General features: G+C 39.9%; 1 long non-coding RNA gene across 1 annotated transcript; it reads left to right on the plus strand.

Moving 5' to 3' along the window:
* Positions 1-12909: 12909 nt before the first annotated feature.
* LOC123479663 (uncharacterized) lies at positions 12910-56562 on the plus strand. Its single transcript, XR_006655347.2, has 3 exons — positions 12910-12965; positions 26061-26175; positions 56427-56562. It is a non-coding gene; the product is annotated as an uncharacterized lncRNA (long non-coding RNA).
* The last annotated feature ends 15527 nt before the right edge of the window (positions 56563-72089 follow it).

A 72089-nucleotide genomic window follows, 5' to 3' on the forward strand; every position in this document is an offset into this window, starting at 1 on the left:
CCCCGGGGTGGCTGGCAGCGATCTCCTCTGTGGCGAGGCCTTTTGTGAACAGAAGCAACATCAAGGAAGCAGTGTTTTCATATTTAGGCTCTGTCGTCTCTCCACTCTTCTGAGGGAAGCTGGAAAAAAGTTTCTTCTTCCTTCCTTTCAGCTGTGTTCATTTCAGCAAACACAGGCCCATTTTAGACAATTGCACTAAGGACCTCTGAGTGGCCACAGGAGCTGACTATGACTTCATTTAGGATAACTTCAAAGCCAGTTTTCAAAGGAAGCCTCAAAGTGGAATCACGGGTTGGGGTTTGTGTTTATTGCCTCAGTGCAGATTGGACTCTGGACAGCACAGGGCTTGGTGTTACAATCTTATTCTCTTTGAGGCAGAAAACTCATTCAATAGAAGTCGTTTGCATTTCTATTTGAGCAGCCTGGAGACAAATATAGAGAAATGAATAGCCTTTTAATTTAATTGGCTTCCCAGTGTGAATCCAAAAATAGTAGGCATGATCTTTCTTGGAGTTAATGTAGAAATCACTGAGATCCAAAGCCCATCACAGACCCACTCCCATCCCCCAAAGTAAGTGTCTTTCTCACTGATGCCAGACCTTTCACAAAGACTCAGGCAGGATGGGGAGAGTCTGGTGCCAGAGAGCACTTGTGTCTGTTTATTGGTGATTAGTTGCAATTGCCTTTTCTTCTTAAAATATAAACTATGCATGAAAGGAATAAGAAACAAGTGCTATTAAATATTTGTGTACTTTTCAAGATCAAAATAGAGCCCATGAAGAGAAAAACATCTAATACATTTTGACTTTAAAAATGAAAGTAGAGGAGGGTATCATAACATGGCTAGAAGTGAAAGCCTGATTACACGTGGCCAGAAAGTCCTCCGGACATCTCCACGCTCTGCCTCTGAGAGCTATACCCTGTTGGAAAGTCCTGGGGTTAATCTTTCCTTTAGGTTGAAAGTGGAGAAAAGGAGAGTGGTAAATTGTGTCCGGATTACAGACCAACCTTCTAAACTTTTTATACAGTTGAAACACAGCTAAGCAGGATACCAGAGCCTTGGGGTTACCTGTGGAGCAGGATTTGCATGAGAAGACATGTGAGGTGGTGCCTGATGCTCTTGGAAAGGGAAAGAGAAGCTGATGCAGAAGAACCTTAGCCTCTGAGGAGAACAGATATTTTATCCAAAGGATCTTTCCTTGCTCTCTGACTCAAAGGGCCATTCATGTCTAACTTCTCTGAAATTTCGATTTCCCTCCACTCTCAAATGAAAACATGCCTTAGGTTGAAAAATTTGTTCTTCTCTAGATTTATGGTAGAAATCAAATACTGAGGGGGGGAAATGATAGAAACACCATTACAATAAGCCCTTTTGTTTAAAGGGAGAGGCTAAAGTGCATGATTTGGCTGAACCAAGGGTCCCGGCAAGGAGACGAATCAGTGTCCCCTGCAAAGCTTAGAGCTCCGGTAGGAAATGTGAGCTCAGCCCCACCATGCAGCCCTTCCTGGTCCTGTTGTCAGAAGAAGCATGGACAATTCCCTCCATGGAAGGACTGTCTTTTAACCCAGGTTTTATTCTCTCCCCCAAGACCATAGTCCTCGGCAAAACTGTGTAGGAGGCAATAGTGGGTTTTGGTTTAGTCTCATACCTCACCAAGCTTTTTGGATGTTTCTCTTCCCTTGCAGCCTCTCATCTAGTTCCCTGCCATCCTCAACTAACTTTCTGCTTGAATTCAGCATTTCAGTGCATCATCTCATGTAATTCTCAGAATAACCTGACGAAGTGTGTAATATCATTTGCCCCATTTTACAGATAAAGACAGTGAGCATCAGAGAAATCACTGTTCCAAGTTCCCTCAGCACTCACGTTCTAGTTGGAATTTTCTGAATGTGGAGCAACCTCTGACCCTAAGGAATATATCTCCATTAGAGGAGTTCCAGGTGCTAAGATGGACAGAGGGCACTGATGTTCTCTAGGTAAATCACTGTTACATGGGGCCCCACCTGCACAGGCTCCTTCTAGTGGAGGAGGAAGTGAGTCTATTTTTCTTGGAGACATGACGATGAGCTTAGGAATAGTAAAACTGAGGCTCAATTCTTAGGCTTTGCAAAGAAGTCCCTTTATTTTGGAAAACACTTGTCATCCTCCCTTGATGTCAAGTGTGGCAATGAAAGAGGCACAGTTAGAGAACAGGACTGGCAGTAAAAAGAAACACATTTTGCTACTCTATCATCTCTCTCTTGTAACAAAGGCAAGCCCTGATTTGGGTCTCAGGTTTTTTCCATCTGTGGCATAAAGGCATTTTATTCAATATTTCCTAAGGCCCGTATTTTAGCTAAGCTTCTGCTTGCTCCTTGAGAAAAGGAATTAAATTCCACTTAGTATGCATGGTATAAATTGGAAATCTGAGACACAAAGTTTTCCGATCAACTTTTTTTCCCCCTATTATTGCCTTTATCTCTCTCACCTTTGGGATCATTACTGACTTCCTTCTTGGTCTGTTAATAATTAATAGCACTGGCGTTTATAATATAGTGGTAATATGTTTTGATTTTATTGTTTCTTTTCATGAATTATGGATATCATTAAAAAGCGATTTTTTTAAAGTCCAAGAAGGAACAGAAGTTGATGGGAGGTCAGAGGCGATGAGAGGGCACATGATCTTGCTCTGCCATCATCTGTCAGGTTTAATAAATAGCTTTCAGCTTGAAGGATTTTGAAACTGCTGGTAGCTCCTGCTCTTTCTCCAAGTCTCCCTTCATGGGTGGGAATATATAGCTGCAGCTGGAATACAAATGTAAACTAAAGCCTTGAAATCCTCCATCTGCCAGAGAGTAGACTCCACATAAAACAGACCTCTTTTAGATGTCATTCAAGAGGGTAAACCTCCACATTGCTCCTAAATTGACAAACTGAAATTCTGTACAGATCTAGAATCAGAAAGCTGAAGGTCTCCTATGACATTGTCTCTGACCGGCTATGTGAATTAGAGCAAGGCAATGAGCTTATAAGGTTTCTTATGTCTAAAATGTTAAAACACTACCAGACTCATCTAGGTATAACTATTTTAAGAGTAAAATGAAATTGTAAATGTTAAAGCAAAACAAAATTTTGTTATTTGAAGGACACCATTGAAAAATAAAAAACCAAATCACAAACTAAAAGAAAATTTAATATTTGTTAAACATCTCTAACAAATGACTTGCATCTAGAATAAATAAATAACTCTTCCAGCTCAAAAAGAAGAAAAAAATATGTAAATTAAAAATGGGTAGGTCTTCTGGCCGAGATGAAGGTGTAGGTAAACACACTGTTCCTCCTCGCACAACCAAAAAGAGGACAACAACAAATTTAAAAACAAAAACAACTCAGAACTGACAGAAAATTGAACTGTATGGAAGTCTGGCAACCAAGGAGTTAAAGAAGAAACATTCATCCAAACCAGTAGGAGAGGTGGAGACGGGCAGCAGGGCAGAGGGAACTGGTGGCAAGGCAGCAGTTGGCGGACCCAGTGAGGCAGCAGGTTATGGACTGGTTGGTCCCACATTCGAGTGCAGATAAACCAGGAGGAACAATTGGGGAGCGAGATAGACCACGAAACCCAGAGTTCCAGTGCGGGGAAATAAAGCCTCAAAACCTCTGATTGAAAAAATCTGTGGGGGTTGTGGCAGCAGTGGGAGAAATTTCCAACCTCACAGGAAAGTTCATTGGAGACACCCACAGGGTCATAGAACATACACAAACCCACCTACCCAGAAATCAGGACCAGAAGGGCCCAAGTTGATTGTCAATATTGGGGAAGTAACTGAAAACTGTCAGAGAGTGGAGCAAGTGGCATTGTTCCCTCTCAGACTCCTTGCCCACATACAACATTCACAACGCAGTGACATAGGTTGCCCTGCCCTGGTGAACACCTAAGGCTCTGCCCCTTACTACATAACAAGTGCTCTAAGACCAAAAAAAAAAAAAAAAAAAAAAAGGCCCAAATAAAAGAACAGATCAAAGCTCCAGAAAAAAAATACAATTAAGTGATGAAGAGACAGCCAACCTATCAGATGCACAGTTCAAAACACTGGTAATCAGGATGCTCACAGAATTGGTTGAATATGGTCACAAATTAGATGAAAAAATGAAGGCTATTCTAAGTGAAATAAAGGAAAATGTACAGGGAACCAACAGTGACAGGAGGGAAACAGGGACTCAAATCAATGTGGACCAGAAGGAAGAAAGAAACATTCAACCAGAACAGAATGAAGAAACAAGAATTCAAAAAAATGAGGAGAGGCTTAGGAATCTCCAGGACATCTTTAGATGTTCCAACATCCAAATCATAGGGGTGCCAGAAGGAGAAGATGAAGACCAAGAAATTAAAAACTTATTTGAACAAATAATGAGGGAGAATTTTCCCAGTCTGGCAAAGGAAATAGACTTCCAGGAAGTCCAGGAAGCTCAGAGAGTCCCAAAGAAGTTAGACCCAAGGAGGAACACACCAAGGCACATCATAATTACATTAGCCAAGATTTCAGATAAGGAGAGAATCTTAGAAGCAGCAAGAGAAAAGGAGACAGTTACCTACAAAGGAGTTCCCATAAGACTGTCAGCTGATTTCTCAAAAGAAACCTTGCAGTCAAGAAGGGTCTGGAAAGAAGTATTCGAAGTCATGAAAGGCAAAGACCTATATCCAACATTACTGTATCCAGCAAAGCTATTATTTAGAATGGAAGGGTAGATAAAGTGCTTCCCAGATAAGGTCAATTTAAAGGAGTTCATCATCATCAAGCCCTTATTATATGAATGTTAAAGGGACTTATCTAAGAAAAAGAAGATAAAAATATGAACAGTAAAATGATAAACTCACAGTTATTAACAACTGAACCTAAAACAAAAACAAAAACAAAACCTAAGCAAACAACTACAACAGGAAGAGAATCACAAAAATGGAGATCATATGGAGGGTTATCAGTGGGGAGGTGGGTGGGGAGAGAGGGGGAAAAGATACAGAGAATAAATAGCATAAATAGTAGGTAGAAGATAGACAGGGGGAAGTTAAGAATAGTATAGGAAATATAGAAGCCAAAAACATATGTATGACCCATGGACATGAGCTAAAGGAGTTGAGGAATGCAGGTGGGAGAAGGTGTGCAGGGCGGAGGGGGAAAATGAGACAACTGTAATAGCATAATCAATAAAACATATTAAAAAATAAAAATGGGTAAAAGATTTGAATAGACACTATATATGTGTGTATATATATATATATATATGGCCAATAAGCATATGAAAATGCTCAACATTATTAATCATCATAAAAGTACAAATTAAATCTGTGAGATATTATTACATAATTATTAAAATGTCTAAAATTTTGAAAAACAGAAAAGAAAGAAAGACTGACAAGTCCAAGAGCTGACAATGATGTGAAACTACTGAGACTCTCACACCTGCTGGTGGGACGTAAAATTAAAGAGCCACTTTGGAAAACAGCTTGATAGTTTCTTATAATGTTAAATATTCTATACCATATGACCCAACCATTTCATTCCTAGGTATTTATCTAAGTGAAGCAAAGGCCTGTATGTGAATATTCAGAGAAATTTCATTCATAACTATTCAAAACTGGAAACAATGTGCCCTTACTGGTGTGGCTCAGTGGGTTGGCCATCATCCTGAAAACTGAAGTCATGGGTTTGATTCCTAGGAAGGGCACATGCCTGGGTTGTGAGCCATGTCCCTGGTTGGGGGTATGTGAGAGGCAACCAATAGATGTTTCTCTCCTTCTCTTTCTCCCTCCCTTCCCTTCTCTCTAAAAATAAATAAAATCTTTTTAAAAAAAACCACAAACAAACCTGGAAACAACCTGAATGTTCGTCAATTGGTGAATGAAAAAACTCATAACATATCCATACAACTGAATACTACTCACTTAAATAAAAGGAGCCAGGCTCAGAGTACTTGCTGTACCATTTCATTTATATAAAACATAAGGAAAGACAAGTCTAATACATACTGGTGGAAAGCAGATCAGGAGGTGCCTAGAACCAAAGGTTTAGGGGGAATGATTGCAAAGGGACTCAAGAGAATTTTCTGGGGTGAGAACTCAGTACTCAAACAAATGTGTATTGTGAGGTTTCTCCATTTTGCTGTTAGAAATGGTGACTATTTTCAATTCTGAATAAGCTCTGAGTAATATTCCACCTACTCCTCTGCAGGGGTGCTTTCCCTGGGCACTTTCCTGCCATGAGTAGGCTGATCAGTATTAAAATAAAGACTCAATGAGAACCCCCTACATAACTCTGGAGATTCTCTCTCTCTCTCTCTCCCTCTCTCCCTCTCTCTCTCTCTCTCTCCTCTGATATTCTTCCCTGAAAACTCTAGCTTCCTTGTCTTCCCCACCCCTCTGTCCCTGTGTGTTTTCCCCTTCCCATGCCGAAGTCTGAAAACTCTCTCCAGATAGTAAAATGGGGAAATCATAGGTTCACCATTTTTTGGTTGTTTGTTGTTGTTGTTGAATAAGAGAGGTAAAAATGACACCCCTGTCTTGTTCCTGATCTTAAGGGAAACAGTTTTAGTTTTTGCCCACTGAGTATGATGTTGGCAGTGAGTTTTTCATATTGGTCTTTATTATATTGAGGTATGCTCCCTCTTACTCCCACTTTGCTGAGTGTTTTTATCACAAACGGTTGAAGGATTGTATCAAATGCTTTTTTCAGCATCTGTTGATATGATCACATGATTTTTGTCCTTCATTTTGTTTATGTGATGTATCACATTTATTGATTTGCAGGTATTGTACCATCCTTGCATGCCTGGGATGAACCCCACTCAATCATGGTGTATGATCTTTTTGATGGATTGCTGTATCCACTTTGCTAATATTTTGTTGAGGATTTTAGCATCTATGTTCATCAGAGTTATTGGCCTATAGTTTTCTTTCTTTGTTATGCTTTTACCTGATTTTGGAATTACAATAACACTGGCATCATAAAAGGAGTTTGGAAGTCTTCCCTCTTCTTGAATTTTTTGGACTAGTTTCAGAAGGATAGGTGTTAGTTTTTCTTTGAATGATTGGTGAAATTCACCTGTGAAACCTTCTGGTCCAGGGCTTTTGTGTGCCGGGAGTTCTGATGACTGCTTCAATTTCAGTAGCTGTTATTGGTCTGTTTATGTTTTCTGCTTCTTCCTGATTCAGTTTTGGCAGACTGTATATTTCTAGAAATTTATATATTAAGGTTCACCTTGTTTTGTTTCCTTCTGTTAGGGACCACTGTCCTGCTCTGTTTCTTGTCCAATCTTTGAAAACGATTGTTTCATTTATTTTGTCCAGCTTTTTAGTTAAGGTTTGGGGGTGCAGGGCACAGCTGATCCTTGTTGTTCTGTCATAGCTGGCAGGAGAAATTCCAAATTTGTGCATATTACTTCATGTAACTTATACTCCAAAAGATGGCATGATTCATTCTCATCCCTGACATTGCACCATAGCCTGGGTACTCATGATAGCTTTCTAAGAGAGATTTGCCATGTTGTGTATGGGCTGAAAAGTGAGAAAGAGACTGTATATCACTGCCCTATTTTGCCCTTTCACATGCATCCCCCATAATGTTACTGCAGCCCCGAGGCTCTTACCATTGCAGAGTTAGCTGGCTCTGCATCCCTTTGCCTGACTATGCTCACAGCAGGCTGGAGGTGCTGTACAATCATCTCCCTCTCAGAGCAGCCTTCAACCAATGACTGGTAGGAGCTGATGTAGAGATACTCCAGCTACCTCATCTTTCAAGGAGATAACTCTGAGAAATGTCTTCTACACTGTTTCCAGATTAACCCAGCAAGATCAATCTCCAGCTGCTCACACTGGTAACTTGCTTGATAATATGTCCTTAATTCACTACCATTCATACCCTGTCTTACATCTTCCCACCTCTTCCCTCAACCCCACCCTGCAATTATTAGTTCCTAGGACCACCTCCCAAATAAGACTCTTGTAAGTGAATCCTTGTCTCAGGGCCTGCTTCCACAGGAGCCTTAACTGAGATAGCAACGAACTTTACCTAAAACATAGCAGGCTTCCCCATGGTCAACTCTTCCCCACTAGAGAAGAATCAGACACCCACTAGTTTAGTGAGTCCTTAATTCTCTGCTTACCCTTGCCTGTGATCTTCTACATCAATGCTGTAGCATGTGCCTTTTGTCAGTGGAAGTATGAAATGATAATCTGTTTCTGGACAGCAATTTTGGCAGAAAGTATAGTTTTGAGGATGTCTATCATTTTTGGTTTAGTGGTTGCGTTTATAGAAATGTACTTAAAGAAAACAAATGAGAGTCTGTGCATTATTTGGCTCTGAGACTCTGCATTGAAGCTCTCTTTTTAATGTCAGAGAAATGGAAACATCCTGGATATCAACAACAGAATATGTGAAGATGATAGCACATTCATATAATGGGATACTTTGTAGTCATTAAAAATAATGTTAAAGAGTAATATATTTTTATAGAACAGAAATTTCTGCTAGAACCTTGCCCATGCACAGAAAGGCTTGATCCCTGCATAACCCAATGCCTGGCTGCACCTTCAGCAACTCACACTGGACTGGGTTGAGAACTACACTCCAGTATGAAACTGGAGAGGCAGACGGTGTCGTGTATCTGACATCATACAGGAATAATCACCAATCCCAGTGGGCGACTTTTTAATCCCCATCTGTAACCAATTACAAAGTGACTTTTGGATCCTTTCTTATTTGGAAATGACTTCCTCTCTCTTGCCCTGTCTCTGGCTCTCACACTACCCACTAGGAGATGCCTGATGAACTCCCTCAGAAGGATACAGCTTTCTTTGTCCAATGTACTAAGTTCAGCCCCCCACGGAGACTATTTTCAGGCTTTGGTTAGTCTTTCACATATTTGAATGCAGTTGCTCACTAGTTATAGTCAAATGAATATTATCTACAAGTCTCTGAATACATTTTGTGTGCCTTGTCCTTGTGCAGTGTAAAATGTATAACCTTGAGTTACTGACTCATTGGGACAGAGGACCTAGAGGAAATAATTTGAATCAAAACTGAAAATTTTTCCACCTCCTACCTGCTCTCCTTTCTCTTCTCCCTTTTACTTCTTCTTTTTTTTTTTTCTGCCTGTGTTAGGTACCAGGTGAGCTATAGAGTTGAGGTGACTTGTACATCTTCAAAGAGAATATTTTAAAAGTGGCAGGGCTTTGGGTAAGAGTTGGGAGATAAATGAAAATAAATAGTCCAGAGTTTATTCCATGAATGGGTACACAAGAGATAGTGAATACAACTGAAAGGGTTTTCGAGCCACCTGAGCTAAACTTGTCAGTTAACAGCTGAGGGATAAAGCCCAGAGAGATTAATTGATTTTCTAAAGTATAAGAGCTAACAAGTAATGAATAAGGATAATTGAGTATTTGCATTAAGCAGAACCTCGAAATTTGTCTATTTATTAATTCAAGGGATAAACATACTCTCATTGTACTTCACCCCATTTTTTTTCTTCATTTAAAGTAAGCAAAAGTAGGTGAGTTTGCATTAAAGTCATTCATGAGCTTGGAGGAATCATTTTCAGAGTGACTGTAAAACCAGGCTATGGTCTAAGATTACCTGAAGGATGTTCGCAAAATACCAAATGTCACATTTCACCTTTTGCAAGTTCTGATTCAGCAAGTTTGGGGTGGGGTCTAGGGAACAGTAATTTTAAATTGCTACCTGGGTAAACCTCAAGACAGCCAAAAGTTGGGCTCTGGGTTTGACAAAGCCTCAGAAAATCTGGGACCTAACGGGAATGCAAGGTAGAAGAGAAAATAGGAAATTTAGTCCCAGGATTCAGATCACTTCTTCCTTCCAGAGCAAATGCATTTTCTGCCCTGGTTGGAATATGCTCTCAAATGAACGAATGGAGTGCTCACTTTCACAGCAGTTTGCCAGTTTGGGTGGAGACAGATTTGGGACCTGGTAAGCAGTCTTCCAGCTCCTCTCGTGCAATAATGAAAATAGGACAATAGGCCGGAACATGTTTCTGTCAGGGATGAGCAGTACTGTGACTTCACTCGTTGTATTATGGTAGAATATGGCTTTCACACTTCACCATTTCATTTAAAAGTCTTTTTCCTCTGTTCTGTAATATAAGCTCACATCACAGTATTTTGTTTCCTGTTCCAATAAAAAATGGGGCTTCACTGTTCAGTAAAACTGACAGATTTTCCTCATCATTTGTTTGATTAAAGGCTTTGGAAACTTTTAGGAGTCCTGCTAATGGATTCTTCCCACGTTTGAATGAAATGCAAAACAAAGGCTCCAAGTGCCAAGGAGTAGGCAGGTGTGTTTATATTGATGCTATCTATAGCTGCTGTTTATTTTGCTGTTAGGGAATGGGTTTCTTCACTGCAAACTTTAAGATTGTGAAACTTTAGGCTAATGGTAGGTCAAAATGATCTTCCACTGTCTTGTCATCTTTCCAACTTTGCCCACTTTTGACCTTGAGCAAGCCATGTTCCCAGAGTTATGATGAGCCTGAATTAGAGGTCCCATCAATGAGTAAGCTGGAGACCCTGTCTGTCTTGAAGACCTTGTAGCAGAAGGAAGCCACTAGGCCAGGAGTTGGCAAACTTTTTCCATAAATGGCCAGATAATAAATATCTTTAGCTTTGTTGTTGGCCTCTGTGACAATTACTCAACTCTGCCATTGTAGTGTGAAAGCAGCCATAAAAAAAGGAGTTTGGCTCTGTTTCAATAAAACTTTATCTACAAAAAAAGGTGTCTGTCTGGGCTGAATTGAGCCTGTGGGCCATAGTTTGCTGACCTCTGGTCTAGGACATTTGGAATGTTCATAGTTAACCTACAGAGATGCACAGTATGTGTGATTGCTAGACAGATCTGAGTGTGAATCCTACATGGTCCACTAACTAGCTATGTGGCCTTGGAGTCTTTAACTGAAACTCTGTGAATCTTGTGAATGATTTTAGCAGTAAAATGTTAATAAAATCACCACTTTGTAGGTGTGATGGAAAGAGGCCTGGTTGAAGTCCTGGATTAATCTTTAACCACTTGTGGGAACCTGGCCAAGACATTTACATCACTGAATCTAGAGACTAAACTAGAAATCAGACTCCAGGTGCTGGAACCCATGAGCCATATTCAATTAATTGATGGGTTATATTTGGCTCACACGGTATTTTAAAGTCTTTTGTTAACACAGAGTATGAAATGGTTTTAGATATATTTATATGTTTTTTATTCACCTATCACTACTATTCTGTTGTCTAATGGCTAGACAGCTTTACTTTTTAAAATTTACTCCTGGTATCTATAGGCATTTAGGTTTGCGACTCCTCAAGTAGAAGGACTGTGAAGACTTTTTATAGGGTAAATAAAGTCAGTCAGGCTTCCTGACCCAGATGTCTGGGCAACTAAGAGAAGCAGTATTCCCATAACCTTGAGAATGGGCCCAATAAGCAGCATTCCCATTATCTTAAGTGGGCCCGCATGCATAGGGTGAATATCTTGGCACCCTGCCTGCTTTGTGTGCATTTAGTATATAAGGGAGTTGGGACTTCCTTCAACATGACATGAGGCTTGCAGTGTGCATGGATCGCCCCACCTTTGAATAAAGGTGTGTCAGGCCTTCTCACAGCTCTGCAAATTTTATTCTGTCTGCCCGAATCCCATGTGAATCTGCCTGGCCTTGAAAGGCTGCAACACACTCTTCCAACTCAGAAAGAATATGACTCTGCCTCTCTCAGAGGATGATGCCAAATGTAGTTTCTGTCTATATTTCTGAGGAACAAGCTATCCCAAACTTAGTGGTTTAAAGAAAATCCATGTATTGCTTCTACTGAGTCCAGGAGGTGGCCAGGCTATTCTGCTGATGCAGACTGGGTCCTGCTGATCTCGCTGGGCTTTCTAATGTATTTGTTGTATGAAAATTAATATAGGAGACCTCAACCAAGACTGGAATAGTGGGGGACTGTAGTTCTCAAGCCCTACTGCTCATCATTGGTTGTCCCAAATAGCAACAGATATGGTGTTGGGGTAGTAGAGAATTAAACATCTACTCTACTACCCCAGCAGGAGGAAGGAAGGTTTTCTCCTCCCCCAATGACAGCCCAGCCAATGAGAGACTGTTACAACCCAGACAATGAAAAGCCATTACTTTTCAAACTGCCAGTTTCCTCTAATGGGCTCTGTGTTTACAAGAGCTCCTTTCAACTTCCACTTTCCTCTATAAAAGAACATTTCCTTTCTTTGTTCTCCAGACTTGCCTATGGCCTTGCCATACCCTGCATATCCTAAATTGCAATTTCCCGCTATTCCTTGCATTTCTCTGCTATTCCTGAATGAACCAATATTGCTAGTAAAAATGCTTTTATTTTTAAGGTCAAGAGTTATCAGCTGGAGAATGAGTGGCGTAGGTATGCCTCAGCTGAGATAACTCCAATGTACTCTTTGAGTCTCTCATAAGCCTCTAATAGGACAACTAAGGCATGAACTCAGAGACACCAAGTGCAAAAGAAGATATCATGCTTTTACAAGCTTCTGCATGCATCAAGTTTGCTACTCTCCTGTTGGCCAAAATAAGTCACACAGCTTAGTCCAGAGTCCATGTGAGAGATCACTTCCAAAGGCACAGGGATGAATGGAAAATCAGTGCTCTTAATGCAATACATCTATCACAAACATTAAAGTGATGGTTTGTATGAGGGTAATGGAGGCACCATTACTCTCTTTGTCATTGCTGAAAAATATAGTAACTGTCAAAAACACAGAATGGGAACATGCTCAGATAGCAGTGCGTGTAGGTGTGTTTGAGTATACGTAGGTGTGAAAGGGGTGATGTTTCTCATTCTTTTCTCTTTTTTTTTCTTTAATCCAAGAGCAAAGAGTTTTGGAGACCTCTGAAAACTTACCAGTCCTCTTGGGAACTGTAAGTGGATGATATTAAAGACACTATCAACTAGGTAATCTTTTAAAATGTTTTTAAAATTTTTTATTTATTGATTTTAGAAAGAGAGATGAAGGGAGAGATAGATAGATAGATAGATAGATAGATAGACAGATTTATTGTTCCACCAATCCATGAACTCATTGGTTGCTTTTTGCATGTGCCCTGACCAGGGATCAAACCCACAACCTTGGCATATTGCGACAATAGTCCAACCAACTGAGCTACCTGGCCAGGGTCAACTAGGCAGTCTTTTTCCAAACAAACATTAGCTCTCCTTTTAGACATCTCAATTTTGATGTCATTGAGATGCCATCATTGTTAGCTTGGAATCTTTGGAAAGTTGACCATATTTTTTTTGTGACACAAGCCAAAAGAAAAAAAAAGGATTTATTTTAAAGGTAAGTGTGAATAACAACAACAGAAAAAAAAAAACACACACACACCCACCACCACCAAAACATGGATTGGCTATTTTTGCAAAGTAAAAATCATGAGTTTTCCACAGATTCATGTTAAAGTAAAGATAGTAACAGATATGAACCAATAATGATTTGTTAAATCTTTTCCTTTGCATACAAGTGTTGCCACTAATGTTGCTTACCTATAATGTCTTATAGGTAAGCATCTGAAATGAAATGGAAGGCTGAAATGTGGAGACTCCACATGCCTCCATCTACTTTTTAGAAGACAACTTAGAGTACAATGAGGAAAAAAACGTATTTTCCCAAAGCACTGTTGCCAATTTTTTAATGGACATAAACAACACCAAAGCACAGAACTTTCAGTATGTTCTTTCTGCCACTATATTTTGTTCAGTGCTTAGTAACACAGAGTATAATGAGAAGAATTCCACAACTGAGAAAGCTGAATCACTAAATGTCAGAGCTGAGAAAGCTGAATCCACTGAGGTGAGGTTAAATCCCTTGGTGCCCCAAGTGTGGTCCAGACACAGGCAGCACCCAGAAGCTTGTCTTCCCCCAACCTTGGCTCTTCCTGGACTTGTGAAATCAGTCTGCACTTTATCAAGACCCCAGAGATTTGTATACATATTAGCATTTGAGAAGCACTGGTTTATAATTAATTGTGTTGTAAATTAGAGGTTACATCTGGATATTTTTTCATAATGAACACATCCATCACCTCACATAATTAACTTTGTGTGTATGTGTGTGTGTTTAGAATGCTTAAGATCTACTCTCAGTAAATTTCAAGTATGCAATACCATATCATGACCCTCTGGATTTAATAGAAACATTGATACTACAAAATATTTGTAGACAACTTTAATAATGGCCCTGGATGCGTTATCATCTTTGAGCCACAGTGTTTGCATCTACTGAATGGGGACTCATAACTCTCTAACAAGCTTTTCAAAGGAGTTTAGGCAATCAAGCTGCAGCTATAATAAAGTGCTCTGAATCAAATGAAGAGATCAGTAACTATTGGGTCTGGTTATTTTATTAAGGGAGTGTTTGGATTTAAACATCTTGGCTCTGTATAAGTCCTAAGCAAGGAAGGTAATGAGGTCAAGAAATGCTGTCCTACCTTCATGCTGTTATGAACTTCCTCCCACCCACCCAGGATAGCTGGCGTTCTGGCAAACTGCAACATCTGCAAATCTGTTCCATCTGTCAGCGATGACCCCTCAATTCAAAGGAGGCTTTTAACACCTGGCACTTGATTCCCTCCAAGATTTTGTTGCTGGAAATGTCCTATGATCAGTAGAATTGGCATCTCCTGGGGGCTGTTGGTGATGCAAGACTCTAGTCTGAGCTCCAGCCTTCTAAGCCAGAACTTGCATTTTGAACAAGATCCTCCTTGATTCTTATGCAAATTAATGTTTGAGAAGCACTGATCTAAATAAGTATTTCTCAATCTTGTTTGCTCATTAGAATTCCTGAGAGGACTTTAAAAATACCAATGCCTAGGTCCCATGCTAGGCCAATCAAATTAGAATCTTTGGGAGTGACTGCAGGCATCTGTATCTATATACAGTTGACCCTTGAACAACATGGTTTGAACTGCACGGACCCACTTATACATGGATTTTTTTCAATAAATATGTTCTGTACTATAAATAGATTTTCTCTTACTTATGATTTTCTTAACATTTTCTTTTCTCTAGCTTACTTTATTATAAGAATACAGTATATAATGCATATAGCATACAAACTATGTGTTAATCAACTGCTTGTGTTATCAGTAAGGCTTCTAGTCAACAGTAGGCTATTAATTGTTTTGGGGAGTCAAAGTCATAAGTGGATTTTCAACTGCATGAGAGTTGGTATCCCTAACTCCCATGTTGTTCAAGGGTCAGTTGTATTTTTAAAGCTCCTAGATGATACTTTGATATTCTATTTGGGGTGCAAAGTGAGACCCAGAAAAAGGCCAGGAAAAGTCAAATTGAAAAGGTCTTAGAAATATTCGGAATTTGAAACGGAGTTTGGGTATGAGAGGAGTAGAAAAAAAGAATGATGATAGAGAGGGAAAGTTGAGTCAAGTAGAATCGCAGTTGTGGAAATGGCTGAGAAGCTCTGGGGAAAAGCTAGACCACACAGTGAAGATGAAGTTATATGTGCTTAAAAACTTTCATCTTCCCAAAGCTGTAGTAAAGATAACAGGTAGTTGGCTTACTTTATAGAAAATAAGGAATATGGGCTGAGCCCTGGCTAGGTGGCTCATTTGGTTGAAGCATCGTCCCATACAGCGAATGGTTGTGGGTTCAATTCCCAGTCAGGGCACACACCTACATTGTGGATTTGATTCCTGGTTGGGACATGAATGCCTGAGTTTATGTAGAAAATGTAGATTAAAAGTGGGGTGGTGATATAGATTACCAGATAAAACACAGGATGCTTGATTAAATTTTAATTTCAGGTAAACAATGAAAACATTTTTAGTATAAGCATGTACTATATATTTGAACTATCTAAAATTTAAGTTAAACTTGGCACCCTGTGGTTTTATTTGCTTAATCCAGCAACCTTATGATAAGCCCTAAAGCGGTTGATAAGAAGCAGGAGCTGAGGTCCCTAGGCCTTCATAAAAGAATGTTAGTGTTGTGTTGGCAAAAATCATGGCAAAGATATTGTACTTAAAGTGAATGGAGGCATCTTACCTACATATGGTTTGAATCAGGATGACTTTTTCTTCATTCTCTATTTTACAATTCTCTTGACTCTCCCCCTTCCCCCCCATTCGCCTTTGCCTTCCATTTGTTTATTTATTTAGTTTTCCACAACCTTTGTCCCTTTATTTTTTCTTCACATTGTTTTATTGTTATCTGTCTGTTTATTTTTTAAAGTGAAGTTTTCCTTTACTTAGTGTTTGTTATTTTCCCAGGGACCTGCAATTCTCACAAAAGAAAAGCTCTTATTCTTAAAGTCAATTCAAATTTGTTGGTATTTTTGGAATGGCTCTTATTTCTTTACCATCTTCTAGTGAACCACAGAATTAGAAATATGTCCATAAATTTACATTTTGAAAGTGCTCCCATTCTTCTGTTTGTGATAGACATTTTCCTGGGGCAATAAATGCTGTCAGCTCAGGGTGTGGTGAGAAACACATGGGGGTGGAGATGAAAAACATCAGCAAAGTAGAAACAAGAATTTTGTCTGAAACCAGCCCCCACCAGCAACCCTCTCTCCCTGTGCTGGCTACAAGGAGCTTTTCAAATGGGGCGGCACACAGTCAGGGGCCCTCCTTCAAAACCACTGAGTCTGTTTATACAGACATTATTTTCTTTTCAAAGCTGACTGAAGTGGAGACTTGTGAAATGCCTCTCAAGAGCTCTGAATGGTCTGCGCTTGCTTGCATGGCAGAGAGAGGAATGGGATAGACGAGTGGTTCTCAAAGTGTGATGCGTTTATTAGTGTGGACAGAGAGGGGCCACATACTAACCCTGAGGAGCTCTGGGGAGGCCGGCATGGCAGCCTTACCGACTGAGAGACCCAGAGCAATCACATGGGAGGATCCGAAAATAAAAATTCTTAACTAAAAGCTGGTTATGGTGGATAGTGATGTCCAAAGCCTGTAGCTTCCAGGCAAAGGTCAATTTTTATAAGTGAGCCTATTGTCTTTTTGCATCTAAGGTTAACATACCTTTGAAATGTTATAGTAACCTTTTTCCTCAGCCCCTCAAGGCACAACCACAGGTATCAGAGCACAAGATCACAGAAACCCTCATTGTTAACTGTTCCCTGCATACCATCTCTCTGTGCTGTACATGTTAGCCGTTAACTATTCTGTACCCACCCTGTAAAAGAAATGTTTCTCCATTTTACATTTTTTTTCTGATCCCAGAGATTTCCCCGCTTTGCTTTCTCCCTCTTCCTTAATCTACCACCAGAAGATTTCCTGTAACCCTCCTTACACCTTCTCCTTGGATTCTAGTGTGCAAAACAAGCTGCAAAACTGCTATTTCCAGAGCAGTTTCTCAGTCTCCTGAGATGTTGCTTCTCTCCTATTGTTGTCAGTTTGACTCAAATGAACTCATAAAAATTCTCTCCAGGTTTGCATGTTTCTTATGTTGATATTAGAATGCAGAACCTCAGGTCCCATTTCAGACCTTCCAACTCAGAAACTCAGTGGGTCCAGTGATCCATGTTTCAACAAGCCCTCCAGGTAATCCAGTGTATGCTAAAGTTTGAGAACTGATAGTTCTATTTTTTCACCCTCAATTAGGAAACTTGACCTCTGTTACCAAGCACCACTGTGTTGGGGGACATGGTTGCCCAGATGTGCAGAGCTAGGCTGTCAAGACAAGGTAGGAGGAGGGGTCCTGTATACCTGGGATATTTTTTTATGTAGTTGGAGGACCAAAAAGGGACCAGGATAGGTAAGAACAGGGAACACAGAAATAAAACACACAAAGCCAACAGAGTCATACAGAAAGGAAAATTCCCATTAGATGGTAAATTTTATGTCCAAAGTAAAAATTAGCTGAAATAGAGTTTAAAATTTTTATTTAAATATTACATGGACCTGTAAGGATAATGGCTACTATTTATTAGTAACAAATGACATTTACTGTACTAAACATGATTTAAACTTACGTCATTTGTTAAGAGCAACACTACTCAGTAGGTACTACAGAGATGCCCATGTGAGTGATGGGGTAAGGCCGGCCCACAAGCCCATACCCCTGGAACAATGCTTTGAACGGGCTGCTCTGCAGAGGCAAACTCTCATTCCAGTCGTTCTTGGCCTTGGCTGTATTCTGGCCTCAGCAAAGGAGCTTTAAGAAATACAGATACTTGAGTCCCAAGCCCAGAGGTCTTGATATTTTAGGTCTGGGGTATAAGCCTGAGCATCAGGATTTTATAAACTCTCCTGAGATTGTAGTGTGAAGCCAGGACTGAGGGTCTTCTCAAGTCTGTGGCTAAGTGGTTCTGAACCCTGGATGCACATTAGAATCAGCTGTTTTCTCTTTGAATCATAGCGGTGGTCAGGGACCATTTCCCATCTGGGGTGGGGCCCAAACATCACTTTGTTCCAAGGTGTAGCCAGTGCGGGAATCACTGCTCTCATTCTTAACTCTGTTGAAAGCAGAGCTGGTAGACAAGTTGGGTTTTTAATATGGCCCTGACCCTGACCTTAAGGCTGCCTATGAAGTCCTCACTCAGAATGAGTCTGGATTGTATTAGAACAGCAGGAGTCAGACAGCTTAGTTCAGGATTATAATTTAAAGGAGTGCTGTGTGTGTGTGTGTGTGTGTGTATTACAAGAACAAATATGAATTAAAAATAGGCTTAATTCCCCCTGTTGAAACTAAGGGAAGAGATTTACCTTCTCTTCCTTTTTGTCAGAACATTTACTTTAGAAAATATCAGAACATGTACTCTTTGGAACTAAGTAAGCCTTTTGTTAGCTTTACGATTCAGGAACATCTTTCTTAAGGACCTGGAAAGCATCTCTTTGGAATGTGAACACCCTACCCTACAGACTCTCTGGGAGGAAAGAATCTGACATCTGCGGGTACCCAGCTTCAAGGTTGTGAAACCACCTCCTGTCCTTAAGAAGATAGGCGGTATTATTTTTCCTCTGCCTAAAGTCAATTATCTAACACAGATGGTCACTCCAACTGCCCAGTAAAGTTAGATGAGCTATGTGTCACCAGTAGTTCTGTCAAGACCTCTTACCTAAGGACTGGTTATTATTCATCCTGAAAATGTGCATGTACTTGGTTGTGTCTGCTTGGCTATATAAAAGGGCAAGTGAAATTTCTCTCTCTCTCTTTTTTAATTGTTGTTCAAGTAAGGTTGTTTCCATTTTCTCCCACCATGCCCCACCACCCCACCCATCCCCCACCTCCCACTCTCAATCCTACCCCACTTTGGCTTTGTCCTTGTGTCCTTTATACATGTTTCTTGATGGACCTTCCCCCTTTTCCACTTGTTATCCCCTCCTGCCTCCCCTCTGGTTATTGTCAGCTTGTTCTTTATTTCAATGTCCCTGGTTATATTCTGCTTGCTTGTTTGTTTTGTAGATTAGTTTCCACTTATAGGTGAGATCATATGGTAATTGTCTTTCACTGCCTGGCTTATTTCACTTAGCATTATGCCCTGCAGTTCCATCTATGCTGTCGCAAATGGCAGGAGCTCCTTCTTTCAATCTGCTGCATAGTATTCCACTGTGTAAATGTACCACTGTGTTTTTAAAGACATTTTTTATTTACTTTTAGTGATGGAAAGGGAGGAAGAAAGAGAGGGAGAGAAGTATTAATGTGTGGTTGTCCCTCATGCACCCTCTTATTTTGATAAAGTCCCATTTGTTTATTCTTTCAAAAAGGCAAATGAAATTTCTTTCTGCCTTTGCAGTCTCTTAGAGGGTGCTGTGCTGTGCATCATATTCTGGTTTAATGTTTATTCAGTAATGAAACTGCTTTCTTTCCTACTGACTTTGTGGAGAGAATTTCTGTATTTGGAGAAAATTTTTTTAAAATATTAATTATTTATTTATTTTTCAATTTTTCAATTATTTTATTGTTGTTCAGTTACAGTTGTCTGCATTTTCTCCCCATCCCTTTACCCCACCCCAGCCAAACCCACCTCCCTCAGCCTCTGCTCTTATTTATTTTTAGAGAGAGGGGAAGGAAAGAAGAAAAAGAGGGAGAGAAACATCAATGTGTGGTTGCCTCTTGCAGGCCCCCAACTGGGGACCTGGCCTGCAACCCTGACTGGGAATTGAACTGGCAACTGCTTGTTTTGCAGGCTGGTGCTCAATCCACTGAGCCACACCAGCCAGGGCAAATTTAAAAAAAAATTTTTTTTTTAAATTGTGTTTCCTCGACAGTGTGTGTGTGCATGCATACCTGCTTGAACGTGCCTGTGTTGACAATGAAGGACTTCGCATGTTAAGATTTCCATGCCCTCTCCTCCATCCCACCTCTGTGTCTCATTTCCACAGATTTTATCACTTTTTCATTTCGGTTTTCCATGCAAGGTTAACTTGAGAAGTTGCTTTGCTGTACTTGAAAAATAGGTTTGAACAGCAGTGAACTTAGTTTCTCTGGAGTCCCTTCTAGCTCTGACATTCCAAGAGTCTGTGACCATAGACCATGCTAAGACCATAGCCTCCACCCTGCTGGAGATCTATGATACACCAGAGTACATGTGCCGGGGGAGCTGGGAAGAGGCCCTGTCCTACCCGCTATAGGAGAGAGGGCTGCTCCTGGAATTGCACCCAGTGCTGGTGTATCTGTAGAGCAAGGGACAGACATAAAGCAGAGACAAGGGAAGGGGCAGCAGAGAAGTAGTGGTAAAAGTGGAGAACTGGGGAATGATTTTCCGTTTGGGAGCAGCTCTGTGTCTTCTGGAACCTGAGACACATTATTCTGGCCCTATGTGTAACAGTGTTTCCAAGAGACCACAAGTAAACAGACTAGCGCAATATTTGAGCTGATGAGAATGGATGTGGCTGAGTTTGACTTTTAATAAAGATAGAGTTTGGCCAGATACAGTGACCTCCAGAACTGCTTCTTATGGCCCCAGTAAAGGTACAAGAAAATCATTAGTTGATGGGCACTCTATTTTCTAATTTCTTTTCACTGTCACCATTGCTGCCATAATTTTAGTGACTCACTGGGGATCTGTGGTGGAGAAAGTGAACACCAGACCTCACAGACTCTCTACCCTTCCACCCACCATGCCAACAAAGAGCCTCGTTGTGCTCACTGGACCCCGGTGCCATGAATGCAGCCTTTATCCCAGCCCCATTTCTGAGTCTGCTGCTCGTTTCCCTAAGTGCAATGGTTTTGACGTCAGCTTATAAAATCATAAACTAGAAGAGCTAGAAGGAATTTCTGAAATGGTCTGATTCAACTTCATTCTCTTTAAAAAATTTATTTTATTTAATTAATTTATTGTTTGTGGTGGAAAAGACAATAGAACCAGAAAAGTCAAGAGACATGCCCACATTAAGCAGCTGGTTGGCTACAGAGCTGATCTGCTGCCCCCAAACCTAGAAACATTTGGCCAAAACTCGGCACATTATTTTTTTTTAATTTTGTCTTGTTAATATTCCCATGGGAAAGCAAATGGACATATACTCCCGTCACATGATAAGTAATTTCCTCTCATTTATGGGAAAATTTTAGAGCTGAATCTCAGTCTTCTCCAGACTCTTCTCTCACACCCCACACCCTCAGTCCAGGGTGAAGTTTGCTGTAGAATTTGTTCAATTGATGGATTTCTGACTTGAAAGATTTCTGACTCTTTATCACTGCTGAATCAAATGAAGGGAGGTATGTGGCAGTGGCATAAAGTTAGAAACTTAGCTAGTTAGAAGTTTCTAACTAGCATCATTTTTATTGCACTTGGGTCCAGAGTTGCCAGTTTTTAGATGCATGTGTTCTTTTTTCCTGAGTCTAGAGTTTCAAGGTTATGTTTGCCATGGTCTCTAGGCTAGAGTATAGGAACCTGGGCTTTTTAGTAGCTGCTTCTTTTAGGCAAGAAGCTTGTTTTAATGTTTCCTCAGGTTTGGGCATTGGCTCCTGTAACTGTAAGGTTCTTTCTTTACCTTAGCAGTGAATGTGTGGCTTCTTTTTGACCTAAGTCAAATTTTCTCCCCTCTCAGAAGACTCTGATGACCTGTTTTCAACTCTGGTGCATCTCTTTATTGCTCCCTGGACACCCCTGGTACAGCTCTAGTCACAGTGCTGTGCAACTGTTAGCCAGACTGTGAAAAAGCAAAATTGGAAGTTTCACTCTTAAATACATTATTCTAAGGGAAAGATATCAGACTAAAAAGCTAGATACTGTATGATTTCATTTATATGAAACTCTGGGAAAGGCAGGCCACAGGAACAGAAAACAGATCGATGGTTGCTGGGGGGTAGATAGAGAGACTGACTACAAAGGGACAGAATGGAATATTTTGTTGTGATGGAACTGTCCTATATCTCGATTGCTGTGGTAGTTACAGGATTGTATGTGTTTGTCAATACTCATAGAACTGTATGCCAAAAAAAGGTGAGTTTTATTGTATGTAATTTATACCTCAGTAAATACGACTACAAAGAAGTAATTGAGGATGTGAAGACAGCAGCTCTTTAAAAAAAGTTACACACCAGTCAAAATTGCAAACTCTCAGTTAATAACAAAAGTAAAATAAATATAGCCTTTTTTATTCTGCAAACCCAGTTATTATGATTGATTAGAAATAGAATTAACTTCACCTCAAACACTGAGTTACTTTGAAAGTTTACGTGAAATTCCCCCCAGGATAAGTGTGAGGATTCTCTCCCTGGAGACAACTCCGTCGCACTGGCCAGGAAGGGCAGCTCACGGGGTCCCCTCTCTCCTTCCAAAGCGGTGGCCCAAGGTCCAGCTTCACCTGTGCAAATGGGCATACAACAAACACGTGGGATGGCCTGAGAACCTAAGGAGCGTGGGCCTGGCGAGTGGGACATGCTGCTGCAATTCTCAAAGTGTTGTATTTGTACAGTCGGATGGAGGACCTGCCCGAAGCTGGTAGTGAGGCTTCCTCATGGCCATAAAATGCAGGCTGCTGCTCAAAGCAGGGATCAGACAGGAGCGAGAACCAAGGGGCTTAGGTAGCACTTAGCTCCACACTCAGTGTGCACACAGCAGGAATCAGATGGAGGACAAAACTCAGTTGGTACCTGGTGGATCCTGTGATTTGACAAATTGGAGAATATGATTTTCTGCCTGCCTTGGTCAGAATGGACTCAAGAATGGGACTAGATTGCATCCAATTGCTGATGAAACTAAGGGCAGGAGCCAGGAGAGACAAGCCCACACAGGTGGCTAACCTACTTCGGGAGGACTATTGCCTGGGAGGCTGATTGAGTGCCCCATTTAAGTGACAAGATTGGATTTTTCAGAAATCTAACAGAAATTTAGTATTGAAAGTGGACCCTTCTGGAATTCTTAGTCATTGGTGTGTAGCAAAGTGAGCCAAATATACTTTTATAAACCCTAACCATGCCAAGAAATACACTCTGTTCTGTTAAATACCATCACAACTTTTGTACTTATATTTACCCTAATTAAATGCTGACTGTTTCCAAACTTCAAATTCACTAGAGCTGCATTGTCCAATATGAGAGCCACTAGCCACTCATGGTCATGTGAAGTTAAATTTATAGTCATTGAAAGTAAGCACCATTTAGAATTCAGTACCTGTTTTGTTAGTCACATTTCAAGTGTTCCACAGCCTGATGATGAGGCTGCTGTTTGAACAGTGCATGTGGCTGGGACAATTCCATCTTTGCAGGAGGACCTGTTGGACAATGCTGTATTGGAGGGTATTCCCTCAAAACCCCAAACCTAATGTGGTTCCTAATTGCCAACTGAATAAGACATTTAATCCTAAACAATAAAGTTCACCTTGTGCACCCTAGCTTCTCAGCTCCCAGGGTGAATCTGTGATAGAAATTTTGCACCTACCAATGCTGTGCCTGGATTACTTCTGGCTCATGGACAATCTGCTTTCTTTCTTTCTTGAAAATCATTGGGACTTCTTTACTGGTGGCAAATGTTGAGGGGCCTCTGCCAGCCCATTCTGGGTTGTATGTCTTTGTAAATCTGGGAAAGCTCAGAGAACCGGGTTTCTTCCCCTTCAGGAGGACCCGAGAGCAGGGACGCAGGCCAGTCTGGGCAGCATGGTTGAGAAGGTTACACTGACTTATGTCCCACACTGCAGGCATTATTGTCATCCTCAAGTTATGTTGTGTGCAACGGCCTTCCCTGAGGGTTCTTCACAGCTGTGCCTGTGCCTGTACCTGTGCCTGTGTTTGCTCTGGTTTAACCTGTGGTTAAAATTACACTGCTTATAATTCTCTGGGAGAAAAACCTCTTCCCCAGTTCTGTGCTAGTAAATATTTAACATCTGGCTCTCTGGGTTCAAATAGGCCTAATTTGTAATATTTTCTAAATATCGTGGCACAAATACTTCCACCATGGCCGATTTCAGGTTTTCACCATGATGTCAAGGAGCACAGAGCTGGGAAGTTTCCCCACTGGACAGATGCAATAGCTGTGTCTGTAGCTACTGCATCTGTAGCTATGTAACCTCAAGAGCATGAGGATAGTAAAATGTGATAAACTAGTTAGAGAGATGAGTGTTGAGTCTGTTACTTTTACTATTATTATTTACTTAACTTTAAGTTTATATAATTAAAATTTTAATAATGGCTGTGTTTACAACTGGCTCACAGAATTCCTGAAAATTTAACAGTTGGCTCTCAGGAGCTAGTATCAGGTGGCTCCAGTACACCACTGCCCCCACTTTTCACTGAGGAGAGTTAGTTAGCTTTGACAAGGAGTGGTCTGTTCCTAATTGTTACCCCTTTGTATGTCTGGCCAATGGGGAAAGGGGTGGTAAGTACTCCTGAAGATTCAGATCATAGGAATCTGTCATCTGTGAGCAATACAGGGCTACTTAATTCAACAGGGCTAGTTATCTGCCTCCAAAAGTAGTATATGTGTACAAAGATTTAGAGCACAGGTGGCAAACACAAGGCCTACGGGCCGAATCTGGCCCTCCACCTTGTTTTATCCAACCTGGCACCTTGTTTCTACCTGGCAGCAGTGCCGAGCTCCTTGCCCCTAGTTAAGGAGTAGTTACATTTATACAGTCCTAAAATTGCATTCAGCCCTTTGAAGGCAACCTCAAGGCTGATGTGGCCCCTGGTGAAAATGAGTTCGACACCCCTGATTTAGAGAATTAAAAATGACCAAGACCAAAAATTGCCACCTTCTCAGAGAGCTTTGCCTGCGTGACCACTGTATGAATGAGCCAGGATATGTGCAGGTTGGGGATGCAGGTGGAGGAGGAATGACTCCTTCTGGCTTGTTCAGAGCTTTTTGACCTCCTGTGAATATTATTTGAGAAATCTGAAGGGTATGGAGCATTTGCTATTTTCTGTTTTTTATTTGCAAAGCCCAGTTCTGAAACCCGGACTCTTGCACTATACTTTATTACACTTAAAAACACTATTCAGGATTTTCTTTGGTAATTAAGAACTTCTGAAAGGTGGGGAAAAGTATCTGTTTGGTGTAGGCATTTCTCCAGTTTCTGATACAGTGTCTGGCATTGAGAAAGTACTTGCTAAATGTGGGTTGAATAAAGGCTGAACTGCTAAGATAGACTGAACCAGGTTAGGGAGGGGATAACTTGTGCCATGCTGTTGGCTTGCTTTGCTGTTAATTATAGGCTTAGTATTAAAAGTGTTGAGTACCTAATAACATTGTAGTACTTTTCTGCTGTTTTTTCCAGGTCCTCACATCATCATGCAGTAAGAGGGAAGGATGGCAGAGTAAACAGACTAAGAGCTAAAGAGCTGAAAGCTCTGTTGACAAACTCTAGGTCTTCCACTTTCTAGTTGTGTAACTCTAGACAAGTCAGGCCTCAAGCCGCAGTTTCCATATCTGTGACGTGGCATTAACACTTCTGCTTCACAGAGTTGTCCCAATGGAATAAGATGATGCATGCAGAGTGCCTGGCCCCTGGCAGGAACTCTAAAGATGAGGGGTATTAACATAATGCCTTTCCATTTTCTCATTTCTGGGTAAAATGGAAGTATGTTCCTTCACAGTTGCACTTATCAGAGTTAATGTAATATGTGGATGCTATCTTGCCTCAGCAGAAACACAAGAAGTGTGAATTCACCTGTGGTTCCGGGGACTATGCCAGAGACTAAGTGGATGAAAGAAACATCAGCCACACCTACCACCTTCAAGGAGTTCAGAGATCAGTGGGTGAGTGAAATATGCAGACAAATTATTATGAGATGGTATAAACTAGGAATTTTTTAAAAGATGTGATTATTATGTTTTTAAAAATTATTTTATTGTTGTTCAATTACAATTGTAATGCAAACTAGGAACTGTCCTAGTATCAACAGAATTTGAAAGAGAAATTGATGAAGAGAAACAATTTTAATAATTAACTTTAAACAAATGGAGTCAAACACCTCTCAGCCCTCTGGGCTTTCAAAATCAAATGCAAGTGCACTCCCAAGGTAAGTGGGCAGCCACATGGCCTTCCTCTGCCTTAGTTGAAAGTAAATGATGCAGCCAGATACAGAGCCTTAAGGTTTGATATCTCTGCCAGCTAAAGGATAAAGCCAAGCTGTAAGCCCTCATGGTTGTTACAATGTGATTATTTTTGGATGAAGGCAGCCCTATTATTACCCAGTGTCTCTAAATTATGCCATGTACCTAAACTGTCCCAGAACCTTCGCTCTACAAAACTAAAGAGATCTCCTACTGAGGTTTTCACAGGTCTTTATGGAGTCTTTTTGGGTTTGGGCATTTTGAGGACAATGCATTGAGTGTTCTTTCATATATTTGTACTTTCTTACTTTCTTCCCCAACACTTATCTTCATCCTACCCCAAGATAGTCTCTCTTTTACTTTCATGAAATATGCATTATTAATGCTACAGCTCAGAGCACACTTCCAGGAAGATCCAACTATAAAAAAAATAATTAAGGTCTGGCCATTCTTTCTTGCCTGTCTCCAGTATGTGAAGCCATCCTAAAACAAATAAGACTGAGCTTAAATTACACATGAGGTATGAAGTTACCTTCACAGAACAGTTTAGAAGATGCAAAGTAGGTATACTCTATTTATGCAAAAGTTTCTCCAGGGTCGTTCAGTTTTTGAGGGTTGTGGAAGTGAATCCTATTAAAATGAAAGAATTTTGGGAAATGGTACAAACTGAAATTCAGCAGTTTTCAATTCAGCCAGGAATTGTTAAGAGATAGTAAAAAGTAGAAAGACTTAAGGGCTTGGAGATGGGAGAGAGGGAGTAAGAAAGAACAGAAATGGCCTTGAAAGACAAACCTCAGCTATACTCTACCACACTCCAGGCTGGCCAGCTGCACATTCTTGAAGGCAGTGGTCCTCACAGTATGGTCAAACTAGCTGCAGCTTCACCACCACCTGCAGATTTTATAGAAATGCTGAATCTCAGGCTACCCCAGAACTACTGAGTCAGAATGTGTGGGAGTGGGCTCCAGAAATCTGTGTTTCATCAAGCCCCCAGGTGATGCACTGACTTAAATCACCAATTCAGGCCTATTTTTTCCTCAACTTTCCTGCAGAAAGCAACACTATGATTTTACAAAACATAACACATAGGGAGATTTTAGTATGCACCCTATCGCTTACTTCACTTAACATGTTTGTGCTGAAAACTTCACTGGGAAATGATGCCAATTCTCTTTCCCTGTGCTCCAGTGTTCCCTTTCCTTGCAGTACTTAATCAAAGAGCAACTTTTGGAATAAATCTTAATGATATCTATGAGAGATGCAGGGGATAATTTTCCACAGTTCCCTTTGATCCAGAAGTTAACTGATCATGATTCAGGAGAATCATACAAGCTCTCAAACCCCCAACAGATTTGTATATAGAACAGAATACCTGCCTGAGTAGGAACGTAGAATATAATGAAAATATATATATATAGTGAGTTAAAAAAAAAAAGAACAGCTATTGAATATCTGAGAATTCCATTTACTTTTATGCTGCTAAGATAATAGAAGGGATTTATACACACACACACATACTCACCGTCCCCCCATTCTCCACTTCGGGTAGTGTATTCTGTTCGATGTGTTTTGGAAATGAATAAAGCAAACTACACTTTTGAAAAACCTTAGGGTAATAAAATTATTAGAGTGCATATCAGAACACTTAAACACTTGTTTTCTTCTGTCTTTGTGACTCACTAGCCGTGTGACTTTGGATAAGTCAACCACTGCCTGGTCCTCTATTCCCTCCTCTGTAAAAAGTGTTGCAGTCTCCCTCTCTATTTAGAAAGTCACTGTGATGGCAAAGTGTATACAAAAGTCACACAAATATGAAGTATACTGGAAAGATGGTGGCCTGGGACTCTGTATCAAAATTCCTGTCTGTATCCCCACCCCTTCCTCTTCCTTTCTGTAGAAACAAAATAGGCTGAGAGCCAGAAGGGACCACATCTGAGGCCACACATGCCCCTGAGCTTTCCAGGGGAACCAAGGGGAAGGAGAGCCCAGGAAGCAAGGCAGGGGTGGTTGGCTTCTGTGGAGGTCCAGATTGAAGTCTATAAATTTTGTTGTTGCCTGGGGAGGTCCATCCAGGAGAGGCCTTAGAGAGGAGATGCATATACCACTCGGGGCCTATGAGCTTCGAAGGTTCTCTAAGCTTATGACCCTTCAAACTTAGAAGAGACACATTAGATATCTAGGCTATTACTGGACCTCGTATGGGGAAAAGACTAGCACTTGTACCTGGAGAGGTCAGCACTGAACGGCTCATTAAAAAACAACTCAGAGGAAAGGACTAGGGTTCTATTACCCTATACCCAGCTAAGGTATCATATGCCAGGGCCAGCAATAGCCATCTATATTTGGAGTTGCCAAGTCCCAGAGAATAGTGTAGAGAGAATGTATCTAGCAAATAAACTTCATGAACCTTGAGGAAAATATCCAAGTACATTGTCTAATAAATAAGAATTGATTTACAACATAAATCTCAAGATAGGTGAATGTACAAAGTACAGAAGTGGCCTCTGCTTTTGTATATTTGTAACTAAAAGGAAAAAGACAAAATATAATACAAGAGAGAACAAACAAAATAATTCAGACAAATGAACAATATATCAGTTATTAATATAAATCAGCTAAATTCTCCTTTCAGAGTAGATAAATTATCAAATTGTGCAAATGAGAAATAACCAACTACATGTTGTTTATAATTATCATACATAAAACCAAATGACAATAAGATATGCATAATAAAAGGTTTATCAAAAATATGCTAGAAAATCAAATCAGACAAAATAAAATACAAGGAGTAAACATTAAACAGGGAAGAGAAGAATAAATAATCATAGAAGTTTTATTCAACAAAAAAGATACAATAGTTGCAAAATTATGCGTCTGCCAAATACAAAACAAAACAAAAAACTCTCTAGCAAGTTAATAAAAATTTGACAAAGTACAATTGTAATATAACTGTTGGTAGTAGCTTTCTGAATTTCAAATATCAAATAAATAAAAGAAACAGTATATTGAAGAATACAATAATTAAACTCAATGTAGTAGAAACAGGTTAGGATATGGAGACTACAATGAATATTGACCCTTCTCTTTGTAAACTAAAAACAGAAAATATAAATTTTTTCCTATTTTAATGGAGCAATGACTAGTATTGATCATGTACTTAGCCATAAAGAAAATCTTAATAAAACATTTAAAATAGAGATTTCATAGGCCATATTTACTGATTAGAGGCAATTAAGCTAGAAATCAGTAATAAAAAAGGCCAGAAAGAACATTAACTACATGGGAGTTAAAAATATTCTTCCAAGTAATTACTGGATCAATAAGGAAATTAAACTGAAATTATACACCATTCAAGGTATTTGAAAAATACTGGAAAAAGAACACTGTACCAAAAACTATAGGATGTAATTAAAGCAATATTATGCAAAATATGTCTTTATTGCTTTTATTATTTATAAAGGAGTATAAATCAGTAAACATTTTCAAATTAAGAAATTAGGAGGACAAATAAAATGAACAAAAGAGAAGAGGAAGAAAGATGCAATTATAAATGCTCAAAGAAAACAGAATTAGGAAAAAAATAATATAGTAGAAAGGAAACCAAACTAAAGTGTTTTCACTGAAGAGATGAATAAGAGAAATTGATGTGCATCATTGGTGAAAAAAGACCCAAATGCGCAATGTGTGTCATAAGGAAAGAGAGAAACCATGGGTCCACAAGAGATTTAAACATTTATCGGAGAATATTACATGTAAGTATATTGCAACAAAGAATTAAAATATTTGGGTAGGTCCAACAAGAATTAAAATATTTGGTTAGGCCAATAGCCAGTAGATTGGTGGTAAAATAATTAAATATCCACCATTTTAAAAATCACCAGTTCCATCTAGTTGTATAGTCAAATTGGACTTAATTTTTAAATTTGTGAATTTTGAATCATTAGAGAATGCAGGAAAATGAGGAAAAGTTATGCAATTCTATTAAATTGATATAATCTTAATGTTAAAATCTGGTAAGGTTCATATACAAAGTAAAGCTCTGAATCAATTTACTCATGGGCATAGTGTTACCAGATTTAAGGGGTTCATTCATCTGTGAGCAACAAAAAGTCCAATCATACAGGAACAGGAGTAAAGATTTTAAAAGTTTATTATTGAAAAAAATGGAGCCAAGCCTGGAAACACAAGTAAGCTAGTGCCAAACAGCTGGCTCCCCACAGCTTCCAAGGGATGGGTTGTGTAGGGGGAAAACCGTTAATCACTGTGGCTAAAGGAGTTTGGGCCCTACTGATTAGCTGGGGCCAGGGTGGGGAGTAGTTGATCATTGTAACAGGTCCTCTGTCAGCCATGGCATTGTTCTGCCTGCTTTCGAGAGGCTGTAGTCAATGAGGTCCTTCTGACACAACTGAAGCGAAGATGTTATCTTTAGCTTGACTAGAACTCTGCTTCTGTGTTCAACAGACCTGAGGTTTTGTTCTTAAGACAGTATGATACTGACCAGAATCTGGTGTCCTAAGGGTTTAAGGATTAAGGAAGGGAGTGGACAGACAGAAGGGAGGAAGGGTTATGCCAAAGAGATGGAGTTCCTGAGTGGTTACAATAGATGCCGATTTTTTTGAAGTAAAGTGTTAGGAAAGAGATTTCAGCTAAACAGTGGAAGAATAAGAAGGCCACACCCAAATGGTATGTATTCAGAGAATTCCAGGAAATTTAAAATTTGAAATGTGTCAACCTAGTTCCTTACCTCAATAAATTGGAGAGTGAAAGCCATATGATGTCACCATTATATACTGAAGGAATACTTCATAAAATTCATCATCCATTCCTCTTAAGCATTCTAAATAAAATTTGAATAATAGGAAATAAGTAGTCATGAATAAAGACTATTTACTTAATAAAAACCATGAAAATAAATCATAAAACCCTGAAACTAATTAATTAAAATATGAAAAACTAGGGATAAGTTCTATTACTATTAAAATTGAACAGTGTTTCATGAGTGCTAACTGATGTAATAAAACTAGTAAAGACAATAATCAGCTTAAATACAGCAGAATAAGAGACTCAGTTATTGCATTCCTCCAAAACCTAAGAGAGCACTCTAAAACGAGTATCGATATCATCAAGAGAACACGGAAATTGCAGGTGAAAAGGATTGGATTAATATACAACTTAATAGCCTTTCTACAAAACTTAAATATCAACTTAGGAATAGAAAAAAATTTTATTCTTAATAGTAACAAAAAATAAAATTTTTAGGAATAAATAAAATTAGAAAAATATAGGTCTGAAATGGAGGAAACTGAAAACTATAAAATCTTACTTAAGGATATAAAACAAGACAAAATGAGAAAAAAGATATTGCTGGATAGGAGGATGATACCATAAAATACCAATTTGTCCCAATTTAGCTTACATATTTGATGCAATTTCAATCTAACTTGGACCTGTTCAAAATAATTAAATTTATTGGAAGACTAAATGTTTAAGGAAGCTGAGAAAGTGAAAAGAGTAAAAGCTAGGGACTTGACTTGGCATTTAAAAATGCAAAATGTTACTGTGTTGGTTTCTTGTTAGTGCTATAATAAATTACTACAAACTTTGTGGCTTAAAACAACAGACATTTCTTTCATAATTCTGGAAGCCAGAAATCTGAAATCGAGGCGTCATCAGGATGCTGCTCCCTCTGGACGCTCTAGGGGAGAATCTGTGCCTTGCCTCTTCCAGCTTCTGGTGGCTGCCAGCATTCCTTGACTTGAGGCTGTACCACTTCTTTTTTTTAAATTATGTTTTATTGATTGTGCTATTACAGTTGTCCTGATTTCCCCCCTTTGCCCCATCCAGCACCCCTTACACCATCAGGCAATCCACCCACCATCGTTCATGTCCATGGATCATGCGTATAAGTTCTTTGGCTACTCGATTTCCTATACTGTACTTTATTGTGTCCTTGGTCACAGTGCTTCCTCTTGTTCTTTGTATTCAATAACTTTCTTCTCTGTCTTAAAAGGACACCTGTGGATGGCATGTAGGTCCACCCTGACAATCCAAGGTAGTCTCCTCTTTTTCAAATTCTTAACTGAATTATATTTGCAAAGCTTCCTTTTCCAACAAAGGTAACATTTACAAGTTCCAGTGATTAACATATGTGGTTATTTTTGGAAGGCTGTTTTTCAGTTTACCATCGCCACTATAATCAAAACCTATTGCTACTGGAGCAGGAAAAAAAATGAACAGTCAGAATAGCCAAGAAGTAGAAACATATACAAATGGGAACTGGATATATAGCAAAGGTGGGATTTCAGTTCTGTAGGAAAAGATGCTTTGAATGATAATTGGTTATCTACAGAAGAAAATAAAATTAAATCCATATCTTATTAACATATAAAAATTAGCCCTAAGTTTATCAAATATGCAAACGTGAAAAAGAAAAATCTGGAGAAATTCTGGATAAATATCAAAATAAATTTGACCAGTAAGAGACAGACATATGTTAGTTTATAAAAATTAGACTAAAATGCCTTTCAAAGGCCAAGAGCCTAAAGTTAAGCAATTATCATATTTTATATCTTTCTATTTTTAATCCTCACCTGAGGATTTGTTGACAGACAGGGGGAGAGAGAGAGAGCGATAAGGGAAACATCAATTGGATCGATGGGTTGCCTTGACCGGGCGTCAAATCCTTTTAGTATATAGGACAATGCTCCAACCAACTTAGCCACCCAGCCAAGGCCATCTTTCTATTTACTTGTGTTTCAAAGAGCATTATTATATATGTAATAAAAACAAAATGAATAATATTAAAAGGACAAAAATATTGCCAGTGTTTTGGAGCCACGATGACATGCGTTAGAGTCTCAGCTACCAGTTGTTACTTAACATTTCTGAAACTTGCTTTCTTTCTTCATCTGTAGGAGGGGTGTAACATCTACCTCTGTATGTTGAGGTAATTATATATGTTCAGAATTTTTATGTTGAGGAGTTGTAGGTACAGCAAACTGTGGGGAAATAAGGGGTGGGGTACGGGCTAGGGTATTTTGTAGTTGATTTGAGAAGCAATTTCTGAACAAATAAAAAACACAGGAATGTGTACATTCACACTGATAATGAGGAAATCAGAGATTAAGGATGGGCCCAAAGCCTTACCTCCATCCCACACATTTCTTGTTGCCACCAGGAGTGGCTGAGGCTCAAAAAAATGTTAGTATTTCTATTTCCAGCTGACATGGCGATTAGAATACTCTTTCAAAATGAGGACTTCTAACTCTATCATCTCATCTTAAATCCTTTGTAGCTTCTTGAATATTTGTCCCTTTACATTTTATGATCCTAGGTTCTGGACTTGCTGGAAGAAAATTATTTTCTGAAATCCTCCAGTAAGGCTGTTTGGAATTTTTAAAGAATTTAGGTTAGGGTGCTTTGAATCACAAAATCACTTCCCATAAGTTAGGACACATTCAAATGTAGGAGATTATCACAGCCCTTTTTTATTTTGTTTTATTTTTCTTTCTTTTTTACAACTACCATTACTTACTGAATTAGCATCACTCTTTGAGAATGGAATTGAAGAGTTGAGTAATTCTTTAGTTTACTCCCTCTAGCTCTAGAAATGATGTAACCAAGACCAAGGAAAGATCAAGCTGACCTACCAATGTCACACAGCTTACTGTTACTGAGTGAGGACAACACATATCTCCTAACTCCCAGTCCAGTTTCCTTCCCACATGAATGGCCCTGCCTAAAAACTGAGAACTGGGTCTTCTCTAGAATGCCCAAAACGGTCTAATGTCCTGGTCTCTTAGAGCTTTTGAATGGTTATGGTTTTCTTCTTTGAAGTTGAATAGAAATTTCGAGAACCTCATTATCCACCTCCAACACTCGTGATTCATTACAGTCTGAATTCCAAGGGCATTACAAAAAGTTCCAAACACTTTTACGAATACTGATGAAAGGTTTTAGAGGGAAACCAGAGCTGATAGGCTGGCTAACAGGGAGAAGAATGGGAGAAAATGTCCCGACAGAGATTTGCTGTGTAAAGATTGCTTCTAAGAGACATAGGGTAAACAACTGACTTCATGCTGGCATGCAATACACCTGTTCCTATGCAGGGTTAACCCTGTTGGGATTTTTATCTTTTCACACATAGGTGAGAGAAAATCATTTCCCCAATCTTTCTGAACTTAATTTCAGACAATCAGAGAGTTCCCCATGGTCTGTCATTAGCATGTCACTCCAGACTTCTCCATTTTTTGTCTATTGCAGAAGCAGTTTATAATTCTTAAAGGTCAGTGGAGGAGTCTTTTTACTTCTCCTGAATCACAGAGAGCTTTTATCAAGATTTGAGCCTCTAGGCCTGGGTCTAACCAAAATCATGGTTATGGGTAAGCTTGGGATCCTCCAGAAGCTGACCTTGAGACTAAGATTGGGGTGCAAATCAGTTATGTTGGTTGTGATTACAGGAAGGACCTACGGGCAGTGAAGAGTGGAGACAGAGAAGGGCAGGGATCCCAGTCTTTATGTGTAATGACAGGTTACCCCATGGACAACCATGAATCACTACCATAGGGCAGGCACCTCTAGGGGACAGTGTTGAACACAGCTAAGTTGTGAGGAACTCTAGCACTCGTGAACTGCCCTTTGTGCTAGAGCAGGGAGGAGGCCCTCAGACAAGGAGCTGGCAGCTGTTTACCTCAGGTGACCACTACTGGGGCACCAACACTGTCTGCCACAATGACCTTCAAGAAAGGTAGTTCACATCTTAATTTTCAACACCTTTATTTCATAGACAGGTGGGGTGGGGGCTTCCAACCTGACCTCGTAAAGATAATTTAGCCTATATTCTTAAGAAAAGTGCAAATAATACATTCATTCATTATTAGCATTCTGTTTTTAGTTCTAATATAAAGAGAATAATACTTTTAATTAAAATTCTAAATCTTTTTTGCTGTGACCTGAAAATATTGAGAGTGATTGGGTCCTAACCAAGAAGTTAAAGACCCATGCAGTTCACTCCAATTAGGACATTTTGAGCTTATATTATCTCATTGGCAGGAAATGAGGCTACCATAAACATTTGCTTTCTAACTGAGGAGCAATTAGAGCTGACAAAGACATATAAATTAAAATAATCAGTGCATTTGCATTGGGATTAAAAATCATCATAGTTACCCTGCTCACAAAATATGGTTAATGGGGATGGACATGGTCCCTTGGGTACTTGCTTCTCTAGATTTTTCTCTATGCCTGTCCTCTTTGCTTTTTGGCTTTCCAGAGGCTAGACCTAAGGGTGGAAACATTAAAATCAATCTGGTTTTGCCTTGTGTTAGAATATAATCTGGCAATGACAGTACTCCTCCTTTCATACACAGGGTGGGGCAAAAGTAGGTTTACAGTTGCAAGTATGTGAAACACAGAATTTGCTCATATTATTTATTAATTCTTGTATTATTTTCCATATGAATAACTGTAAACTTACTTTTGCCCAACATGTGTGTGTGTGTATATATTTCAATTACAGTTTACATTTAACATTATTTTGTATTTGTTTTAGGTATACAGTATACTGGTTAGACAATCATATAATTTACAAAGTGTTCCCCCAAATATTCCCAGTACTTACTGCCACGATACATAGTTATTAAATATTATTAACTATATTCCTTATGCTGTACTTTACATCCCCATGACTATTCAGTAACTACAAACTTGTACTTCTTAATCCCTTCACCTTTTTCACCCAGTCCCTTCCACTCCTCCCCTCTGACATATATCAATCTGATCTCAGTACGAGTCTGTTTATTTTGTACTCCTTTTTAAAAAACATTGTGATTTTCTTCAAATCTGGACTTGCTCTTAAATTTTAAGGCTGGCACCATAATGTGCTTGCTGCATTGTCTTCTGAGGCTTGTCTTGCTGCCAGTAGGTCTCAAATCCTAGTTTTCTGTGTAAGATATAAGGGTGGTAATGTTATTTATGAGTAATTACAAAATCACCTTGCTCTATTTGATTTATTGGAGAAATTTCAATCAAGGTTTAAAAGCACTCACCCCAAGCAGACAACTATGCTGATAGTATTCAATGATTTATTGAATGCTGTCAAGTCCAGCTCTTTCTCTCTTTTTGCTCTTAGTTGCAGATTTGAGGAGTGTTTCAGAAGCATTCATTGCTCTGGAGATATTTGGTAGATCCTGGAATGCAGCCCACATACAGCTCCTTTCTTTTTCTTGCAGTTGATTTGATTAGGTGTGTTTTCTGCTGGTGTGCATAGATACAAAAGGCCTCAGGTACCACCTATGGTTTTCTAGGGTCCAGAATTTTAGAATCCACTGACAAGATGTTGGAATGCTAGCTTTTCTGGAGGTAACTGGGACACTCAGAGGAACTGACTCAATGATGAACTTATTTAACAACACAAAGTTGAGTTTACACTAATTGAGGTATAATTTACAAAGAGTATAATGCATAGATAGTAAGTGCCTGGATCAATAAGTATGGATGATCCGTGTAATGTACACCCCAATTAAGACATAGAACATTTTCATCACCCCACAGACACCTTTCCTCCTTGTTCCAATCAGCTCCTCCTATCCTCAGTCAATCACTCTTGTTTTCTATCATAACAGAATTTTTGCTTGTTTTTGAATTTCATATAAATAGAATCATATAGGGTGTACTTTTTGTTTCTAGCTTCTTTACCCAGTATTGTTTATTTTTTGAGATTCATCTGTGTGGTTGCATATATATCAAGCTTGTTTCTTTTTATTGCTGAATAGTATTCTATTGTATGAATATATAAACATTTTTCTCAGATCTCCCGTTGATGGATATTTGGATTGTTTCCCAGTTTTGGCTAGTATGAATAAAGCTGCTATAAATATTCTTATACAAGATTTTTGTGGGTATATGTTTATATTTCTCTTGAATAAAACCTGAGTGAAATTGCTGGATCATAGAAAAGCTTCAGGTGTAAATTCACATTATTTTTACAGTTTAGAAATGTTTGCTTAGGGTTGCATGATGAAATGTAATAGATTTCTATAGACCACTCCTAAAATTTAGAGTGAATTTTTACCTGTATATAGTATCCCAACCATTTCTACCTATACACAACAAAGATTTACTTTGCTTATTAGCATGTGAGGGTGGGACTTAAATGCCATTTTGAAAAGTATATTCAGCATGGATATACTGAACTCAATTCCCAAATTCAGTTACCCTCTTGAGCAGGAGAAGGGCCCAGTCACATCCATGGATGCTTATGTGTCATCCTGAGTGCACAGGCAGGCCTTTCCCTAGGAAGAGCTATAGACCCGCTCTGTAGACCAGGTCCTACATGAGCTATAGCAGTGATGATTGCTGTGATCGTCCACACATCATGTGTATGAAGGGGTGCAGGTTAGGGATCTTCTAAATGAGAAAGGAAAATGCAAATTTCAAAAAGCTATTGGAGGAGCAGCTACCAACGGGGTTAGGATTACACTAGAGATAATGGGGATAGGAGTTTAAGAAGTGTATAAATTGCTCCCTCATATATCTTGGTTTGTTGTACTCTCTGTATTTTCTCTGCAGTGATCCGTAAGAAGTAACTAAACCTCCAATAGGGTGGAGGTGGCAGTGGGGTCTTCTGGAGACACAGTATTTCATTCTGGGGCCTGGAAAGGCACTCTGTGGGACAAGTAGGTTGCAATAGAAAGGGAACCAGATGTGGAAATCAGCCACTGTGACCTTAGGAATTCATGGCCAACAGGCTGATGGTGTGATGCTCTCTTTAGTTCCTGGAGGCTCTGGCTAGAAACCATATTGTAAAACTCTCATCTATTACTGTGAATCGACCTACTTCCAGCATTGTGCTGGTCCCATTGCTCTGTGCAGCTTTCTCTTTCACTCTTACATTATTGTGTGACCTTGTCCACATGACGTTGGGTTTTGGCAGGTTCCCTTGGGTGCTTTAGCTTGGTGAATGCAACGCTGGAGTTTTCTGTTGTTATCCAGGCAAAGGTGATGTAACTCCTTAATTAAGTGATTAGATTTCATTCTGGGCTGCCTTTTACCCTATTAATCTCCTGCATAAAGATCACTTAATTTGATGATGTTGGAATTTTGTTGCTTGGCCTGAGGTTTTGCTGGCAATTTAATGTGATTAATATGTCTGGTGAGCATCTTCCATCCATGACAGCCACCTTTGGTATCCCATTGTCATCTGATCTTTTCACCGAGTCCTTCCACTCAAACTTTGTAATATTTAAGGAATACTGAATGGTGAGAATTCAGCCTTATGTTGAAGATTTGGAGAGATTAAATAAGATTTTTTTGGTTTGTTTGTTTGTTTATTGTTTCATCTTATTTTATTTTTTATTGTTGTTGAAGTACAGTTGTCTCCATTTTCCCACCACCACCCTGCCCTGCCCCACCCTCAGTTCTTCCCCCCTTTGGCTTTGTCCATGGGTCCTTTGTATGTATAAAGGTTTTGTTTATTTGGAAGCTTCAGGGCTGTAACTCCCTACTCATGGGACTACCGTGGTTACCCAAAGAACAGGTCCACATGTTCTGAAAAAGCATTAGATGCCACGACTTTCTCCCTTCCAATTTTTAAAAATTCCATGTTGGATTCTAAGCTTTTCAACATTTTTTTAAAAAACCAGGATCCAGACTGAATATATTTGCTCGATCTTTTGTCACCATATGTCCCCAGTCACCTGGTGAGAATGGAAGCAGCAGGCAATTTAATTTGTTCACAGCATAATCCTGAGTCCCTTTGAAAAAGAGCTTTTAGCTGCTCTGTCCCCTAATTGTGGAATTTACTACAGATTTCTAGTCACAGTGCCCTGCCTACCTCTGCTTAAATAAACTAAAGCTTTCTGCAGTCCCTGAGGTGTTTGAAACCTTCAGGCGGAGGTGGGAGGGTGTCTGAGAGAGGCAGGGGAAAATGTTTATTGTTCCAAGCCCAGGTTTTTCCCTTGAAAGAAGGGTATACAAATTCTCTCTCTTGTTACTCTTATTTCTGTTTCAGGGTCTTAATGAGGAAAATAAGAGCAATAATGATAAAAATCAAGGAAAACATGTGAGGAGAGTCAGGGAGAAGTACAAGAGGAAACATGAGGGGAAAGCCAAGATCTTGGAAGTGCCAAAGAGGGAATGAATCAACCTATTTCTCCTATCCTTTGCCCTACTTCTTTGTAACTGCACTGAATTTAGTGGCTTTCTTAATTCAGTGATGTTCACATATATCAAGGATCATTTCTTTTGCTGAAATATTTGCTTGGAGTTCGACTATATGAAACATAAACCACAGACTCGGTAGCTGACATGTTACATTCCCTTGCTTTGCTGGAAGGCTTTGCCCAGGAAATTAAGACCCCAGGGAGGCCATGGAGCCCATCTGAACATTCTTCCCACCCCCACAGCTGCTGCAGCCATACCCCAGAGTCCAGCAGGACAAACACAAGTCATCGCTGAAACCTTCTCACCCTTAAGTCTCTGTGATGTGAGATCCAGCCTTCATTTTTCCTTTGTTACTTATACCTTTAATTTATTAACTGTAAGGCAGAGAACACACTTACAAGAGTTCTGGTAAAAGCAAAGAGGTGGAAAGAGTGAACAGATTTATGAGTATGATTTCATGATAGGCCTCCCAGGGGAGTTGGAGATCTTTTCCCATTGCTACACAACAAGAGTATATAAAGACTCACTTGAAACAGATGTCACAGCATAGGGTGCAAGGAATTCTGTGAATCCTGAGGCTCCTGATGACTTATGTTAGGGACATACAATGACATGAAGAGTAAAGACTTCAGCTTTCAAGAAGGCAGAAGGAAATGGGTGTCACCATGTAAACACACAGAGAAACACACAGAGACAATTTTTACATCAATAAGTTAATAGCCACTGTCTTTTTACACTGAGAAGAGGCATTACTCAGAAGTTCAAGCAGATATATGGACCTCTGAGGCTCTCTACCCAGCCTCTCATGGAAACTGATTATTTATGAGACTTTGGGAATTAAGGGTGGCATCTCCTCTCATTGATGAGCTTGGAGCCCTCTTGCCATTATTATGATGTGTGAAAAAAAATATAACACAGGGTTCTCCACTTCACACAGAGAACCCCAACACATCCATACTGAAGGAGTTTCCTCATTTATAATTAAATTCAGGAAGCAGACTATTCTTTCTAAGAGAAAGAAATGAACTTCATGCTGAGAAAATTTAACCCTCCACCTCTTATAGGTGTCAGTGTCCTTTAGAAGGTGAGATGGCAGGGTAGGGAAATCTGAGAAATGGGCATATTTGGAGGGTGGTATAGTCACAGGAGTAGGAAGTAGTTTGGGCCATCAAGGTCCAGATCAGGAGAAGCAGAAAACTAAGTCAAAATCAGGCAGGATTAGAGAGGTTGAGAGAAGAGATAGAACACAGGGACTATGGTCTGGACTGGCGGTAAAACTTGGGTTTCTTAACCACTCAGCAACCTCTAAGAGAATGGATGATGCTACCATTTTTCTCTCTGATATCACCTTAGCCAGAGTCCTGCATATAGTTGGTGCTCAGTACATCTGATTAACTGAATGAATGAAGTAGAAACTGGAAGAACTGGGCAACATATCAGGACATATTCAGGGAAGCCAGCGAATAAGACAGGGATATTACTGGTAGAGCAGGGTCATGGTACCACTGCTGACCCCAGACAAAGCAATAATGTCTTTTTGGAATAAGGCATGCATTTTAATAATCTAATGAGATTAGATTCTGGGTGTATATCCAAAAGAATTGAAGTCAGGAACTGAAGAGATACCTGCATCCTCATGATCACTGCAGCCTTATTTATTCACAACAGCCAAGTTGTGAAAACAACCTAAGTGTCCACTGAAGAGTGAATGGATAAAGAAAATGTGCTCTACACAAACAGCGAAACAGTATTCAGTCTTACAAAAGGAGGACATCTTGCCACAGACAAAAACATGGATGAACCTGGAGAACATTATGCTAAGTGAAATAAACCAGTCACAGAAGGACCAATACTGTCAGGTTCCCACTATATGAAAAATCTAAACTAGTCAAACGCATAGGGACAGAGAATGGAATGATGGTTTCTAGGAGCCGGGCACAGGATTGGGGTCTGTGTTTAAACGGTATGGAGTTTCGGTTGTACAAGTACCGGTCTGTTGTTGAGATCTGCTCTGCAACATTGTGCCTGTAATTAATAATACTGTATTGTGCACTTAAAATTTTGCTAAGAGGGTATATCTCATGCTGAATCTTCTTGCCACAATATAAAAATATTAGCTTCAAGGCTGGCTTCCTATTGAATGGCCCACCATCAGGCCTTTGGCCTTTCTATTCCTGCTGATTTGATCTAGGGCTATTGCCTGAGCCTGGTATGGAGAAGTTTGTAGGGCAGGTGCAAAAGGCCTCAGCTAAACAGATCTAAAAGGGGCAGGGGTCAGTTTTCCTTGATTCGACTGGCTCTGGGAAAATTTATATTTCAGGGCCATATTTAAGGGTTTAGGCAAGAAAGGAGATTTTGTGTTCAATTTTGTGCCTCCCAATCTTAAGTGGTGTGTGTTTGTGATAATATATGTATGTGTGTGCATATGTGTGTGTAAGAGAAAACTCAGGTAGAGAGAGAGTATACAGCAGGGATTAGAGAAACACTCCATACCTGGGGATATATAGAGCTATGAAGAGGCAGTGAGATAAAAATGTACAAAAATATACATACACAGAAGAGAGCAAGAAAAACAAAGGTATAGAAAGAGTCAGAGATAGGGCTATTGGAATCCCCCCCCCCACAACTAATCATAATGGCTGCCATGATTGAGGTAATGTAGTTCTTATTTTGATAATTGAAACTCTAGGGGTCTACTTATGTTAGGTCTTAGAAAGTTCAGAGGTGTCTGAAAAAGAAAAGCACCCTCAACAAATAGAAAAATAGAAAAAATCACCCTCACTCTCCTTATGATTCCTGTCATTATGAAACAACAAAACTGTTTAAGTTCAAAAGCACAAAAAGCACATCAAGGTGGATCCCAGGATCCCAGGACATGAGCAGGTGACAACACTTACTGGCAAGCAACTGGATGGATATTTCAGGGTTAGGAGCTTTTTGCTGAGATTCTACATGAGAGGGGGATCCAAAGAACACTGGGATTTATTTATTAAAACTTGTGTATTTATTCTTACATTTTTAAACTTTAGTCCCTTCAAAGTCCTCTCCACTTGATGCAATACACCTATCAAGATTTTTTCCCCACTGCTCCAAACAGCTTTTGAACTAATCAATTTTGATGCCTTTTAGTGTTTCTGCCGTTTTTTGTTTCACCTCCTCTGCATGGGCAAAATGTTTCCCTTTGAGGACTGTTTTTCATCTGGGGAAACAAAAAAGAAGTGGCTTGGGGTGACATCAGGTAGAGGGAGTGGGAGACACAGAAGCCATGCCATTTTTGTTCAAAAATTGCTGAACTCTCAGCTTGGTGTGGGCAGATGTGCTTGTAAATCACCAATCACAAAATGGGCAAATGCTTTGAAAGAGTCTTCAGAAACAATTTACTGATGCTGAACATAGCCTCTCACAACAATACCAGCTGGTACACTGATACAGATGGGTTCCTAGTACAGTCCCCTAGCAGGGAAGCCTGTACTACAAGGGGTCAACTGTCGAGAAGGTAATTCAGGTTTTGGGGGGGTCTCCCCTTGTACATATCCCCATCTGTCTATATTCATGTAGGTACCTCACACTGTGATTACTGCAAAAATATTTATGGATCCAAACATGAACAGGCAGATGCCTCTTTCACTGCCTTTATTCATACCAGGTGAGTTCCAGGTCAGTTTTCTTCCTGGTGCTTCTGCCCCACCTCTCGCATAAACAGAAATAATTATAAATTATACTGCAGGCTAGTCAATAGGAAGCGTTCCAAGCTCAGGCTTTAATTCATCTTGGGTGATAGTTCATCTCACATAGCTCCACCACAGAAATAATTTATTTTAATTGGCCATCATTCGTGAACTGGAGCGTGGTCTCCCTTAGAAATGACACCGCCACTTTATTGTAACTGTATTTCTCTGACTCATGGTTATCTAACTGAAGGGAGTAGATCAATTTTTCATAAATCATAAAAGCATGTAGAAAAAAAGGTGGATTTCTTTCCCTAGTTCTTTCTAGCTTTCCACATAATTACAAAAAATAAAAATAAAAGACCATCACATTTAGTGACCATTCACCTATACCTGGAATTGCCCCAAAAGAAGATGGCCTTAGGAGGTAAAAGCCAGAGACAGCTGTCACAACCTGAGTCTTAGAATAAGCTGGGCCATTCTCCAAGCTTCTTTGGCCCTCTGTTAACTTGGTGCTTTGTAATCAAGACTCCTGCAACCCTAATGGTAGCAATTGTTCAGTCCCATTGAGTCTTTGTTCTTTATTAGAGACAGTTGTTCCCAGGGACTCGATAATCGTGTACATCATGGCATGAGGACTCCTAAACCCTTGAAATGCCAGGGAGGTAGCAAAGATATGTGCAAGAGTGTGGGCGGCTGGACAACAAGGCACAGAAGTCCCTAGGCATGTAGGCCTCTGTAGCCACATTGCTATGTGGACAGAAGACCCTGCCACAAAACAGTATAATTTTCTTTCTCCCCTTTTAACCAAGGTCCTTTTTTGAAGGAGTTGGGAGGGAATGGACAGAAGGCACACCCCTTCTGTTGTCAAGAATTGCCATCTTAATAGACACAATATCTCAGTAGGGAGGCTAATTCAAATAGGGGCAGTGAAATGATGTTAGTCCCACTCACATTCATCAGGTGCCCCCATGGTGGGTGAGGCCTGGTTTTTGGTGGCCCTATGCTGCTCTTTTTCTGGGGTGTCTATGCATATAGCTCTCTACCACTGGTTTAGAAACCCACACCATCTCCCTGTGGAAGGCAGCTATTTTGGGTTCCACTAAAGCATTTTATTTTTATTATTATTTTTAATTTTTAATTATATTTATTGTTTATGCTATTACAGTTGTCCCCACTTTTTCCCCCTTTGCCCACCTCTACCCAGCCCCACCCTTCCCTCAGGCACTTCCTACACTGTTGTCCCTGTCCATGGGTCCTGCATATGTGTTCTTTGGCTAGTCCCTTTACCTTATTTCATCCAGCCCCTCCCCACCTCCAACAGCTGTCAATCTGTTCCATGTACATGTGACTCTGTTTCTATTTTGTTCATTAGTTTATTTTGTCCATTAGAATAGCCTAAGTACCCATCAGTAGATGAATGGATAAAAAAAAAGCTGTGGTATATTTACACAATAGAATACTATGCAGCTGTAAAAAAGAAGGAAATCTTACTTTTTGCTGCAGCATGGATGGAGCTGGAGAACACTGTGCTAAGTGAAATAAGCCCATCAGTGAAAGACAAATACCATATGATCTCACTTTTTTGTGGAATCTAACAGTTCCACTAAATCATTTTATTTATATACTTCTAAATTATAGAAGTCCCACAGGTAGTTAAGAAGGATTATTTTCAACTGGAGAATATGATTTTCAAGAAAAAGGAGTAATACAGGGGATGTAGGTGCCTAGGTGGGTATGGATATGTATGCATATGGTTTCTATCTTATCTAGAATCTAAATTAAAAATATTTAAAAGATAGAATTTTGAACAATGCCCAAGAACTGTGAAGTATCTAGTCTCACACATGGTTTGGAAGAGAGAGCGGTCATGCACAAAGTGTATTTGGAGGTGTCACATCACTTCCTGGAGGCACTCAGGCTCCTCTTTCCTCTTTCAGTTTTTCGGAGCAATTGAACAGCCCCACTCTCTCCCTAGTAAACACCAGGTTATCGTTACATTAGCTCTCCATACATTAGGGAATAAATGGAAGCGCACATGTAAATCTAAGGTTGGTGCTGAAGTCTGTTGTACTCTTGGCAACTTTACATGTGTTTTCATAAAGCATACTTATATGTATGTGTACTTACATGTACAGCATTACACATATATGTATTTTGAGGGGTTTAGACAATTATAATTAAAACATAGTATGGCTGTCACCTGTAAATGTTCAAGAATAACCATCCTTATGTAAAACTGGTATACTTGATTTGAAATACTTTAGTAGGCAAAATTTTCTTAAAATTACTGACAAGGAAATATTTTTACATGATCTATTTCATCAATATTTCAAGTATATTTAATTTTCCAACTTTATTCCTAATAGATGGTGAATTTTAGTAATAGATAATTGATTCACTGAAGCATATATGGATGGGGGCTTCTAAATTCTAGTTTTATAAAGAGTTGTTTTGGCTGTTTGCTAGAGTCTCCCAGTTCTAGAACTGATAGTTAAGTATTCTGAAATCATTTGTTTGGTGAACTTTCCTGTTAACATACCTCTGGCTATATCTGTAAATAAAATGAATTTGAGTCAATTTTGCTGTGTCTATATTTCAGTGTTTCAATTTAGTTGTCAAATGCTGCTCTGTGAGCATAACTTTAAAAAATTAGTGGCCAATAAATAGATGCAATAGAAAGACACACTTACCCAGTTAAGAATACCAGGAGACATTTCTGAGTAGTTATGGAGATGAATATGTCTGGAAAGTTTATTGCCTTCAATTTGCATAGCATTTCTTCCCCCACCCCTCTCCAATCTGTAGGTGTTAGTAGATCTTTAAGGGAGCCTGACATTTAGCTTTGAAATGAGTAAACTTGTTTTTCTTTCATCTTGATAACCAGGGTAAGTTTTCATAGGTAATTTAGCAAATGTCAAACTTTTCTAATAATGTAGACTTGATTTATTCAGCTAAGTTTGTTATTCTCATTACTGAGCAGCCTCAGAATTGGGTGGTTTTCAACCACGGCACCCCCTCCCCATTCACTTTCAAATGCCCATAGCCTCCCAGGAAGTCCTGAGTCTCCCTCACTGTCCTTCTGAGCAATTTGGCTCCTGTCTGCTTCCCCCCTACTCTGAATTTTCTCTAGCTCCACCCGTCAGGATGCCACAGAGTACAAATATTAGCTATTTATTTTTCTATCTGATTCCTCATTATCACATAAACACGTCACTTCTCTTGATAATAACACATTTTTATGTCATTTAATGATGACAGCAAAGTGGGCAGTTGTGACTTGTGACCAGGCAATAAGACATATTTGTTAGTGCCCATTGCATGCATGGCCCTCCCTACAAACAAATCTTATTGGTTTACTCAGCATCAATATCCATTTTTTCCTGGTAATATTTTTTCTTGGCACTTGTCATTTGGCTTATGTCAATATCCTCCTGAGATGAAGTGGCTTCTGCTTCCACTTCCTGGTCATATGATCCAGACTGGCCAGTTGGAGTTTAGCACATTCCTGGCCTTGGTGATTAAGTTAAACCTATGCACATGACCTGATAACCAGAGTTGAGAATGACCATGAATAAGGACCTCTTTTCCTACTGGAGTTGCTAAGATATAAATTGCAGACCTGAAACAGTGAGTGTCCATCTGTGGGGTTAGCCTGCTTAAGAATGGAGCCACGCAGGGGAAAATCAGTATCAAGAAATGAAGAAAGAGGCCCACTTTGAATTTTTGGATCACCATACCTAAAGGCATAATCTAGCCTTGGTTTTATCTTCATTTTCCTTTAGGTCAATTTGAGTTTTCTGTCGTTTGCAACTGAATGAGACTTATTCCTCTCCTCCAAGAGCTAGTATGTAGGGACAGTAATACCAGGTCACGTTTGACCTATGGGGCGATAGAGACAGATGTCAGGTAGGAGATATCCTTATGAAAGAGGCATATCTGTGAAGTCTTCATATTTTGGAGGGCATGGATTGACAGGATTTGGAGAGCTAGAGAAGGTCCTCATGTGAGTATTTGTTCCTCCTACCCTACCTCCCTGCCACATATTCCTCTCTGTTGTATGTCTTTGTTCTCCATTGATCCTTTAATGCTCCTTTGTCTCAGGATTCTTTGCTTGGATGACTTCCCATCATACTCTCTAGCTTTTCAATCAACAGCCATAGTTTTTGATTACCACCTCTGTATGCAAATGATTCCCAAATCCATTTCTCCTATCAAGACATTAATTTTGAATTCTAGACCACATTTCCAACTGGCAACAATTTTCACCTTGAAGTCTCAGAGTCCTGTCAAACTTAATAGACTAAACTTAAACTCAGTCTTCCCCACTCTTATCTCCTCCCTCTCTTCCAGGTTTCACTCCTAACTGTGGCTAATGACACTAGGACACTGTATTTTCCATGTCAATGAATAAACCCTGGGAGGGTCATTCCAGGTTTCTCCCTCTTTAAACTTAAAATTTATCATATTTAGTTTATTCTACTCCTTCAATATCTTGGAAATCTCTACCCTCCTCTCCATTCCTCTGCCCTTAGATAAATATCACTTCAGATTTTTCAAGCACTTCCTACCTAGTTATTTGCCTTTCTGTCAGAAGCTTTTTTTTTTAAATCCAGTTTTATCACGTAACCACATCTTGGGTTCTCATTTGCCTAAGATTACCTCCATTTTCATTAATATGGTATATAACACTCTTCGTGATCTAGCCCATGAATTCCTTTCCTTGCATCATCATTTGCAAATCAGCAGTGCATTCCCAGCCATACCAAGCTAATTGTAGTTTCCCAAACACAATGTGTCTGTGCACAATTACTGAATTGGCAAATAGTAGTTTTTGGCTTAGATGGGCAGTGATATCAGGCACCAGTGCCATTTGGGTAAATCTGGGATACAAAAAGTCAAGCAATCAGTATTCAAAGAAGAGAGACTAGCCACCTTCTGTAACACAGACAGAGATACAATCTTTGGGTTATAAAATCCTCACCAAGAGGGTGCACAATGGAGGCTAATGTTATGAATAGGGGAGCTTCATGGTAGAACTTCAGGAAGCCTAACTATTCCTTGTCAGGTCCATTGTTACTTACAGAAGATTAGAGAGATTCTTCCTCTAAGTTTAGCTAAAAATGTGTCAGCAATCACCCTAGTTGGGCCAGGTAATCCACATAAATCTTGGAGTTAAACAATGTAAATTTCAGATCAGTCATGGACAAAAAACTCCTATATCACTGTTGTGCTTCCAAGGTTAATGCTGCCTGGGGGCTCAAAATTATTCCTGAACTTGCTTTGGTTACTCAGTCACTTCAGGAGTCATACTAACTGGATCCTTAGACCAGCTATAAAGACCATGTTGCAAGATACAATGGTTCCCACCTTTGGGTCTTTGCATGTTCCCTATTTCTGATGTACCCTTTCCCTCCTTCTCTACCTGGTGAACTGCCACTCACCTCTCAAAACTCAGTATGGATATAAACACATTTGTAAAAACGTCTCTACTCTCTCATTGTAATTAAGAAAACTGGCTTTTTTACTTTCATTGCACTTGTATACCCTTCTTCTAGAGCTCACTATGTTGCTGTGATTGTCAGTCTCTTGGCCATATGCTACTTTTCTTGGAATCCCAAGAACATGGAATAATGTCTGGCACATAGCAGGTGCTCACAAATGGTTTTTGAGAAATACTTGAATGAGATGAGGGATAGAATGAACAAAGATAACAAACCTAGTGAGTCAAATATACATAGCTTGCTTGCAAGAACTTGTTGAGGATCTGATAGAAAATACAATGATGAGATAGATGGAAGAGGTCAGCTTTGTTTTCATAGTGACACATTGCTCTAAAGATACAATATTATGAATTTGATTGAATAAAATGTGAAATATATAAACAAATGCATTAATAGGTTCCCATTAAAAATGATGTTGTAGAAATTTATTTATTGATTAAAAATACCCAATTTAAATATCAATTTAAGTATTTATATAGGACAATGTCTCACAGGATTGACTCTGGGAATAAGCTAAATATATCAGTCAGTGTAGGTTAGCTGCTATAACAAACACTTCCAAGTCCAATGTCCTAACCCAATGGAAGTTTAATCGTTGCTCATGCAAAATGCAATGAGGATATTCTTGACTGAGTAGCTCTTCTTCAAGGAATGAATACAGGATTAGGTTGTTTTTATCTTGTAGTTTCAAGGCCACCTTGTTACAACCCAGCTGGGAGCCGACAAGGTAAGAACATCACAATTCACATGGGACCTTCACTCTCTGTCTTCCTTTGGTGGGGTATGACTGACTAGGATTGTGGATCAGATCAGTTTTGTGGTCCTACCTAGTTTCAAGGAGGTTAAGAAATGTAGCCTTCCTGTATGGCTAGGAGGAAAATGAAATGTTTTTATGACCACAGAATACTGTTTACTCTGTACTGGGGAATAAAAAAAGGGAAGGTATACATTGAAAACAAACCATACTTTAATGGAAATAATAGTCACAGCTCCATTTTGTCTGTCATAAGAAGTCTACCTTAAAAAGACCTGTAAAAATTACAAAAGGCATGTGTTATTATTTTTCAACTTTGCAAAAGGTTATTTTGTACTTATCCACGTAGACAGGATGATTTAACAGCAGTGATTGGGCCATCATCATCATCATCATCATCATCATCACATCTTCATTTAGAGCCTAAAATGAGGTATAGGTCACTGCACCAGGTAATGGAGTTTCAAGAAGGCATAAAGGCCTTGAGGATTTTATAATCAAGTTGGGAAGTCAGAACAACTACATTTGTAAGGCAAATCTTAATGCAAGACTGCATGTGCTTAGTGCTAAATGAGTGGCAGTGATATTATGGAGAAATGGGCCTCCTGGAGATAGATATAATGGACTCTAAGAAATATGGGTATTGCCTGCAGCACAAAATCATTTAAAAAAACCATGAAGGCCTTTAGAGATATAGGCCACCTCCTTCATTTTATGAGTATAAAAACTTGCCTCTAAAGATGTCTCCCTCCCCTTGTCCCCACACTTCCAATCTTTTGTAAACCCTCTCTTATGTAAGACCCTCTGCTTGATTCCAGGCTGGCCCTGTGGCTTGCTTTTTACTCAAAGAATGTGGCAGAAGTGGTATTGTACTAGTCACAGACCCAAGGCTTAAAGACCTGGCAGCTTTGGCCCTGGTTTCTCAGAATGTGCCATCTGGGGAAAAGCCAGCCACCATGTCACAGGTCCAACTAGTCTGAGGTGACCATATCTCTATATATGGGAGGCCATATATAGAGATACTCAGCTAGCTGTTTGCCATTTCAGTTTAGATGCCAGCCGTGTGAGTGAAGCAAAAATCTTGGACTTCCAGCTGAGTTGATTATTTAGATGACTCCATCCTGACTTCAACTACATGAGAGACCGCAAGCATAAACTTCCCATCTGAGTTCAGCCAACTCACAGAACTATTGTTACTTTTTTGAGCCTCTGTGTTTTGGAGTGGTAAGCCACAGAGCAGTAGGTAACCAGAACAACAAGGAAACTGAGGTCACAGTCTAAATCAGCTCCCCAAGGTTCAGAAAGATAGCTGTGTTCCTCAACTGATTTGTAAATCAGTGTTTTTAAGACTGGGGCTTCCTAGACTTTTGTAGGTATCAGAATCTCCTGGGAAGGTTACTACAACTCAGATTTCAGGGCTTTACCCTCAGATACCCTGATTCAATGGGTCTGAGAATTCACACATCCAACAAACTCTCAGGTGATGTCGATGCTGCCAATCTGTAGACTACACTTTGAGTAGCCCTACCTTGGATGAGGCCACAGCTAAGTTCTCAGTACAGGTTAGGCAAATAACATGCGCTGGTTTACCATTGTGCTTTGTCAAAATTGCCTGCTTGCCGCATTTCCAGGTAAGTAATTGAAAAATGCAAAGTGACAGGCCTCGTTCGGGAAGTGCCCAGTTGCAGCTGAGCCCAATTTTAGCTTTTCCAGCTACAGGTTGAAGAAGCCCATATGGTCTGAGAGTGGGCCCATTTATCTGAGTTCTGCTTTCTCTACGTACGACAGCCCAGGTTTCATAACCTTGTTACCAGAAGCAATTAGGGGCAACATCCAGATTTTCAGATCCATTTCCCATGGAGATGAACGTTAAGAATCTCCCATAGTGAATTTAATTAGCAGAAAACATCGCTCAGCCATGACCTGTCGTGCAGATAACAGTCATGGCTGCCCAGCGATAGCAGCTCCCTTTTCTTAAAAAATGACAAGTTTCCTAAAAGGTGCCAATGAGTCCCAGCCAGACACAGGTGGAACACTGTGCAGCCTGATTTCATGTAACCAAGCAACTCACACATGTTGCTTCTGTTCAATTTACAGAACTCACCGAGACAGAGATGCTGGTGAGAAAGGATAATGGCTTGCAAATGAGAGTGTTATGCATTTTCTTAGTATATCTGGGCCTATGTTGGCCACTGGTGCATCTCTGCAGATGTTTTGGATTGATACAGTAATCACATTTACTTCTGGGATTGTTATTGGAGATAATCTAAGTATTTATATCCTACATCAGTGATGAGTGTGCTCTGAATTTGCTTTAGATATCTCTACAGGAAAAGCCATAGGATTATAGTCTTTCACTGTGTGCTGGAGTTTAAACACGACCTTCTTAAGTGTTAATGAAAGTCACAGGCAAACATTTGTCAAGCATCAGTGGGTGAATAGACTCCTCCTATGCAGAATATTCATGCTATTACAATACCTATTAGATATGATATGAGAAATTGATTGAATATGCTCCTTGTAATATAATCCTATATGAGGATTAATGAATATAGTAAGTACCAGATGGTATAATTTGGCATTGACTAAAGTTATTGGTGAACTGAGAATTTTTAATGTCCCCAGTGTTTCTGGTTTGGACTAATTGATTGATGATCAAAATTTAGCCAGGGCTTTTGCATTAATGGGCTCTGTGGCTTAGGTTGGGTGGCCATGGCTGTGTGTAACTCTGACTGGTAAGACGAGAATTTGATTATGGAAGGGGAGGTATTGGGTCATTTAGTGAGGGTCCCTCATTTTTAATTGTGATGCCAATTTACAGTACCACAAGCAGCAATATTTGAAGTTCATCCATTTTTCATCATTTTCAAAATGCAACAGTATTAAAATTACTGTCAAAATTCCATTATTTTCTACATGTAGAATCTCCTTAGAAACATTCTGTTAAAAATTTAATATCTATAATAGTGTGGTCTTTAGAATGTAAACATCAATATCTTACTTTAATAATCAAATCAGTGTTTTTCAGTTTCAAAAAATATTAATGTCATACCTCTTAAAAATCACAACTATTCATATATTAAAACAAAAATCACACTTATTTATTTCTTATTTACATTTATTTGATTACTACAGAAATGGCATATTTTTATCTTATGTTAATTGGGCATTTGCTTCTCTCTGTCTTTCTGACCTGTTCGTGAACATTAACTCTTTCTCCGTTGGTATTTTTGCCATTCTTTCTTATTTATTAGAAATTTTTTATATACCAAAGGTGCTGAGCCTCAGTCCTTGAATGAGGTCAGCAGCAGGCATATTGGGGGTGTTTAGGGCCAGGTAACTTGGTTATATAATTGGGGTTGGGAAGCAAAGATGGCTTTCTGTGTTAGCGTGAGAAGTAAATGAAGAACATTTGTAAAAGCGGGACTAGCAGGCAGCTCTCTAAAGAAGTTGAAGTTTTTGGTAATGCATTACTTTAATTTACATTCACTTTACAGTCTGTGCACATGAGAATTATTTGGAAGAGGTTTAATTTTACTAGCTGCTGAAAGCAGTAGAGTCACTACTGACAGAGCAGGAAGAGAGAGGCTGCTTGTTAATGCACGTGGGCCGCACGGTAACTATGCAGGGCAGGGCTGGAGTCAATAAACACGGAGTTCCCTGGCTTTGAGGGTTATTTGTTTTTCTGAGCTAACATGTTTTTTTCTAGTTAACATTTTCTGTAGTGTTCTGTTTTTTCCTATGTCTGAAAGGCTTGTAAATACAGCTTGAAGGTGTTATGGAAAAGCATTGCCAATTTCATCTTGGTGGATTAAACTCACTGCATCCACTTCTTTTCCCATGAAACCCAAACATGCTGAGCTTGTTCTCTTTTGAAATAGGGCAGAATTGAAGTGGACTTTTCCAGATGGGAGGGCCTGGACTTTTCCAGATGGGAAAACCTGGACTTTTTCAGATGGGAGGGCCTTCATCTCCAGGAGCTTCCATGAAACACTTAAAATGACCAGAAAAATCCAATTTCATTTTTACCATGACCTTCCCCTATTTTGACACATATTTAGTTGGAGTGACTTGAATGTTTGGCCACTTTAATCAGTGAAAAAAAAGTATTTTTGGTTGAAAATTTAGTTTGTTACTACTGGGAAATTTGATTTATCTGTTTTAAGCAACCATCTGGAGTAAGTATATTTGTATTACGTGTCATGCATATATTTATGCTGCAAGATCAAAATCCTTAAATTACATCCTTTCAAAATTTTATATATTATATAGTGACAATTGCCAACAGAACAATGAAGTGATTACATGGCTTTCAAAAATGGAAACATTGTGCAACAAAAAGATTACAACATATAATGAACAAGTTCATTTATTCGAATGTAAATGTGTGGTGAATAATGAAATGCATCCTCTATGAGCCGAGATGAATCTTCTGTCATTAGAAATACAATTTTAGTGTATTGGAGTTTCTAAGGTCTAACAAGAGTAAGCAGATATATTATACAGAAAAGACCAAATCCTATTCATCTGTGAAAGTTTTCCTTAACTATGCCATAACTATATCAAATAATATATAGTTAATAAAGACTGCAAAATAGATTGTGTGTGTACATGTGTGTATTTTACAGTCAAAAGGCAATGTTTATATGGGTCTGCTCTGCATAAAATTTGACGTCTTCCCAGGTAGCTTTCAGCATTCTACTATTGTTCTGTTACCCCACGCCCTCCCTGTCTCCCTGAGAAAACCATTGCCTCCTCTTATGCCTTAAATTCTTCCTAACGGAATTATTTTACCAGAAAATATCTGAGGCACACAGTCATACAACCTAAAGTTGAGCAAACAGAAACCAGCTCTGCATGCATGTAGCATGGGAAGATTCCTCCTGACGTTGAAGTCACAGCAGCTTAGGTTGGATTACTAAGATTGCCAGTTTCTACTTGACCATCAGGAGTTACTTAACTCTGTCCCTCAGTTTTATTTTATATATTCTTCTAGGGTTTTGGTGAGGGTTAAGTGGTATATTTTTAAATTCCTCCTGATTGAGTGTGTTGCTCATGATTCATTGATAATGTTTGTTTCTTTCCTCTGCTATTTTGTTAGTTCCTTCCTTTCTTTTGCTAATTGCAATGTGGTCTTCTCAGCCAAGGTAATTAGCTTCTCATGTCCACTTCCGGTGTCCAACCCATGGCCTTATGGGCTGCATGCAGCTCAGGATGGCTACAAATGTGGCCCAACACAGAATTGTAAATTTACTTAAAACCTTTTTTTGCTCATTAGTTTTCATTAGTGCTTGTGTGTTTAATGTGTGGCCCAAGACAGCTCTTCTTCCTCCAGTGTGGGCCAGAGGTGCCAAAAAGTTGCACACCCATGAGGGATGTTTCAACTATAATTAAATTTAATACCCACCTAAAAGTAGCTTAAACAGTGGGAATGTTTATTATACCACATAGCAACAAGCCTACTGTCATCATCAAGCATCTCTTTTTCTGCTGTCTAGCTTTATCAGATTGGGTTGGTCCTTTAGCTCTTTCTCCTCATGGTTGCAAGATTATTAGTACCATTCCAGGCATCACCTGTAGGCCTGAAAACATCCAGCTGAAGAAGAATGTTATTTCTTCTTTGCATCTCTTTTTATCAGGGAGAAAACATTTTCCTTATTCCTTACCCCTTTCCCAGCAAACTTCAGGTTCCATTGGCTAAAATTGTGACATATTCCCAAGAAAGTGCTGGGACAGTGACTAGGAATTTTTTAGCTTCTTTTCTGAGGAATACAACAAGGAAATTTGGGAAGGCTCCCAGGAGCATCTTCCCTACCCTTAAATCATATAAAGTACTTATCCTGGGCGGGGGGGTAGTATGGAGATAAAATGAGTATGTGGCATATATTTTGTTATCAATAATAGATCATTTGAAGGAAACCCAAAGGAATGTTTCTCAGAGAGTGAAGTTGTGTGTATTCATCATGATTTGTGAGGCAGAAATTGTTTTGAACAACAGAGAATACCCTCTAGATGTTCTTCCATTGTATCAGGTGCATGGGCACCAGCTTGCCCAAGGCCTTTGCAGGAGAGTTTTGGGGAGAGAACCTGAGACTTTGTCTTATCTTAGTTATGAACAGAAAACAGCCATGCGGGGGTCCAGACTGATGGGCCATGGATAGATAAGGAGCTACAGAGAAGATGATGAGTGGTGATACCTCAGTTCTATGCAGAGACCCAATAGTGAAATTTTTGAGGTACAGGGAATGTACCAGCCGATTCTTGGAGGGCCAGCTCCAAATACTTACATTTTGTTTATTTATTCTACAACTATTTATTGGGACCTTGATATGTATGAGTAGGCACTGGGCTAGGGGCTGGGAGTTTATTGGGAACATCACAGTCCCTGTGTTCAGGGAGCTCGTGGTCAAGTGACAGAGGCAGCTCTGCATGGACAACTTCATTCAGTTAGGTTTATTAGGTTGTTTTGGTAATATTTTCCATGGTGTGCTAGTGGTGAGCCTGGGGCATGTCGCTCTGTATGGAAGAGGGATTGTCAGGAAGCGTACATGTTGATGGTGCAGAGGTTTCAATGTTAGTGAAGGAAGAAGAGGGCAGAAGGCCATTTTCAGTCATTAAATAATAATAATTTCTATCATTGACATTGTATTCCATGATATATATCATCACAGTCTTTATAACAGCCAGCCAAGGAAGGCGGTGTTGCAAGGTCCTTTTCTCTACTTTAGAGATGAGTTATCTGAGGCATGGGGAGGTGAAATACCCTGTCCAAAGTCACATAGTAAGTGAAAGAGTTGGCATGGGACTTCAAGCAGATTTGAGGTACAGTTGTTTTTGCTAACCATACAGCCTTCCCTTTATCCCCAGGGATACACTCAACTCTGAGAATCAAGGTTCAAGAAGGTGACATGAGAGACCCATCACCAGGCTGCATGGAAAAGTCTTCCTGTTCAGCATTCCTTCCACTGCAAGTTTCCTGCAGAGTGGTATGGTAGCCCCTGGCCTATACATCCACCACTGGTGAGGGCACACCCAGAGCTATGCCTGAGAAGGAGGGTTGGAGAGAGAATGCAGATCTTGAAAATTTTGTATGAAGAATTCAAGGAAGCCCCTTTAGTCTGACAGTTTGTGTTTTTTGACTATCGAGTAAACTGGTTTGGAATCCTGTATACTGGGAAGCCCATGTGTTAGAACAGATATTCTATGGCATGCTTCTATATTGTTTCATTTTGTGTTACTTAGTTTCTATGTTTAGCAAATGACACATAGCTTTTCTCTTTCTTTTTATTATTTTATTTATTATTTTTTATCCTCACCTGAGGACATGCTCATTGATTTTAGAGAGAGGGTACAGGAGGGAGAGAAAGAGGGAGAGAAATATTGACTGATTGCCTCTCACACATGCCCCAGCTAGGGACCAAACCTACAACCCAGACATGTGCTCTGGCCAGGAATCTAACCCATGACCTTTCAGTTTATAGGACAACATTCCAACCAACTGAGCCACACTGGCCAGGGCAAGATGCAGATTTTCAGTTCAGACTTTCAAATCCTGGCTTCACAGCTTGCTAATTTTAGAATCTTGTGTAAGTTAAACTCCCAAACTTGTTTCCTTTAATGGTTAAGAGGATCAATTGATAGCACATTCTCAATGTTATTCACAGAATCAAATGAACTAATATTTGTAATATGTGTGGCACATCCATCCACCTCTCCTCCTTCTTTATGCCTTTGAGTGACATGCAGATTTTCAGTCAGGGAGATCTGACTATTCTGAGTCTGTTGGTTTAGCCAGGCCACAAGGTTTAAACCAACCTACATATGAGGATCACCTGGGGAAATTGAAAAAAAAAAAAAAATACCCTGATGTCCAAGAATCACCTCAGACCATTAAATAAAAATCTTTGGAGTGTACTATTGCTTTTGTAACATATTCTCAGGTGACTCCAATGTGCAGCCTGGACCTAGTACTACCAAGGGAGACTACTGCTGCTCAAACTTTAATGAGCATACAAATCCCATGTATTCCTGGCTAATATTCAGATTTTGATTGTATAGGTCTGCAGTGAAGTCTGATATTGCATTTCTGGCAAGCTCCCAGGCGATACTGATGCTGCTCCATGGACCACACTTTGCATAGCAAGAGGAGCTAGTGAGCTAGGGGATAAGGTTACCTGTGGACAGGAACATTGTTTTCAATAAGGAAGAGGCAGCTGGATAAGCTTCCTAATCCCCAGTGGGCTACCCCCTTTCTGGAATAAAAGTCTAGGCAAGTGGACTGCATTGAAAGGCCCCACATATTTTGCTTCCTCTATTTTTTCATATCACTAAGCCATAGTAGCGAGGTTTGAGGCCACAAAGAGAAAATTTAGAGTTAAAGTCCCCAGATCCTCAGTGACTGTTAGATGAGCAGAGGTTCCTGCTGGAGGCCTGAAGTAGGCCTGCTGAGATGTTATTGGAGGCTCAGGCACCAGAGGATGTTAAGGCTTATATCAGAAGATACCTTCAACCTCCAGTGGAGCTCAATACAGGTCTCTGAAGTGCATCTCAGACTGAACATGCGTAGGTTGCAGGTGGGAGTGGGGTAGTTGTTCCAACCCTAATGATTCCTACCCTAATGTTTGCTGATCAGTAGATTTGGGTGGGGTCTCCATAATTTGCATTCTAACCCGCTCGCCTGTGGTATTGCTGGGCTTGACCACACCTTCAGAAGAACTCTTCTAAAAGCCAGCAAAGGTCCATTTGAGTGGGAGCTGCTCCACAGACTACATAAATTGCTTCAAGTCTCTTCTGGGAAAAGATGAAAGGGTGAATCAGCCATGGGGAGGATTGGGTCATTTCTTGTCCATTCAATTCCCCGTGATATGAAGAATAGAATTGATGTGACTCTGCAGGATATTGTGTTGCAGATGTGTGTAAACAAAAGTCTGGAGCTGACTTTTTAAAAAAGAATTTTAAAGAGAGTTTATTCAGATAATGATTTGCAAACCAGGAAACAGCCCTCGGCCTGAACCAAGAATATGTTCCAAAATGGAGCGGATAGGGCAGTGTTTACAAAGGCAAAAGTTTCAAGGAGCTTTGGATCAAAGAGATGGGTTGCTAGAGGTAACAGGACCATAAACATTCTCATTTGTTTTCTCATTGATGGGGGCAAGTGGACTTTCTGTGGTTGGCTGGCTCAGTGATCAACAGGTGCAGTTGTGAGGTGAGAACAATGAGTAATACATGATCAAGCATTTATCAACATCCTGGTTTCAGCCCTGGCCTATGCAACAAAAAAGGCTGTCTGGTCACACAGTCTCAGTAGAGAGAACGTTATTTAACAGTGATGCAAGGAGTACAATTTGTCAAATAGTACAATCAGCACTAGGGGCCTTCCTGTTTTACAGGCAATTTTGAAGCCCAAAAGGGCAAAGTTATGCTGTGTAAGCAGCTTCAGAACTCAAGCTGCAAAAAAATCCAAATATTGACCTACAATGTATGAAATTAAGTTTGTAGAAGTCCTCAGGTGAAATGGGAGAGGGCCCCCCTGAACATTTTCAGTTGTTTGAATGAGGATAGTGGGTGACAGAACACCTGGCTGCCAGTCTGAAAGGTGCTCTCCTGTTTCTATCAGGACTGGCCCCTCCCCTTGCTGGAGGGCTGATTAGACTATCAAGACTGCTTTGTTACAACCACTGACCCTTCTTGCCTCCCAGGGCATTCCTTTCCTAGGCAGGTGGGGCTATGAAGAAGTAGTACTTTCCCCTAGAAACTTAAAGGTTCTTAAAGTTGCCGTGATGCAGACACATTAGGATGCAGATATGCAGAGGCACAACTCATTTTATCAGTAACTAAACTCAGCTTGCTCATCGGCCCTGCTTTTAAGGCAATTCAGCTCCTCTGGTTTAAAATATAACCTCTCTGAGGTAAACATTCAGGTGACTCAGGCTTCCAAGCCTTCCAAGCCTTCTAAGCAGGGTCATTCTCCCCTTCTCTAGGGGTCCTTCCTCCCCTCCTTTCCAAGGAGGACAGCTGGGTTCAGAGGGATTCCCTCTGGAATGAGAGGAAGGGACCAGTGCATGCTTATCTTTTAGTCTTTTCTGCTTCCTTCTGTTAGCAGGGAGGGAGACTGCCTTCATCTCCATTCACATCAACCCTGGTCATTGGATGTGCTCTGGTACTTACTGCTCATTTCTGTGGTCCTGGGCTGTGGCTTCCAGTTAGAAGTTGTGCCTTGCATACTTGGTTGAGTGTCAGGCTCTCAATCCATTCTCTCAGGGCTTTCTGGATCTTCCTGTGCCATGGGTGGAAGAAAGTTGGGTAGATTGAGGTGGGAGATCATGACCTTTGCCTATACAGAGCCTGCCTGCCACCCACGAGGCTGCCCTACAGAAGGTGGGGTCTTATAGGAGATTCTCCTGCAACTTCCAGATAGGACCCCACTTGAGTATCCTCTGCTGACAGACTGACTCCAGTTCTTCCCATCATCCCCAGTCCAGGAAGGCTTCGTTCAGAATTTGTGGTTCAGGAAATGCTCCCAAGTTACTCCCTGTCCTGAAGCTTACCTTCTGTATGACTTTCAGTTAGCCAAACAAAAAAAATAAAAATACTCCTTTTCTCCTTTGAACCCTCCAAGCTTTCTTTTTAACCTTTCTGGTTTTGCAAATGAAAGCTTTGGTTTTAACAACTACTCTTTTGTCTCCCTAAAATGGGCTTCTGGAGGCAACTTTAGAAACAGGATCTGAGCACCGAGTCCTCTCCTCTTCCTTGGGTTCACCTCCAACCCCTAGCAATGGATTCCTCAGCCAGCCTCAGTGGGAGGGAGGTTGATCCAGGGGGTGGTGAGAATCACAAGGAATGGAAACATATTGGATAATGTTTCAATCTACCATGGCCAGTGCACTCTTGAAGCCCATGAACCTATGTAACTCCTGCACTAGCCCCTATGCATATCCCCCGGTTTGCTCTTCCTCCTCCTCTTCCTCCCCTCTCTCTTCTTCCATCTCCTCTTTATTCTATAGCTCTGGCAGCAGGGGCAGTGGGATTAAACAAGATAAATAAACTCAAAGATATTTCATGTTCTTTCCCTCCAATTAAAAAAATAGCATTCTCAGAGAACCCATAGTTATTTATTTACTTTTGCTCAATTGTCAATAGCATCTAAAAGTTTCTCATTTAAAAAAAAAATTAGGCTAAAGCAAAAGTTTGCCTTTTCTGAAATACATTTGTCTTATACATGGTTCTAGATATCAAACTTGGGAGAATATTATGTGACTTTAATGGAGCCTATTTATGTTTAAAGCTAGTATATGATAGTGGGAAAATGCATACACTGAAAACCATTCTTTGGAACTCAGCATATAGGTATGTTGAAAATATAATGATGCAGACAGAAAGGAAGCTCTATTTCAGTGTGCTGACTGACATATCTAAATGCATGCAGGTCTGCCTGTATAGAAAATCTTTCCACCAACAGCCAGGGGAAAAAGCTGCAAATCTGGGAAGGAAACTGTAAAAATGCAAGCAGCTTAAGGCTCAGGGGAGGAACCTTATGAAGCCAGCAGTGGTGACAGTCATTTAAAGAAATGGGGCTTATTCTGAATGGTATTTTGCCTTTGAATTTTTTCTATGTGGCCAAGTTAGTATGAGCATAACAGGATCATAGAAACTAGCTTCGTACTTTGTAGCAGGTTTCAATGTGAAGATTACTTATCTTGAGCCACCTTTTCATTTTTCCCATACAGAATGCTTTTTATATAATTGGCTCTTCTTCAAACTTAGTTTTTACCGTCATTTTAGTTAGAAACAAAACCTCTAGGTTAACAGCTTTGTGTGTACTTAACAGATATTCTCTATGCACATAAAGGAGAAATCGTGGTCGGAGGCTCTGGGTTGCTGGTCAGGATCTGGCCTTCGACTGGGATGGTGATCACACCAGTAACCATCCAAACTACTGAATTTTAATTTGTCATTTTTCTGTTTGAATATCTTATTTCAATAAAAGACCTTACTTTAAAAACTCAGAATAATGGAGATATATCTGTAAAATCCCTTTATGTAATTCACATAACAGCTTTATTATTACTTTTGAAGGCAGGAAAGTCTCACAGCAATTAGTAAATGCATATGGATATATGAAATATTTAATATAAAAGGAATTTCAGCACATTATGACCCATCCCCTTCATTTAGCTAGTGAAAAAGAGGAAAACTTGAAAGATGACTTAATCAAAAATCCTGGCTAAAAAGTGATAGAGGCAGGATTTGAATCCAGGGCCATATTTTTCACTTTGTTATCTGTATAGTAACATTGGAACTTGTGCTAGACAATAACAGAAATTTATGACTTATTGAATATTAAATATATACATGCATACACATCATCTAATTTATTTATTTTTATCTTGTTTTTAATTGTTGTTCGAATACAGTTGTCTCTATTTTCCCACCATCACTTCATTTAATTCATAAAATACTCCTGCTGGGAGATGAGATTTTTATTCCCTTTTTTAGATCAAGAAATTTAAGCTTCTCTAGATATGTGACTTAGTGAAGGTCACAAGTGAGTGTCAGAGTCGGGATCACAAACCAGGTCTCTCTGACCTCTGACCTCACCATCCTAACATTTTGCTGTAGTCTTTTTTGTACATGTAAAATTTTGTATTTTAATTTTGACTATTTCTGGACTCTAATTTTACACTCCTTTGTGTTGTGTAGGAACAAGGTAGGAAAAAGGACAGCATTTTGTGGGGAAGAAGGTAAATAACCAGAGAGTTCATTTATCAGTATATCATTTTTGTATACATTTAAAATATGTATGTCCACTATTTATTTCCTTAGTTATTAGAGCCAACATTCTACACACTTGAATGGTAGAATTTCACTAACCTTGGTTTTTCTAGCTCTGCTACTGAGCCAGTGAGCACAGAGGCTGCTAGAAAGAACATGCTCCCTGAACAAAGACCTCTTTAGCCCTTGAAATAGAACTTACAAGTTTCTGTGGTGGAGTAAAAATAAACTGGGAGTGGCCTGCCACCCTAATGACACATCCTTTACCCACATCAGTTTAGAAAAGCAATTAGTCTGCCTCGCATGAAAGCCAGACACCTTCATCCGGGGTTATGAGCCTAGTTCAGTGCTTCGTGAAAATAGCTCCTTTCTGGATGATTTTGTGATGGCTTTGATGATGGGGTGTACCCTCAATGCTGCCATTACTGAGCTATAATGGCTGGAAGTGATTTTCTCTCAACACCAGGGACCACAGAAAACTTGTTCTATGTCTATTATTAGTCTATATTGGAGAGAATTCATTTGCTGGGGGAAAGTTATTAAAACACTCTAATTCAATATTTGTGTGAGAAGTAATAAAATTGATAAATTACAGGTAAGCAATACCAGTGAGCTCTTTTACTTATTCCTTCTGGGACTGCCTGCAGATTTTCAGTGTTTACTGTGTTGTGGCTTCTTACATGAATGATTTAGCTGTTTGGGTGTCGGATAAAAGACACATGTTTCTAGCATAAGAGCCAAAAAGCAACCGAAAAGGTCTGCCACTCTGCTAGAATATTGCCACCATTAGTGTGTGTATTTTATCCATAGGTGACAAAAGTCCTATTTTGTATAGGACAGTTGTGATTTGTCAACAACAAGTACGAGACTATTCTTACAGCTACTGCCTCTAACTCTTACCTGAATCCCTAACTGGTCCCACCACTGGAAGAATTTAACAATTTATCAGGGAGCTTAAAATAAGTGCACAAGAATATATCTTTCCTTGAGATTTACATTGAAATACAGCACCTTTTTTTTCGTACTCTTTTGAGAGTCTTTCTGTGGTGTTGTTTTCATTGTGCTTTCCAGCTTCTGAAGGAATTATCCGGTGTGCAAACTTTTCTTTGGGGTATATACTTTCTTCTTCCATGATCTTATCTGCCCTCTAGCCCAGGGCTTCTCAAACTTTAGTGCCTATAAAACCATCAGGAAAGTTTATTAAAATGCAGGCTGTGCACTCCACTTCAGAGATTTTGACTTGGTAGATCTGGGGTGGAGATCTAGAAAGTGAACTTCTAATATTCTTCCCAATGATGCTACTGTTTTGTGGGCCACACTTGAAGTGGCACTTCTCTGGAACTCAGATGACCATATCTAAGTAGATAATGCCACATCTTTGGTCTTTATCAAAAGCTCAAAATTGATGTTTCCAACTCCCTTCTGTAGGGCTCTCCAGCTGGCCTGCCAGAGTTTCAGGTGTAAGACTGCCCTCACCATTACCACCCCATCTTACCTTCCTGTGCCCACTAACAATGCCTTCTTTATCCCAGGTAGCCAAGCTTAAGGCCTCAAAGTCCACTTGTTCAACAGTTTTACCTGTTTTTGTTTTCTTTTTTGTTCCACTGGGTACCAAATTCAGCCGAGCGCATCTAATCAGACTCTCATAGTCACCTCATACCACAAACATCTCTGTAGCTAGCTCTGGAAGTCTTTTCCTATTCCTGCCACACTCCCTGGTGTAGCTACAACCACACCAAGCACTACAATGCCTTTAGAGGTCTTATGTCCTCAGCCAGTTTCCTTCTTTTTGACCAATAACATGGTTACTACTCATGGGTCATGAAAGGATAGAGAGGAGAGTCACATTATTTTAGAGACTGACAATTTAGATGTTTAAGGGAGACCTGAAGTACTCTAATTCAATTTAGACGGAAAATTCTTGGGGTAAGTTAGGATAAGGGTATATTTCTTCCTTTATTTTCTCATCTCTGCCCAACTACTTCTGAGTCCCATATGTCACCCCTATAGACTGACTGGTCATTCTTGGTGATCTTAGTCTTTCTTATATTGCACTTCTTGCTGCCCTTCCTCCTACCCTGGAGTAATACGTTCTTTTTAATAATTATGGTCATCCTGCCTTCCAAATTAAAAATAAAATGGTCTAATAGTCTGGGACATCTGGGCGACATTTCTTTAGTTGATGAGGACCAAGGTCAGAGTACCTGAAATGGAAACCAATTCATGGAATCAAGGCAATTAGACACATTCATGAAAATTTAAATTTCCAAAACTTTTCCTTTTAAGTCATGACAGATTTTGAAGTTTGCTAAGAGTCTTTTGAAACATATTAGACATCTCTGTACTTTACTAAACAAAGATTTAGGGCTACACATGTCTTTTTTTGATGATTCGTGAACACATAGCAAACACCACACTTTGTGCCATACAGTGATTATCTGTTCTTTTCTCCAGTTTCCAGTTATGACTTTGTAGGTGCTAGCTTGTCTCCTGCAGCTTTCCTGCCTTAATAAAGTGTTGACTTTAATCGTCTGGGATGGCAAGTTAGACAACCGAGTATGCAACAGCTATATGCAAAATACGGCTGAGGGCGCTGAACTGAGGGTCCATCTGTGAAACCATGATGCTCAGCATTTGTACTTTATCACAACTATTTCAGTGACTCAGAACGACCCCTCCTTCCTTCCTTCCTTCTTTCCTTCCTCCCTTCCTCCCTTCCTTCCTTCCTTCCCTCCCTCCCTTCCTTCCTTCCTTCCTTCCTTCCTCCCTTCCTTCCTTCCTCCCTCCCTTCCTTCCTTCCTTCCTTCCTTTCTTCCTTTCTTCCTTTTTCTTTCTTTCTCTTAGTAAACTGACTCTGTGTTGCTCAGCTATGCCTGCTGTTTCCCAGAGTTGCGATTCCTAGTGGGAAACTAACCTTCACATAAGTACATCTCAGTTAGGGTTTTACTTTTTTATTCATGTAGTGTGTCTTCATTTCTGAGAAATACATTTAAGGCCAAGGTAAGGATGTTCATTGGGATTTAAATGCCACCACTTTAAATCTATAGCATGAACATTTTGAGAGGGGGGAATTTAAAGCCCCCATTGTACACATTGGCCATATTTGTGCATTTTATTTCTTGCAAAATCATTTTGCATAAATATAACACATGGTATAGAAAAGATCTTTATGCCTTGTTATATGGTTCAAGGTATAGAAAAGGTGTATGGCTTGTGGTAATTCCAAAACATTTTAAATTTAATTGGGAAAATGATTATAATATTGGAATAAAACTGTAGTATTAACTTCCAGTCTCTAATCCTGTGCCCTGTTCACATTCTATATTGACAAACTTAACTGGCTAAGGGCTAAAAGTTTATTTGTCCAGCTTCATTTGCATTACAGTTGAAGTCATTATGTGAAACAGCAGTAGCTTTTGCAAAGGGGAAAAATGTATCTACCTTTACAATTAGCTAGAATGCTGGCATTCAGTATTGCAGTCTATTGGGTAATTATCATATTGAATATTACTGTTAAAGATGTGATATCTGGAAATGGCAAGTCTGAACCACTTAATTAATCTTTTTATGTGTGTGCTCTGACAACAAGGTTAGATTGTATACCCCTTGCACTCTGAAACTTGTGTAACTGTTGACCTTTCTCTTTCGCTAATCAGTTATATGTATCTATAGAATAGGTACTATGAAATAGAAAATTTTAAGAAAGATTCAGTCCCTAACCATGAGTGTCTGCTATTTTGCAGGAGAGACAAGACAAATGAATAAAACAAATGGTGAAGAAAATCCTTGTGAATATGACAGTATATATGGATTTCTTTCAGGGCTAATTTGCATGAGTAGATGTTAAGAATGTGAAAGAGATCTGTGTGGGCTGGAGTTGGGGAGTAAGTTTTCTGAAGGAATTAGGGCTCATTTTTGACCTAGAGTGCTTTCTAGAAAGGAGTGGAGATGGAGGCAGAGAGTTTACCTGGGTCCTGCCTGAGTCAAAACTTACCGGAGATGCATGAAATCGAAAGAATGGCTGGCAGAAAAAGAGACTTTAAGGATGCTGAGGGAAAAGGTGGTGCAGCAACAACCCCAATAATTTGAGATGATGCATTTGGAGTGAGGGTAAGTGATTAACGTTGCACTAGAAAAGGAGTGCCTCTTCCTCAGAGCCAGTGGGAGGAAAGAAGAGAGAGGGATATGCTGACAAGGCCACTGATGGGTAGCTAGACACTTTCCTAGACAGCAGACATTCTTAGGTTGGGTTTCCTGGAAACTGAGCCTGAAATGGAAGTTCTGGTACAGGTGATTCATTTTCTCCTGAGAGCTCTCAGGAGAACAGGGAAGGAGAGAAGCAGGGTAGAGACAGAGAAGCGGAAGTGGGGCCTCAGCCTGATCCCGTGGGGAGTTTGAGAATGTGAATAGCACTAGAGGGTTGTTCTGCCTGAGGGAAAGAGGCCAGGCTTTTGTACCCTGTGCTCACTAGTCATCAGCCAGCTTCAGGTTGCCTTCAGGTAGAGTGGGGGAGGGCATAACCTTCCAGGTATTTCCAGGCTGGTGTCTTGTGTCTGCTGAAAATAATTCTCTGGCAAAACAGGCAAGTGTGAGCCACTGGCAGCCAACACTGACACAGATGGGGGAGGGCTATGACTACCCAGGAAAGGGGGTTGGGACAAGTCACTGTGTCATCTACCACACAGACCTCCTGACTCTCAAATAAAATGCCCATTTTTTAATCTTCTCCCTTTAGTTGGTCATTCACTCTCATAAACCAACTCTCTGACACATACTAATTAATTAGACTGTGAAAATAATGGAACCTCCTCTGGAATTCCCTCCCCCACTTCCAATGATCTACTTCTCTCCTATCCCCTTTATGCTTGGTTTTGCTAGATTCATAGACTAAACTACTGTATTATTCAGACTATAAGATGCACCGGACCATAAGACATACCTCAGTTATAGAGGAGGAAAATAGGAAAAAAAAAACCCCGCTCCACTGCCTGGACCACCCCCTCCCCCCCATGAGCAAGCCAGGTAGGCTACATTCGGACTATAAGATGCACCCCCATTTTCCTCCCAAATGCGAGGGGAGAGTGCATCTTATAGTCTGAAAAATACAGTAAATATTGACTAGTAAAATGTCTTATATCTGTTATAGCCAGCATAGGGAAGGAAAATAGAGGGGCTTTGAAGAACAGGTACACTCACTCATACCATAAGTAATAAGTTTGCATATTGATTTTTGGGACAGAAATCAATGTTCTATTGCCTGGACAAACACATGAACAGTTAGAGGATAGCTTTGCATATAAGAAGACAGAGTCACCTTGTTCTTCTCAGTGATGCATGTGCAAGAGCAAACACACTTTAGCATTAGCCAGACCTAAGACAACAAATGCCCCATCTGTTACTGGCGGAAGTGGAGTTCTTGCAGCGTTTCAAGGAAAAGAATTTCCTGAGACCTGCATGGGAGGATGGGGTCCTGTGATACACTTTATTGATGATGTAACATTAAGGGGATTCTCCTCCTGACTTCCCAATGTCCCAACTCTATCTATCTTGCTTTGAAAAATGGACAATGTTGTCTTCAGTAGGGCCAGAATAAAGGCCACTGCTGAGAGTTTTTGCTCCATATTAAAGTCCAATCCAGTTCAACATTTGGCTAGCGTAGTGTGTGTTTTCAGGTGCAGTCCATTGATGTGTTGTGGTATTCAGGCTCTCTCCTGGATCCTGTGTGTGGAGTCCACACGGCCATGGACCATGCAGCTCCTAGGGCCACACGTCCATGGAGAGAACAGATGAATGCACTGTGTGAGTGTGATTCCTCAGGAGAGAGAGAGGGAGAGAGAGAGAGAGCTTCTTTTTCCCCCTCAGATTCTATTAGCTTGGATATAGATGGACCAGGTGCTCTTTAAAAAGAACCAATCAACTTCCCAAACTTTCACAGGTTTTTGATAGGTTTAAACATCCTGGTTAGACTGACAGGCCTCTACTACCATCCAGCACTTCCTGCATCCCCCAGCAATCCAATATGGGAGGGGGGGAGGAGGGAAGTGTTATTCCCTTTGGCAGAGAAATGCTATCCCCCGAGGTATGAAACTGTAACTTCCTGATGAAGCAAACAGGCCTATGCTCCCCAGTTTACTAAGCTCAATATCAAATCCCTTTGCTCTTATTCTTCTATTAATAATTAGCTAAAAATAAAAAATAACACACCCACCTTGAGTTTTAATATTTGGAAAAGTCAGGGGTGCGATGGGGGATGGCTCTAGCCAGGATGTTTTAACTCTGGCTGCTCATTAGAAACCTAGAAAATTTAAAGAAAACAAAATAAAACAAAACAAAAAATATCTAGGTGGGTTAAACAGAATCTCAGCATAGTGATAAAGGGGTAAGCAGTGGTATATTTTAAAACTCACAGGAGATTATAGTGTAAAACCAGGAAATAATCTCCAACAGAAAGCTGATATTACTCAATAATCTACCCAAAACTCAGTGGATTAAAATAGCAAGCAATTAGTATTACCCTTGAGTGGGAGGGTCACTGGACAGCAATTCTGGTCTAGGCTGGGCTTACTCATACATCTGGGGGTCAGCTGTGTCTTAGGTGGGTGGTTCTGCTAATCTTGGCCAGGTTCTCCTATGGTTGGTTTCAGCTGGCTATTAATTGACTGATCTAAGCTGGGTGTGGCTCAGATGATTAGTTTCTGTCCCACGTGGTCTCTCATTCTCCAGGATAGCCCAGCATGTTCAGATGGTGGCTTGGCAGGTTCTAAGAAATAAAGTAGAAACACACAAAATCTCCTGAGTTCCATGCTCAAAATTGGCAGGGCCTCTTTCCACCTCATTCTGTTGGCCAAAGCAAGTCACAGCTAGCCCAGAGTCAGTGCAGGAAGGGACTCCAAAGTTAGAGGACCATCCAGTATGGGAAGGGGGGAGGGAGTTGATAGAGAGAGGCCAATAATTGAGGCCACAAATGCATTCAATCTTCCACTTAGATCTAATCTCTAACTTTTGTTAGGACAAGTGACTTGTCAAAGTAGTTAATTTAAGACTTAGATATTTTAGTCACAGACCTTTCATGTTTCCTCTTACACTTCTTCGCACTTCTTCATTATGGGCAACATTTGAGCTTTGGCCTACAAGATGGCCTAGACATACAATATTTTTAAAAGTTTAATTCACTTTTATTGTGTTTGTGCTCTAGACTCAGTTTACAGAGAGTAGATCAATGGATAGATGGACAAGTGAAAGCACATACTTGAAATTCATTTTCTAAAGGATTTACTATGGAGTATAAATTGTGAAGTATTAAGATCTGGAGTATAGACTAAGAAAGTGAGTAGGGATGTTTAATCTCAAAGATTTTGACAATTCATATCGGAAGAACCTTGTTATATTTCTGTGGGCTTTTTTTTTTTTTTACCTGAAAAAGTGTTGCTCTAAAGAAGACAGAAGGGTAATGGTGTAGTAAACTCCATATACCTTCCATCTGGACAAAAACACACTGAAACAGATTATACATCAGCAGATGACCCATCATTCACTTTTGAGGAAGGTCAAAGTAAATATTAAAAACATTGTTTTATCTTTGGCCTTTTTCTTAATTGGTACCTTCACCATTTGACCCCTACCTTTTCTACTTAATCTCACTCTCTCTGGCCTGAAGTCTGGCTTGACTGGAATCATTCCTGGCCCCTTATTCATGATCATGCTGTTCTTCCCTGTTATTCCAGCTCCCTTGGATAATAACCCCCTCCTCTCCTCTCTGATCTTTAAAATTCTACTGTTCTCAAGAAACTGCTCAATACTGTCTTTAATGCTGCCTGAGACTGTTTTGGCTGCACTAATTCTTTCATCCCCTGAACAGCCGTGTAACTTATTATCTGAACCAATTGACACCATTCTGTCTTAAATAGCTGCTTGGCTCTTCTAGGTATGTCATCTTGCCTCATCTGATTGGCCTGTGATTCTGGGGCAAGCCAGGTGAAGTATTCTGACTGCTCGGCTATAACTGGACAGTCACAGAAATGTCAGTTCCATGAAGCCAGGGAGTCCATTTGCTTTGCTCATTACTGCACCCACAGAATTTAGCACACAGAATATGCTCAAAAACATTGGCTGAATGAATGAAAAAGAATAGGCCATCAATAAATACTTAATACATTGGTGTTTCAGCTATAAGAAACAATAAAAATGTTAACATTTCAATGTGTGTGTTATCCAACATTTGTCCATTTACCTGTTTAAAATGAGTCCCTATTTCCTTGGTCAGTGTGGCTCAGTTGGTTGGAGCATTTTCCCATACACCAGAAGGTTGGGGGTTCAATATTCAGTCAGGGCACATACCTAGGTTGCAGGTTCAATCCCCGGTTGGGGTGTATATGGGAGGCAACCAATCAATGTTTCTCACATCAATGTTTTTTCTCTCTCTTCCTTCCTCTTTCTTTAAAATTAATGAACATGTTAAAATTTTTAATGAGCTTCTATTATATGGAAGACAGTTTACAAGGCATTATGGAATTAAACATAAACAAGACCCAGCTCTGCCATCAAAGGTCCTTCAGGCTTTTGTGGGGAGATCACGATTACTGAGTGACTTTTGTATACCAGGCACCGAAGCTGATGGTGTTGGAGTAACTGGCTTGTGTATCAGCAACAGCAAAAATAGTTTCAAAGGTCCTAAATTCTAGGATGTAAACTGTATGATAATTGGGCCCCAAACAACTGAGGACCTTGCACCAGTATTTAACTGTTGTTGGCCTCAGAGTCCTTATCTGTGAAATGAGAAGAATATGTTGAAGGAACCTTCCAGTTCTTATTTTCTTTGCATTCTCTTAAGAAAGATCCCTCTGATGGAATGACATGATTTTAAATTTATGAAAACAAATCCAAAATGAAAAGTTTGCCATTATTCTTCTATTTGTCTGCCGCTGGCGCTGCTTGCCTTCGTCACAAGGCGGTCAGGAACACTGAGGTTCTCTCAAGGCAACTCTGTAAGACGTGCACACAGAACATGGTTCAGCACACAGCCAGCCGCCTATCTGTGCGCCTGGGATTGTTCAAACCAAACCAAACCAAACCAAACAACAAGGACAGGAGTGATTAGTTCTTCCTGGCTGGGCCCAATCTAAAGGGCATTTTGTTGAATCCTACTTGCGCATCCACCTACCCAAATGTTCCCTTTGAATCTGCCGGAACATAATGTAACATTTGGAAATTTATCACTGTTACTAGTTCCCTCAAACTGAACATCTGAGTAATAGAATGCTTGTTCAGGCTAATCCTAGACATCAATACAGAGCCCTTGGCATTGTCCCCAGGGGCAGACAGAACTCTACCTTCTGTGACTCAGGACCGGCGGCCTGATTCCCTTCAGACTCACCTTAGCCATCATCATCCCGGGGCTTTGCCTTGCCTCATTTTTTGGAAACTGTCCAACTTGACAAACTCCCAAACTGAACACTTTTATAAACTTCTCCCCCAAATGGGGCAGATACTGCTCCTCATATTGGTGTGTTAACCTGCTTAAAACATCAGCAAGGATGGATTCTTGCGATGCCCATCCTTCTCAGCCTCTCCACATTGAGAACACTCTGTGTCTGGGATAGCAAATGCTGTTCTTCCACACAATGAAGCAAATGTCTCCATGACAGATGGGCCAGGCTGCAGCCCCTCAAAGTCAGCAAACTAGGGGCTTATTAACCCAAATGGAAAACAAAGTGCAGAGGCCTGCACGGAAAGCACTCTTTCTCTTACCCCACTGGGTCA

This window comes from Desmodus rotundus, chromosome 6 (genome assembly GCF_022682495.2).
Source record: "Desmodus rotundus isolate HL8 chromosome 6, HLdesRot8A.1, whole genome shotgun sequence".
Classification (NCBI taxonomy): Eukaryota; Metazoa; Chordata; class Mammalia; order Chiroptera; family Phyllostomidae; genus Desmodus; species Desmodus rotundus.